Source organism: Urocitellus parryii, chromosome 8 (assembly GCF_045843805.1).
Source record: "Urocitellus parryii isolate mUroPar1 chromosome 8, mUroPar1.hap1, whole genome shotgun sequence".
Taxonomy (NCBI): Eukaryota; Metazoa; Chordata; class Mammalia; order Rodentia; family Sciuridae; genus Urocitellus; species Urocitellus parryii.
In genome coordinates this window covers 25,223,846-25,295,934 of record NC_135538.1, presented here as the reverse complement: position 1 = coordinate 25,295,934, position 72,089 = coordinate 25,223,846, and positions in this window count along the sequence as shown.

Below are 72,089 nucleotides of genomic sequence, written 5' to 3'. Positions count from 1 at the left end.
TCATGGTGGAAGAGCATGGTGGAAAAAAGCAGGCTCAGAACATGGCACCAGGAAGAAAGGCAGGGGATAGCGCTTCACTCATCAAGAATGAAATACATATCTCGAAGGCATGCCCCCCAGGACCCACCTCCTCCAGCTACACCCTACCCACCTCTAGTTACCACCCATTAATCTCTATCAGGGGATAAATGCACTGATCATGTTAAAACTCTCATAACCCAATCATTTCACCTCTAAACTGTCTTGCATTGTCTCACACATGAGCTTTTGGGGGCACCTCAGATCTAAATCATAACTACTCTTAGCATGAAATCCAGGCAAAGACTCTTGGGGGTTTATCCAGGCAAAGACCTCTTGGACATTTATCAAGTTGTGACTATATAATGACCCTGATCCATGGTAAGATCTCTTAAGTGTGGACCAGGTTGAGTTTCATGAGGCATGCTTACCATGTGTTTCAGTACAGATGATCTTCACATCAAGAGCTGTGACAACTGATCCTCACATCAACTGATATCTATACAATGAGCCCATGATCTGGTAAAGTTTGGGGGATAGATCTGAGAATCTGCCCAAAGGGAAGGACTACTCTATCAATTAAGTTGGACTGGTTTGTACTGAACACCAGAAAAGTCTCAGTGGCTTTAAACTAGAATGTTTATTTCTTGTTCCTGCAACATATTCATCATACATTGGGCAGGGGGTGGGTAGGGAAGTTCTGCTCATTGTAGTCAACTAGGAATCTGAGTGGAGGCTCTAGGCTTTCATGATTAGAGACTGGGGAAGGAACATGGCAAACCATGCACTGGCTTTCAAAACTTTTGTCCAGCACACTCATCATATTTGCTGACCTTTCACTGGCTGAAGCAAGTCAGTCATCAGACCAGAATGGTCTTCTGTAGAAGGCGGCTGGTGCAGTCTTCCCTGGGAAGTGCACTCGATATCATAAACAACAATATAGGTTGTGACACCATGCATCCTTAACAAAAAAACCCTAAAGAATGATTTTCTCAGCTGACATTTCCCAAGATATTGGGTGACAAATATCTCTAAATTGCATTATTTCCTACCAACTCCCTGAAGTGCAGTGTTCTCTGCTGGTGATTGAAAACGAGAACTGTCTGCTTTCATGGACAGACAGACTAGCTGGGGGTAAGATGGATATTCTTCCATGAAAATATATCAGGCTATGAAGGCCCTGTGCCAGACTAGTTCCTGTAAATTGAAACATTTTACTGCCTTTGACAACTTACACTTCACTATTTTTCTTCTCTAGTTAGAACATACTGGTAACTAGACATATACACAACCATATATTGGCATAACGATGAATCTTTCATGATTCATCATGACTGTGTTTTTTTTTTTTTTGGACTCCTCCTTTCAAAAATAATCAGTGACTCCCAGTGGCATTCCTAGCATTTTTGAGAAGGTGGACACTGGGGATTGAACTCAGAGGCACTTGACCATGGAGACACATCCCTAGTCCTATTTTATATTTCATTTAGAGACAGGGTCTCACTGAGTTGTTTAGCCCTTTGCTTTTACTGAGGCTGGCTTTGAACTCACAATCCTCCTGCCTCAGCCTTCCTAGCCACTGGGATTACAGGCATGCAGCATTGTGCCCTGAAATTCCTAGCATTTTTGACACCTTGACTAGGTAATTTTTTTTATAATTGCCTCCCTTCCTCTCTCCGTGTGATAAAATTATTTACATGTAGTAATTGGTAATCAACATAAGTGTTTAATCTTTTGCTCTAAAAAGGCACCTAAAAGAGAATGATTATGATTTTAAATATTGCTCAAATTCAGACTCTTTTACGTATGAACTAAAATTCCCACTTCTCAAATAAAAAAAAAAAATTACACTTGAACTTTGCATTTAAAGAAAAATAAAAAACTCTAAGTGACCCAAGTTCCATAACTCCAGTTCTGTTTCATTGTGCTTAAGATAAACACAAGGACTCCCAGTTCACTGTGGAAAGGTTGCAGCTGATTGTGGGCATGTTGGGGAACAACTCTGTGACTGAGGTTCCATGAATTAATTTCCATGTAGAGCACAGTGTTTGGTAAGGACAAATAATAAACATGTGCCAATTCAACCTTATAATATATTATTAAAACTCCACATAATGGCAATTGTTCAAAACTAAGATCTACAAAAGATTTTTTTTTCTCCTGAGGAGGAATATTTTATCACTTTATTGTTTAGAATTGTAGGCAGGAGGTGATGATTAGAATCAGAACAACTAGGTCTTATTATAGCTTTAAAATCCTCTATAGACAGAGCCCCCCCCCCCCATTGCCTGTACCCTGAACACCTAACACCCCCCATACTTGGTCAGCCACTGGTGATTCCCCAATGTTTACACAATTGAGTACAAGGTGAGACCCCTTAACAGAATTCTTCATAATATGGTCTCAACCTTCTGTTAGCTAATTTGCCACAATTCAACTAGTTGTGAAAATATCCACCATCTAGAATATTGAGAATACTCTCCTCCCTTCACCCTTCTTCCTTTTTAAAAATACTTCCATGTGTGTGTTCATATTTCTCCTCCAACAATGTAAGCATAAAGAGCATAGGCTTTAGGGCCAGGATGTTCTGGATTTGAATTTTCTGTCTGCAGCTTGTAAACTGTGTGAGCTTGGGAAGTTACGGAACCTATCTGCTCCCTCTCCTCCTCCTATAAAACTCACAACACAGCTTAGTATGCAAACACTATCGGATTAGGTGAAAACAGAAGGGATGTGTGTAATTGTCACACTACACATCTTTTATTATCCTCCCTTGTTAACTTTGGCATATCTAATATTTAGAGGGCTAGACTCTAAATAGGCCCTTGACCAACTAAGTTGAATTGATTGAACGTGGTGGTATCCAACCTAAAAGGTTACATGGTAAGGGCCCAGGCTCCAGCCCTTACTGTAACTGCCTCAGCTGTGAGTCTTGAGCATTATCAAGCATTATTATAAGAAGGAAATCTAGGATATTTCTTATTTTGCTTCAGTTTCTCTTCTTCAACTGTGCAGACGTCTCTCTTCCAGAACAAACATGGTGATAAACAAGGAGGCAGCAGAAGCGCGAGTGGGGATGGGAACTGACCGCAGAGGAATCTGGATGAGGTGTCCATTTCACCTTCAGTCCTGTCCTAGCATTTGAGCAGCTCAGAGGTCAGGAATGCTGTTGTCATCAGGGCTAGAGCTGTGTCCTGAATAAATACCAAGTTAGGAGGAAGATGACTCAGAGCTGCCTAAACCTCATACTCCTCCGATATTTTAAGCAACAGAAAGTGGTAAGCAGCTGTTAGATATCTTTGCTTCTTTGTTCAGGCAAAGCTTAGCCTGTTCCCTTTGGAAGGAAAATGGTCATAATTTCCAGTCCATTTTAAATTCTCCCTTCTTAGAATTGTTACTGCATGCATCACCTGGGCTATGCAACTTGGTTTTATACAGGCTCATCTCGTTTTCTAATTATTTCCTGGTCTCTTAAGGATATTAAGTTTGTTGTGGGAAGAAATCATATCTGTGTTCCTCTTATATTCTCTCCAAATTCAACAATTGTCTTAGGCCCAAAGTAGGTGGTGCACACAAATACTAATTTCATTTGCATAGGACTTTAAAATGAACTAATTACTTTTTTATCCATTTTTTTCCCTTTGAACTTCACTACAACTCCATAAAGTAATTGTTTTTATCTTTATTTTATAGGCCAAGAAACTAAAGTTCAAAGAGATTAAGTACACTGCCAAGAATCAGCATCATACAAGTAATAATTAGCAGAGCCTGAAATTATTTATATACATACTTATTCTGAGAACTTTGTTGAAAAACTTTTAAAAATGTATATTTAATTCCTTTCTAGTTATTGAATTTCTGTCCCCACTTTTTTACCTCTGGCTCTGAAGGTAGTTAGAACACCATTTTGTAGCTTGCAAAGGTGTACATCTAGAGCCTAATTATTTTGCTTGTACAATTAAATTTTTTTTGACATATTTAAGAAGAAATGGCATGGAAATTTTCAAGTAATAAGAAGTCACAGATTTATTTATATTTTACTTAAATGAATTATGTTTGTAGCAGATTATGATTGTAGCAGATTCTCAAGTAATTCACAGTACTTTCAGGAATTATTAGCTTTAAAAATAAGGAAGGGTATGCAGGAGTCTGTGTGGTTAAGGAGAGCAAAATGGTATAAATAATTTAAATTGGTAGAGTCAGCTGATTCTGTCGACATAATTTATGAAGGACCTGCATTTCCTATCATAACTAGAGAGTGGTTTTGAACATGAATTGACATTCAGGAAGGTTGGATACTCTAGGAATTAAATTAAAAGAACCCAGTTTATACACTAAAGTGCCTATGAGAGCTACCTTGCTTCTTCATTTTGGTCTTATGCTGTAAATTTACAAGCAACTCTGAGATTGATGGAAGACACTTGCCTCAATTATTATGCTATGATTCATAGACTCTTACTATAGAATGTAATTGTTTTGGCTTCCTCTTCTAGCTATTTCTAGGCTAGAGTAAGTAAACAATCTATTTATATCAACAAAGTAATAATTTGATCAAATTAAATGTTAAAACCAATTAAAATAGAAAAAGAATTTTCTGTACAGACAGTACAAGCACAGCTATGGAGTCTTTATTTTAGAGATTATTGAATATGATGTGCAAACATTTTATGCCACAATTAATGTCTTCAGTCATTTACAACACTTCTTTTTTACTTCATTCACAAAAAAATTGTGAAGAATAAACAGTAAATTGAAATATTTGAGGAAGTTAGCTTCATGGAGGAGTGGGGAGATTCCTTGTTGTAGCTGTAGAGAAATCTCTATTTCCCAGTTTCATCTCCCATCCCACTTAACCGAGCATTAGCCTGAAATAGTTCACTGTTCTTCTCTGTTAAAAATAATGCATGGTCATCTAGATTGATGATTACTGCTTCATTCGAGGTTCTGTAAATAATGATAACATTACTGTCTAGCACATTATATAAGATCACCTAAATTATAAGTAGAAGATGTATCATGTCATGGTCAAGTCTAATATCTATAATCTACAGGCTTAATTCTCACCGTCATACGTGTCTGTTGAAGAGGGCAAGAATGATGATCCCTATCAGAAAAATATGTGAAACCTCTTTTTTATTTGTTTTGTATTTTTTTTTTAACCTGGTGCTTAAGAAATTGTGAAATCTAAAGGAAAAATCTCCCTAAGACGATCACCCCCTCCAACTAGATTCCCTGAAGCATATTTTGTGGACCTAATGTGTGTCTGGCACCAGTCTGAGGATAGTGGCAGAGGTGTAGGAGGCGTGAACCCTGTTGGCACATCTGCTTTGCTTTCACTGTTGATGCTGCTTCATTGAGGAAAGTGTTGCAGTCTGTCTCTCTCTTCTGTTTAGGAAGTATTATAAATTATTATTAAATTTTTTTAAACTTTCATTTTGTCCTTAGAATCTTATGTTTTTATTTTTTGTTGTTCTCTGAAACCATATTTAGCTGTTTACCCTTTCTTGTAGCTATAACTATCCATTATGTATTTCGTTGTCTTCCAAGATAGCTTTATCTTAATTTCTTATTTTGACCGTCTTCCTTCTTTTAGATTTTTGCCAATTTTCTTAACATAACAACTTTGGGCTCTCTGGTGGTAATTTTCCCATCTGTTATGATTTTGTAATCTTGTCTACAAACCTTTCATTATCAACACCAATTGGTGCAGAGAAGTGAGTTATTCTTATTTCCAGTTTAGAGCTCGTTGTATATCCAGAAAAAGATTTCTTTTTTTAAAAAAATTATATTTTTCAATTTGTGCCTCTGCATCTATTCTCTTCTCCTTACATAGTTGATATTAATATTTTAGTGTATCAGGTTGAACTTTGTGAAACTGACATTGATGTAGGTCAGAAGGTTGAATATTAGCAATTTCATGGGATTCAAACGAGCATGCCTTTCCAACTCTCATTTGTTATTAATTATATGTATATAACAGAAAAAATACAACGTTTTATGAATATGTATGAATCCTCCCCTAACTAAATTAGTGGTTTCCACTATATTAAATACCAGGTCTGCATAAACACAAGACTATTCTTGGGTTCTATATTCTCTTCCATTGGCCTTTACTTCTGCATAGCTGTCATGAGATACCACGGTTTTGTTTCTCCCCCCAAGATTGTTTGAGATAGTCATTGGTTTTCAGAGTTTTAAAATAAATTTTAGTTAATATTTAGCCATCCATCTTCCAATTTTAATTTCTCTCCTATGTTCCATCCCTCACTCTGTTTGCTGTATGGTGGTACAGATTTTCTCCATAGTGCATTATTGATCTGCTGTATTTTTTATGTTGACTATTATAATTGTAATATCCAAGGTCTTTATCATATTTCCTGATGGTTCCTTTGTAATAGCTTCTTGTTCTTGATTCATGGATGCAACGTGTTCTCTTATTTCTCCAAAAATATTAAAATAGTTTTGTTTCTGTATTTCGTTTTTGTTAATGGAGTCTTTCTTTCTTCTGATTTGCTTCTTAGCTCCCCCATAATCAAGACCTGGATATATTTAGGGTGGAGATTTGAAAACCAGAGTGGGCTTGACTGTAGCCTGAACTGGCTAGGATGCTCAGGAGCCTGTCACACCACCATCTTCTGACCTCTCCTGTTCCCAGAGAATAATCTTCTAATCTCCAGTTTACATACCACTAAGGCCAGCTATTAGCACCTAGTAATGAATAAGAAAGCAGAATGGAGATCTCAAAATTCCTTCCGTGAAATTTCATTTAGTTCCCCTACCTTCAGGATGTCATCGGTTTTTCTCCTAGGCATGGTGTCCTCCAAGTTCAGGAGTCATTGTTTCCCTGACTCTGGAGAATAAACTTCTAGTTCTTCTGCTGGGTGGAGTATAGGTGCTGGCACAGAACAGAGGAGGGTGCATGGAGATGTTTCCTAAACAGGCTTTTAACCAGTTTTTGTAAGTAGTCGTGAAGTTCCCTTTAAATCCCCACTTTCAGAGGTGCCTGGTGCTGAAAGTATCTCAACTTTAGGAAAGTTTTGCCGAACAGAAAAGTTTCTCAGATTTCAGTGCTACCAATTTAGCAGTTTAGTTTCTCTTTCTTAGTTTGCTAAGTGATTTAATACTCATTCTTTTGCTTTTCATCTTCTGCAGTTTTATTGCAATTCTCCCATCCTCTGTTCTCATATACCTTATAGCTGTATGCTTTAATAGATGTTTTCACTGTTGTTTTATGGGTTTTCTGGAGGGGGTGGATTAAAAGGCACACATCCCATTCCTTACCTTCTACTGGAAATCCCTGCTGTTGTCTTTTATTATTTCCTTTTAATTTCTTTGGTTTACCTAGTCAGCATTTTACAAGTGATTTGAGTAATCACTTGTTTCTTTAAATCCTTCTTAGTTTTTGATAACTGTATTTAAAATTTCTTCTTAGTACTATTTCTAGAACTTGAGGTGTAAGTTTTCATTGTGATTTAACTGCAAATGTTTAACAATTTCAATTTTTGTAATACATTTTACAGTTTGCAGGAACATGGAACGTAGACTTTAAAAAAATTTAATGTATTATTCATTACTGACTGTGTGATCAAATAAAAATGTTGGTATGATACCTATTCTTTGGGATTTATCGAAGCTCATGTATGGCTTAGTGCATGATAGATTTTTTCCTTTTTTTTTTTTTTTAGATATTCCATTTATGCTTGAAAAAAGTGTTCTCTGTGTTTATTAGGTGACACTAATTCTGGATGGGTGTAAGTCAAGCTCCTTCCTTCTCAAATCTTTTGTTTATTTTTGGTCCTTCTTCATAGTTCCTCCATCTTCTCTGAAATCTAAAGACTTTCTTGCTTGTCCTTGGCATTTGGGGATTTGCAAAATCTCCTACAGATTATGACAGTGGTCTGTTCTGTGTACCTGTAAGCCTTCTTCCTTTTACTGATACAAGGAGGCAAATTTGGCAGCTTATATTTTTCCTTGTGCTAAAGATGCAAAGGTACTTAAAAGAGACTCACATCAAATATTTTTATTTTAGGCCTGGAGAAGTTAATTAACTTTACTAAATTCTACCATTAGTTCATCTAGTTAGCTAATATGACTAGTTAATCTTATCTACCAACACATCTCTCGATTTGCAGTTGAGGGTAAAAATGTCTCCACAGACCAAATGATAAGATATGATAATATTTGTGAAAGTGCCTTTTTAACAATGAAGTATTTTATAAATGCAAGGGATTCTTATTAGAGTTCAGTACAATTTTCATAATTGCAGAATTACTCTGAATGCCTGATGGATCTATTAACTATTATTGTTATTAACACGTATCCGACATTATTAGGGTTTTCTGCTTCAAAAATGATTAAATACCCTAGCTTTCTCTGAACTTCCAATTTAGTACAGAAGGCATAAATAGAAATGAGAAATCCTAAAGAGTGAAACCAGGGCTGTAAGAGAAGAAGATTACAGGTTAGAGATTTTCTGATGGAAGGAATGTCCACTTTACCAGGTCAGGGGAAGTTCCACAGAGAGTCAACATGCATCCTTCTTAAAATGACCACCTTTCCTTTGTTTTCTGGTAAATAACCAATGAAATGATAGGTCTTTTGGTTTTAGTGCAAAAATACTGTGTGAATGGAGATGTTACAAAAGATGTTGAGTTTAGCATGCTTGGTTTTTGGAAAACCTCATGAATCATGAATCATACAGAGAAATATTTATGTGTATGTGGCATGGATGCCTTAAACATATTTAAGCATCATTAGCATATTCTCATGTAGACTTGATATATTTGTTTGTTGGACATTCATGGGAAAACTTTTCATTACTGCTAAGCTTAGGGTTCTCATTTCTTTTTATTCATGGCTATGTCTCAGCTATGTACTATCATTTTCCTAATGAAACTGTAAGAGTGAGATGTCAAGAATGCATGTAGGGAAGAAAAGTGAAGGGTTTGTGGAGATCCTTAGAGAAATTAGGGTAAATTAGTTATATTTTTCAGACTTAGCCTCTCATCTTCCAGGAATTTTATTTTTTGTTTCTTCTCTTCTTCCTCTTTCCTCCCTTCTTTTTTCTCTCTCTTCTTTTCTTTCTTCTCTTCCTTCCTTTCCCTTCCCCCTTAATGAATAACATGATTCTATATTTTCATTTCCTTCTGTTTGGTCTTTTTGAATGGAGAGGGTAATACCCACTTGATATCCATTGAGAAGAGTCTACTGGAAAATCATGAACTATCTGGGATCATTCCAACCTGAAACAGTCAGGTTCTAAGTCTCTTGACTCGGTTTGTTATATTTCAGTAGCTTATACCTACTTATTCAAAATGAGGGAAGCTCATTTTCAAACAAATCATTTTTAATCTCAAATTTGGTTTTCTCAACCAGTAAACTGAAGAAATTCCGAAAGCATTAAAATCTTGAAAAGCCAATGATTTTTTTCCCATGTGTTTCTTCAAAATTGCTTGCTTTGTATTACTATAATTATGTATCTGCCCAGAATGTTAGTCCTTAGTTTATTTTGTTATGACTCCAAGTGTTTCTATAGCACAGGCAAGTGGTGGTGGTGACTTGGTTATTGTTCTGAGTTTATGTGATGTTTTATGTTGTATTTTTTGTTTTGTTTTCCCATTGTTCCAAGTTTGTATTGCAGTTCTTTTTTCCTAATTTTATTTTATCTCTTTCCTTTGAATTAGTCACACTGCACTATAATAGCAAGTTAGCAGAAAATTTTATTCTCCACCAAAATAATATGAAATTACAGTATCATACAATTTAAAATTATGAATAAATGTGTTTGGTTATTTTCAATTTGCTTATTTTTAATAATTTAAAGCTATTCTTCAATTTTCTTTTTAATATATATAAAGTTCAACAGTGTGGCTGTGGGGATGTGTGCCAGATTGTGCATGTGTGTTTGTATATGAGAGCAAGTGCTTTGATTTCATTCTTTCATCCAACTTGAAAATAGGTGAAGCCTGAACTCAGATCTCATGAGTCCTATTTCCTGTCTATTATTCTACACTTTCCTCTCTATTATTCTGCCCTTCCTATAATTAACATGCCAATCAATTGTCCTGTTCTCTGAAGGTTAAGTAAAATAAGTTCTGGTTGTCAAATATAGTCCATTATGAATATTACAAAGGCATAGATTAGGCAATGAAGTTTTATAGTTAGAAGGTAGGTATTTGTGCTTGCCTGGGCATCAACATACAAATCACAGAATTTAAACTAACATAACTTTTTAACACAAATTTTAAACAAAATTACAAAATGTCTTTTTAATTTTTTTTTTAGTTGTAGAAGGACACAATATCTTTATTTGTTTATTTTTATGTGGTATTGAGGATTGAACCCAGGGCCTCACACATGTGAGGCAAGCACTCTACCACTGAGCTACAACCTCAGCCCTACAAAATGTTTTTTTTTTTGGGTTATAATATTTTTTGTATAGCAATGGCATTAGTTTGCCCACCCGACTTCTCTTATAGATTAACTCATTAATTGTATTGGTTAGCTTTCTGTTAGTATAACAAAACACCTGAGGCAATTAACTATACAGAAAAAAGACTTATTGAAGCTCATAGTTTCTGTGTAAGGCTTGATAGTCCCATTTGCCTGGGGTCTCTTGTAAGAATATTACACCATGGCAGACAGCATGTGGTGGACTAAATTGTTCATATCATGAAACAAAGATTGAAATACTGAGGCTCCACAATTGTCTTTGAGGGTGTACTTCCCAATAGACCATACCTCCTATTAACAGCACTTGAGAGATTAAATCTTTATTACTTGGACGGACTTTTGGGGGATACTACCCATATTCAAACCATAGCAATAATGAAGCTCATTTTCTTTATATCATTAATGACGGTCATAGAGGTTCCTGAAGGTGTTTATTTCTTTACTATCTTGAAATATGGTGGTAAAAACTTTTCCAAGTAAAGGATGTTTAACCTGTGTTTAAGAATACTCTTACAAAAAAATGACATTTTAATTCAATTCCAGGAGACAGATACAGATATTTAACTGAGCTCTTATAGAGATCAATAGAATATGATCTCTGAGTTTGTCTTCCAGAGTTTAAAATCTGGATAAATGAGAAAATTAATACTGATGATTATTACAGGTAGAGTGTGATACTGGTCATATAGTACACATAAAAACATGCTCTGAGAAAGCAAAGTGTTATGGACGTCTGTAGCTAAGGCATATTAGAAAGCCTTACTGGTTTGGGCTGGGGCTGTAACTCAGTGATAGAGTACCTGCCTTGCAAGTATGAAGCACTGGGTTCAATCCTTAGCACCACATGAAAATAAATTAATAAACAAAGGAATTGTGTCCATCTACACCTAGAAAAAATATATACAAATATAAATACATATATAAAGAAAGCCTTACTGGTGGAGATGTTAAGACAAATGTTGAAGGATCTATAGTATTGAGTTTTGGAAGGATTGGGATGGCAGTGGGGGTAAAGCAGGGAACTGAAAGTGACCCACATTTAGGAAACAAAAGCATAGTGTTGATGGGAGTGTGTGACCCCTTTAGGGAGAGAGTACAAATCACTGGTTAGAAAGACCTAAGTGGAAAGTCAGCACCAATAGCATAGACAGAATGGAGACCACTTAATGTCAAATTGAGGAATATGGTGTGTCTGTGTGTATAGCACTAGGGATTGAATCCAGGGGTGCTCTACCACTGAACCACATCCCCTGCTCTTTTTTTCTCTTTATTCTCAAACTTGAAATCCTCCTGCCTCAGCCTCGTGGGTTCCTGGGATGACAAGTGTGTGCCATCATGCAAAAGCCTGAAGAAAAAAAACATGAAGAACTATAGATTATTCTGTAAGGCAATTCTGGGGGGCCCATGTCTCTGGATTGTGTGACAGGGATTTTAAGAGGAGGGTAACTAAAAGCAGGGAGAACAGGGAAAGATGTAAAGAAAGTTGTAAAGGAAAAGGAGACTCAAAGGAGGTGGTTCATGGCAAGGGATCTTGGGCACATGGCAATAGGTTTGATAAAGGGGCAAAGGAGACATGGTTATAAAAGAAAAGCCCCTTCCCCTGTGGTTCTGTCTGGTTGACTCTTAGCTTCGTGGCTCCAAGAGGAGAACAAAGAAACCTGAGAAAGAGAGTTTGGGGTGGAGGTGAGGGCTGTAGATGATTTACAAAAAAAAAAAAAAGCTAAGTCGGGTAGTTGCTTTACATCTAAATTAAATGCTTCATGTCAGCTTAAACCACTGGACAAATAAAGGACTTAACACCTGACCTTTTGTTTTTCATGGGGCCTATGTGATTTTTCATGCTGCCTTTTGCTTTCAGTGTGTATTAAAATAATTAGGCCTATCTTGCAGTTGAAGCAATACTATAATTTTCTGAGTTGGAAAATAACAACAATGCTAGCAATAACATCAGCAACTATCCCAACAACCACGATAACAAATCGCAGCAAGAACAGGGACTTTGCAGCCTCCTGTTCGCCATTGCATGAGAGGACACTCATTATATTGCTTCCATTCTTTGACTCCATGCCAAACTTCAGCCTGCTTAGGGTCAGGGCTGGCTGGGAGTGCGCTGCCGGCTCCTTGTGTGTGCTGCACGGGATCAAAGCATTCTTTCTCCTTCCTCATCTACCTCTTCTCCCTACTGCTTGTCTGCCTTCTCCTGCAGGGGGTCAGACTGGCCACATTTGCACTTCTCAGTGCGTGCGTAGCCCTTTTATACAAAGTTTTCTTTGTTAATCAGGAGAAGTAAATGCAAATCCTCCCTATGTACAATGAACTGCTTTGAGAAGAAGGTGTGACAGTGATATAATGACCTGGTGAATTTTCAGACAAGGGGGGGATCAAAATATCTTGGTTTTATTTTCCAGAGATTAGTATTTAAGAGGTGTGTGTGTGTGTGTACTTATGCTTAGGCGTGTGTGTGTGTGTGTGTGTGTGTGTGTGTGTTTGTCCAAATTCTTCTGGAAGACAACGTCACTAGCAATGGAGGTCTTGAATTCTGTTACCACACTCATATCTGAATCATCCTTTATATTTTGGTGTCAGCGCACGAAGGTTTTGTTGTTGCTCTAACTGCAGGATATGTAATCCGTGTGCCTTCGGCTGGTAAGGCTGGTAAATGAGCTTTAACACCTAACCTTAGTGGGTCACTCTCACAGTCCCTCTAAGGTCTAGGGGGTACATGGGGCCACATTCCTTGCATTAGTCACGAAGCCAGACTGAACTGAAATGTAAATCATGCCCTCCATCATGTTTCACTGCAAGATATTAATAAAAACACAGTGGCTGTTCAGTCTGCCTTCTACTTCTCCCTGTCGTTAATTCTTGCACCAATCAAGCAAACAGTTGGTAATCTTTTAATCGAAGTACAGGCAAATTCTGAGGTGGTGTTTTGAACAACCCAGCAATCTTTGGATATGAATCACACTTGAGGACGTTCTTGAATGATAGGCTATGTAGTTATTAATTTTTTTTCCCTAAAAAGGCACAAAATGAAGAGGTCTGTGTTGTATTTTATTTAATTTCTCCTTCTTTTGTTGGCATAGGAGAATCAGGAAGACGGTCGCTTTATTTGACCTCCTCTCCATGGGAATAGTAACTATAATGGGTTTAATTAACTATGTGGTATTGACGTAATTAGTTATCCTGGTGATTATACTTCTTTAATAAAAGCACTTCATTTAAGATGCATTGATGTTCTTCAGTGGCCGAGCCCTACACCTATATTTCATAACTGTCTAGACATTGGAACCATGTGCATATTTTACCAACAGCCCTTGAGAGAGGTTATCTTGCATGGCTTAAGGTAATTGGGAACTAATGTTTTTGCCCCCTGGTTTCAGACTCGCTTTGGCAGAGAGCAGAGAAGCAGTGGGGGAGGGGTGGCCACTCATTTTGTGTGAACTGAAAGGGAGGGGGGAAGGGCTGTGTTTTGGAAACCATATGCTCTTAGGAACTGTTTCTCTTTAAGCTAGCAATCAGAGAGACAGTAACACCAGAGGGAATTGGGGGTGTTTAATCTATGGGTGGACTGCATAAATACATTTAAATAAATGTACACAGTGTATGGAGACATATGCTCATATTAAAGGGAATCCTGGCTGCACGCGGTTATTAACAAGCACACAGTCCACTTTGGTATGAAAAGTAGATCACTGCTTAAAATTTGGTCAGCAGGTGACTGGCAGTGTCCCTTTCACACGGCTCAGTGGACAATGAAGTCAGAGTGTATGAAAAAAATCGGGCAAATATAAAAGAAGTTGCACATATAATAAAAAATTACCATATGAAAATGTCAATAATAATATCATGAGAACCCCCAAAGAAGAAGAGAACAAAAGGAAAAAGATAATGGAACTGTGCCCAGAGAGCTCCCCACAGCTAGTTGGGTGCCTGAACCCCCTTAGTTACTTTCTTCACTGCTCAACTTGGGTGATGGACGGAGGAGGAGGAAGGGCTGGGGAAGGGACCAGAATGGTGTGCAGGAAAGGGGGTTTAGACACCTCACTGAAATAGATGCTGCCAAGAAATAATAGGTTCTGCAGACAATCTCTTTTGCAGGTAGAAGTGCTATTTCTTTTCCAGTCTGCTCTCTTTGATTCCCTTTCTTTATTCAAACTGTGCTTTCCCCTGTCACCTCTTCCTGCAGCTCTTCATCCTGCAGTACTTTGCAGCCTTCCCTCTGTGGCTCTCTCTCTCTCTCTCTTTTTTCCCCCCCGTCTTGAGACACACTCTGAAATCACTGCAGGCATTTGACTGCTTCATGCAGCACAGGAAGGAACACGGTGGGTCATCTTAACAGCCAAACCCATAAACAAGCCCCACTGCAAAACCAAACAAATGGAAAAGAAGGGCCTCCACGGAGGTACCTGCCAACAAGACTTGTTCCTTTGCCACGAGGGATGCTTCGGCAAAAGCCTCCATCCCTCATTAAATCAATAAAATCAAGTGTCTTTTATTTTAATCCTCTGCACTGTAATCCAGTGGCAAGGAGAGGGGCCCAGGCTTTTCATCTCATTGTTTCAAAACAGATCGTTTGGTTGGAATTGACAAAAGGTTCATTCCTTTACCTTTGTGGAAATGTCAGTAAAAAGGCAGGTGCTGGGCATTTGGACTCTTTTGCTCAGTAGAAGAAAAAAAGGAGTGTGTGGGGTGGGGGTGGGGGAGGGCTCTGTGACAGGCTAACTACATGTACTGAAGCTTTCTAAGACATTTTGTTTAGCTTGATATTGTGCAGCACTGAGGAGAGAGGTGGAATCTATTGTGTGCCAGCTGCATGAATCACAGGATTGAAGTCTAACAGCCTCAGATCCTCTTTTATACAGTAGAGGGGAGATTAAAGCAGGGAGCTCATATGTCACAAAATAGAGGTACAATGCAGTTCTGGCTTGCTTAGTGCACTCAGCCAGCATTTGATCCAAATTTAGCCAAAGGGAACGAACGTGTGCTGCTATCAGCCAGGGAGGTGACAAATGTTAGGCTGTAATATCCAAAATTCCCTTTCTGCTTCCAAAATGTCATCTCTCCTTTGTCAGCTTCATTATGATTGAATCTATGTATAGTCACAGACCAACTGGAAACAAACAAAAACACCCAGCATCTAGCTAAATTATTCTACACCTGCTTCTTCCTAAGCTGTGTAATTGATAGGAAGCATAGGGAAATTTTGCATCTAGGTCTCACAACCTCATTTGTTTAACAAGTATATGCTGAGTGCTATTGAAAGTACATTCTAGAAACTGAAAGGGATACATAAGGAATCTAACACACACTTTCCTGCTCTCCAAAAGCTTGTGGTCTCATTAAGGAGACAAGGCAGACATCCCCATACGCACAGGCTTTCTGGAACAGAAGCGATGGAGTACTCTGTTAAATGACTAAATATGAAAGCATAAATAAGGCGTGCTGTAGGAATCAGAAAAAGCAAACTTCAAGCTTTTTTTTTTTTTCAAAATACAATAAAGAGTGTTTGGAATACTAAGCACTTTTAGGAATCTTACACGTACAGCATCATGTTATGTAAGGGTGTGTATTTAGTTGTATTATCATCCCCATTTTATAAACAAGGAAACTGAAACCCAGACAGATAAGTGATTTGCCCAGATCAGGCAGTTAGAAAGAGGCAGAGCGGGAATTGATCTCCCCAACTACTTTTTTTTTTTTTTAACCCTATCTGTCACCTGCTGGCTAATGAATAGAAGGGGTCTCTGAAGAAACAACCAAGTGGCATCTCTTCTCTTCCTTCTTTATGAGTTCCCTATCTTTCCCACTGAAAATTTTAGGCCCTTTTCTGTTTCTGTTCCAATTGAATCATCAGCTCCTTTCTGTGTAGTTAGATTTCCTTCCCCAGATGATCTTTACGGTCATATCAGTAATAAAAACTGCTTCTAGAAGAGACCTTCCTGGAGACTTGTCTAAGGTCAGACAGGTTATTAACTTAGACTGAGACCACACTCTGTCTTTCCAGGCCCAGCTCCGTGTTCTGACAGCTCCATAGCTTTTCTCCATGGCTGGTCTGCAACATTGGTTCTTGAGACCTACCAAGCTCCTGCTGTGTCCCCCACATCACTCACAGCCTACTACCAGGTTTTCTTTTTTTCTTTATAGAGGAAACACAAAGGAAGATGGAGAACCATGGAGCCCTGGCCAACTGCAACGTCAAGTGCTCAGATTACAACTGAGTCGTCACATCTGCCTGCTGACTGTACTCTCAGCCCTCTCGGAGCCTCCCAGGAGCCACTCCGGGCATTCTCTCTTTTCAGGTTCTGGATGTAATTGGTAAATGATCTCATCCTATATCTTACTGAGAACGTTGACATCATCTGACATGCTGCACCTCATTTTCACTGCGATAATAACTTCCAACTTCTGTCTGCACCCCTGCCCTAGTACCCTGCCCAGCGCTAGAAGTGCTGCTCCTTGCTGGCTTCCCTTTGGGGATATGGAAGTGTCCCTAGAGGCTTGACTTCAGGGCTTGGGTCCTTTTTAACCCTCAAGATTTCCCCCATCATCTCAGAAGCCTGAAGAATCCATACATCGCCATCACATTCCTCCATCAAAATCCGAATTCAGAGAAGAAATTGATAAACATGGAACTGTAAAAATCTAAGGCTCAATGACATTTTTCTCAGTTGAGAATCTGTATTTATTTTTTCCATAGGAGGAAGAAAACCCATGAGAGAGAAACACATTCATAATTGAGGTCTGAAACACAGACAGATAAGTGATAAATCAAGATACCAGACACTATTTTGAAAAAGATGAAAGCATTTTAGGGGCAGCCATTCTCAAATCGAGTGACCTTGTGCAGTGGGTAAGGTTCTCTGTCTATGCACATACAGCCCACACTCATAGTCACCTCAGAGATGAATCTTCCACCTGGTTTAATTCTGGACATGTTTTGTTCTCCTGGTCTTCTGGTGCTTTCTCCAGCTTTCTCCGTCTCTACTTCCTCACTCACCAGGAATGCCTTGCCTTTGACTTTCAAGGATGCACAAGCTCACGCAACTTGTTCTTCATCTGATTCTGGTGCGGGTTCTAGCAGTTGTGTTTCACTTCTTTCTGTTACTGCCCACACTTTCAAGTGCACATTCTACATACTCCCTGTCTCTGTTTCTCAATGCCTGTGCATTCCTATGTATGAGTAATTTTAAATCAACAAAACTTGCTGAGGGAACATTTTACATACTTATTCTTGTTAATGTCACCTTAAAATTGGACTCATCTAAACAATCTTTTCTTCTAGAATAATCATTCTTAATCCTATCAGACCTCCAATCTTTAAAAAAAAATAATGCATAAAATGTTTCTTTATCATGCTAAAATGAAACATATTGGTAATATAGTTTTCCTCTTTATATTAACTTAACCATTCAGCATAGTGCCTTAATTGTGAGTAAATAAGAATTAAAGTTATTTATAATAAAATAATATGCATTGATACATAGAATCACCTTAACAAAATGGATATAAATGCAGACTGATTCAAATGTGATTCAAATATCATGAGCAGCACTACTGTCAATAACATGAATTTTGGAATGTATGAACAAGTTTTGGTAGAAATTTAAATAAAAAAAATAAAGAAAAGAACTACATAGTAGTTGAATTTCTGGAAGTTCCAATTTATTTTTGAACATACAAAAATATTTGTGATTTTATAAAATAGGTGAGGTCCTCGACTGAAATAATTTTTAACATGTTTTCTTTTACACAAATGAATGTCCTTGAGCCATTCAAAGTCTGCTTGAGGCTAGACAATCCTCCATTATGTGGGACTGTCTCATGTGTTGCACTATGTCTAACATCTCCTTCTAACTCCCTCTCCCAAGAGGCAGTGTGAAAACATCCTTCAGTCTTGGTGTCAACCAAAAATTTCAGAAATGCCTGTGCACCTCTTAAGAACTGCTATTTCACATGAACTTCTCTGTAGCTCCCATAGCTATCCTCTTTCATTCTCCATTGCTGACCCATCCTTTTCCTTTGGTGGGCTGTTGTCTCCTCCATCTCAGGCACTTTGAACTGTGTACATTCTTCAAGGCATGGTCCTTAGACCTTTATAGCTGTTTCGATCTCTGTTTTATTGATACAGTATTTATATACAAAACACTTTACCAATTTTAAGAGTCCAATATATAGTTTAAGTACATAGTCATGCAACTCTCATCCCAGCCATGATGTAGAGTATGTGAGAAAGGTATTGCTGGAATATATATAGCTAATATCATGAGAACTGGCTAAAATAGTTTTCAAAGTGGATGTACTATTTTGCACTCACATCAGCAATGTAGAAGTTTCAGTTATTCTGTATCTTCACCAGCTCTTGTTATTGTTAGGTTTTTTTTCCTTTACTTTAATCATTCCAGTGGGTTTGTAATAGGATTTCATAGTGGTTTTAATTTGCATTTTTCTAATGACTCCTGATGGTCAGCATGAGTTTATGTATTCATTTTCAATTTATTTTCTGCGTGTTTGTTTGAACTATTTTTTCATTCAATAACTGGATTGTTTATCTACTTATTGAGCTGCATGAGTTATTTACATATACTTGGTATAAGTCATAGATGAGGTAGATATGTACAACATGTTGAAAATATTTTCAGTCAAATGTGCCTTTCTTTTTCTTCCTAGCAGTATTTAAAAGGACCTATTTTTTTTATATTGACAAGGCCCTGTTCCTCATTTGTTTTCTTTTTATGTTTGATGCTTTTTTATCTTATATGAAAATTTAGCCCACTCTAAGATGACAAAGATTTTATCCCATATTTTTCTAGGACTTTTGTAGTTTCAGCTTTTACATTTAGGTCTACCATCCGTTTTGAGTTGATTTTTATATATGATGAGAGATAAAGATTGAGGTATGTGTGTGTGTGTAGCCAACTGTTATAGCACCATCTGTTATAGAGATTCTCTTTCCAACATTGATTTACCTTGGCTTTTTTTTGTAAAAAAAAAAATCAACTGCCCCATATAAATGTGGGTCTATTTCCTGACTCTATTCAGTTTTACTGATCTATATGTCTATCATTAGTCTTAATACTACCTCCTCTTGCTTTTTGTAACTTTATAGTAAAGCTTGAAATCAGTTGGTGTATGTCTTCCAACTTTGTTCTTCCACATAAAATTTCACATAAAATCTTCTACAAAAAATGAATTGTAATCTCTATAAAATAGCCTACCTTGATTCTGTAGAATGATTTGGGGAACCCAGCATTTTAACAATTCTGAGGGTTTTTTTTTAAAGGCATGAACATGTTATAGCTTTGCATAACTTATGCCTTTATGATTTTTCTATCAGTGATTAGAAGTTTCAACACACAGGATTTGCATCTATTTTGTTAAATTTATTCCTAAGTATTGGTAGCTATTATAAATAGTTTTCAAAATTTTTATTTTTAATTGCTGCTTGTTAGTACATAGAAATACAATTGACTTTTAAGTGTTGATCTTGTATTATATAAACTTAATGAATTTATTTATTATTTCTAGATGTTTTGTAAAAAACAGAATCCCATGTAAACAACCATGTCATTTGTGAATAAAGACAGCCTTGCATATTTCTTTTTCTAATCTACAAGTCTTTTATTTCATTTTCGTGGCTGAATTGGTTAAGACCTTTAATTCTGAATGTCTTTTTACATTTTCAGATATTTTATTTTCAACCTTTGGAAGTTTAGGCTTTACTTTTAAAAATCCTTTCCATTTTGCTTCTCATTACTTTCATATTTCTCCACTTTCTTTAATATATGGTGTCTGTTTATGTGTATTTAATATATAGTACATATATATTTCCTTTAACTTCATGCTTTTTAATTTTATTATCTGGCTCATATCTACATATGCTTTATTGATTTTTTCCTTCCTGGTTTTGAGTCTTATTTTCCTGTCTTTTTATTCCAGGTCTAATAATTTTTGATTGTTTAGCAAACATTGCAAATGTTTTGATAGGTGCAATGCATTTTTAGAAAACATATTTACAATTTTTCCCAGTGAATGTTTGCTTGGAATCCACTAGATGGGTTTTAAGCTTCCTTTTAAGTTTCCCGAGGAGTGTGATCTAGAGCTGCCAATTGTGTTTGTCTAACATAGTTTCTCTACTGGGATGATAGACTTTTTAGAACTGTACCAGTGCTCTGTGTCTTTCTGGCTGCTGGGAATATGAACTAGTTCTAGTTTGGTGTGAGTTTTAGATGTTTGGCCTACTGTTTTCTGGTAGTATTTTCTTCAACCTTGGTTAGTTTCTGTTCATGTATGTGCAGATCAATGCTCATGTGTGAAGGATCTTGAGGATCTTGTAGTTTTTTGGAGCACTGTCTCTTGTCCTGCTTGTTATCTTCTGCCAAATTAATTCCAGTCACTTTGGCTGATTAGAATAACTGATCTGCAGATAGTAGTGTAGAAGCAATAACAGGGCTCTCAGTCATTGTTTTCTCTCTCTTAAGGATCATACTCACTGGTGAATAATTCAAAACTTTTGTTTCATACTTTTTAGTTGTTTAAGATAGGAAGATAAATCTTGACTCTGTTAATTCATCATGGTCAGCAACAGAATTCTTGACTCTCCTTGAAGGACTTGCTAATTCATACAAATACACTACTTACATTTATAAAGGTTCAAAGATGAACCTCAATCTGTGATGTCTCTCTTAGGCATATTGTCAGATTTCTAACTTGGAATTGATCGGTTCCATATGAAGTTCTTTCTTTCTTTTCAAAGTTGGCATTTGTGATACTTGATTTGCCTCCCAACCCAATGCTCTTTCCTGCTCCTTATGGTCCACCCAAGGCACTATTATGTTTTATCACATTTTAAGCTTCTTAGCTTTGAAGTTATTGTTGAATTCTTACATTTCTTCACTGCCCAAGTCTGATCTGTTAAGAAACCTTGCAAATTATTCTAAAATTTCACACCTGAATTGTCTCTTAATATCCTAACATCCATTGATACCACTATATTCAAGATCTTTCTTATCTCATGTTTTTAATATATAAGTGTTTTGTAACTGGATCTCCATTTTGATTCTCCTAATACCTATTCAACTTGTATCAAATATTGCCTACACATAGTTACAAGGGAAATTGCAAAATATTGGAATTTTTTTCTTTCAGTTCTGGAAGTAGATGGTTTCTCTTTACTGCCTTATAAACATTCCAGGCTAATTTAGGGCTCCAAGCCTTTCTTTACAGTACCTTTTTTACTTTTATTTTTTATTTTTTTGCTTTGAGTTACCATCCCCATATTTGTCTGCCTTTCTTAATATTCATCACAGTTGTAAATTTCAGTTTAATTTCTAGTTATGACAAAAAGATTTAATATTGATCTTTACCTAAGATTGATACTGCTTTTTTGTTCACTATTCAAATCAATGTTTAAATAAATGATGACTCAGAATATTAATCATTGGTTGGTATTCCAGATCTTCCCAGTCACTACACCCAAACTGTTATATCTATGCTATTACTTTACAGCATGTTCAAGAGGCAGGAGGTCAAACTCTGACCTTTAGCTTCCAGTCTTGAATTAACCTCACTTTTCTCCTTACCTTGTATTGCTTTTCCCTCTTACCCTTTCCATTAGACTATTTATTATGGATGTAACTAGATAAAGTGGAGAAAAAGAAGAAAGAAATAGAAAATGGAACTTTAACTTACTTCTAACAAGAAAGTATAAATACATATGTGTGTATGTACATGTGTATGTATATGTATGTGCATGTATATATGTATACACACATATATGTATGTATGTACATAGATACATACATATATGGTAAAATACTCTGAATAAAATTTCCAAAAGAGTTCCAAACCTGTTTTAGGTTAGAGTAGAACAAAACTATGTATATCTGCTTCTGAAAATCCTGTTGTTCAGCACTCTCTTCATGGAAGATGTGTAGATGTAGTGACTAAAGGCAAAGGTGTGCTTATGGGCTTGTCTGGGTTCAAATCTCAGCTCTGAAGATTATGAAATGTGTGACTTAGGCACTTTGTTCTTTGGCTTTTGATGTACAAGATGGGATAATATTAATCTGTATGCTACAGAATTGTCATGAGTTGTAAATAAGATAATTTCTGTATCAACTGTTAGAAGAAAAATGTTACATTTTGATGACATTTTGTCTGTTCTTATGTAGCAAAATGAAATACTTTTTTGATGGAGATGAAAAGACCTTGATTTTGTTGACTCAGAATGTCATTCAATTCTGGCCACCATTCAAAAGTTTTGACTCTTGAAAATAAAAGCTGGATGAGACATAAAAATTCATTATAAATAAGAGGTAGTAGTTTACATGCCTTACTCAAGTCTTTGACACAGCTTTGACCCTTTGTTCTTTTTTATTTCCCACTCTGTCCTCCAGCTTGTCTCAGGTTGACCCAAAAGTTGACCAGTCCCTTAAGCTCTAGCATGTGAGTGTCATGCAGTTGTGGGGGATGTGGGAGAGAGATTGTGAATTTCAATTTCAATTATATATATACATATATATATAATTTATATATAATTATATATATGTAATTAACTTGAAAAAATGAATACATAAAGCATCATTCAGTCAAATGAGTTACTGAGACCTATAGAAAAATTCTAGCACTTTTCTTGATTTTCCTCTTTTTATTTTCAACTGTTCAAACAAACATGTTTTGTAGTTGTAGCAATCATCTATCTACAATGATCTATGACATCTTCAGACTGGCCTCTGACCTCATGTGTATCATAATTTCCTACCAGGAAAATTAGTATCTGGTTAAGCATCTGTCCACTGATCCATTAGCAGCACCTTGACCACATAATCATAATTCTAAATTGGAGAAGTTTAGGTGGAGGCTGTTTCAATCAAGAATTCAAAATTTTAGAGAAGCATAATACTTACTAGAAAAGACATCTAGGTCATATTTCATCACCTCTAATTTTCATGTTCCTATTTTTGTTCTCACCTTGCCTTGTTCCATCAAACCATCATCAAGCAATACTGATTAAGTATTCCCCCTGCCTACAGCTGTGTTAGGATTTTGATGACATAAATTAATTGGTTATGGTTCCAGTCATTTGGAAATTTCCTGAAAGATATTGCTTCTCAGCCTTTTCATGTTTTAATGTTAAATCATGTTAAATGTTAAAACATGGTGAAATCCCATTTAATCCTAGTTTTATTTAGTCTACAGATAAAACTTAGGGAACTTGTCAATAATTCCTTGGCTTTTTTATCAGTCAGTGGCATAAAACTTGGGGACCACCAGGTGCTCACAGGCAAATGCTCTGATGTGTAAAAGTCGATTGAACAATATTTGGATGGTTTTTAGAGAATAAAGTACCAGATTTGGGACCAACCCAATTGCAGAATTAAACAAGATAGATTTATTGGCATCTCACTTTTTCCTGTCTTTAAAAAAATATGAAGAGAAAAGAATTGGTGGTGATATAAGTATGGTGCTTAGAACTAATCTAGTAGTAAAATTCCCACTGGTTATTATGTACCAATCATTATCTTTTAAATGCATTTTTTCACTTATTCATCATAGAAACTTATGGATTAAATATTATTATTTTCTTCATGCTTTAGATAGTAAATAAAACAGAGATTTTGAATGAATGCCACAACAAGAATTCTAATGCAATTCTTCTTCATCCTGAAACATGAACAGCAGACTCCACGGTGTATTTGAACACACCCCATTCCAATGGTTGGAGGTAGATAATAGCAATTCACATCCACAAGGTGCTCCACAGTTTACATGGCATGTTCTCCTTTTCTCTCTCCTTCATACCTCTCACTATTACTATAAGAGTGTATTATTATTATCACACTCATTTTACAAATGAAGTTGAGAATCAGTGTACTGAATAAATTGCCTAAGTTTGTAGAGGTGGTAACAGTGAGCCAAGATAAAAGTCAGACCTCTGACTCAGTGTTCTCTTGACTATTTCTGCTGTGTTTCATTTCTTCTAAATGTAAATATAATGCTATCAAAATCAAACACGTGTGTGCCTGTGTATACTTACTGTAAATTGAAGTTGCCATGATTTATTTCTATATTGTAAAAATGTATACCAAAAGACAATCCTGGTAGACTTTGAGCTTTATGGTCCCTGTTTGGTTTGTATCTTAAGTGTTCCCCAAAGGCTCACTTTTGGGAAGTGCTAGAAACTTTAGGAGGTGGGGCCTAGTGTAAGGAAATTAGGTCTTTGGCAGTACATCCTTGAAGCAGCTTCTGGGTCCCCAGTTCCTTCCTCTCTTTCTCTTTTATTTCTTGGCCACCATTAAGTGATTATCCTCTTTTACCACATGTTCCCCACCATGATGTACTGATTTGTCTCAGACCCAAATGTGACACATCTAAGCTATTCTATGTTAATCATTATTAGTGACCATGGACTGAAACCTGTGAAGTTGTGAACCAAGATAAATCTTTCCACCTTTTAAATTAATTTTCTCAGGTATTTTGTCATCATGACAAAAAACTAACTAACAGCACATAAAATGTCACACAACAAGATAAAATTATCTGTAAATATAAAAATAAATTATTTATATTCACCGGGTCTGCCATAGAGAATATCAGAATGTGTCTCTTCGCCTTTGACCTGTGTCCCACAAAAGAATTAAGAGAAAAATAGAATCAAAAGGAATTTGTGGGCTGGGGATGTGGCTCAAGTGGTAGCGCGCTCGCCTGGCATGCGTGTGGCCCAGGTTCGATCCTCAGCACCACATACAAACAAAGATGTTGTGTCTGCTGAAAACTAAAAAATAAATATTAAAAATTCTCTCTCTCTCTCTCTCTCTCTCTCTCTCTCTTTTTTTAAAAGGAATTTGTTAGATTTACCTAGGCCTAAGATTAAGCTGTGATAATTTTATCCAGAGGTGGTATGGGTATATTTTCTCTATTATGATTAATGAGGTACAAGATATAACTTCTCTTCACAGAATTATCTTTGCCATTTGCAATTAATTCTATCCTCACTGTTAGATTTTGTTTTTATGTGTTGTAGGTATTATTTCCATAAAACTCTATAAAAATATCCTCTTTTCTCCACAGAAATCTATATTCAATGTTAATCTTATTGGTTTGTTTTTAGTAACAATAAGAGAGAATAGTATTTAGAAGTAATGTAGAGGAAGGTAGAAAGAAAAATCCAGAAATTCATGCCATTTTATTTGAAAGTCTGACCTGATTTTGGTGCTGGGCAACCCTGATTCACTCACTTAGTCATTTAACAAATGTCCAATGAGCTCTTTATCATGTGAAAAAATGTTGTCCTAGGTGCTGAGATGCAGGAACCACTAGCTATGAGCCTGTAACCTCATAGCAGTCATAATAGCAGGCAGATGCCCATGCTTATCTGTCTTCACTCATCATAGCTTTCTGAACAGATGTCAAGGTGTGAAGTATTTTAGATCAAAGGTGTTTTACCTGGAAAGATGAGCAATGAGAAAATGAGCCTCAAAGAGGAAATACCTTTGGAGATGTTTTATTTTTTCTTGTCTGTATTTGGCTGGGTAGAGACTCCAGGATGGAGGTCAACAAACAGTGGTATAATAGAGTCAAAATATTAGAGGCAAGGATGCATTTGAGAAAACAAGAAAAGTGTAGACATTAAAGATGACTTGAAATTGATGCTATGTAGGAAGAAAAAGATTAGTCAAAAGCAAGGCTGGATTTGAAGGCAGAGAATGTTTGGAGTGGAAGACCAGACAGAGGGCATCAAGCAATGCTCTAGGTAGAAAGGACTAAGAGAAAGATGGAGAATTTTCCTTTATTTCCAGCAGTAGTGGTTATATCCATGTGCACTAGAAAGATAACAGAGGAGTATGAGATACTTAACAATTGTGTATAGCTTGCAGTTCAAACGACAGTTGATGTTATCTTCCCTTACAGTTCTTTTGTTTGTTTGTTTCCAAATATTTTGTGAAGCCTGTGAAACGTAGGCATATTAGATAGTCTTGGTTGGATATTATTTCAGGTGCTGGTGAGGACCTAAGGCAGGGAATGTGTAAGGATGCCACTTCCTCTTGGGAAATTCTTCCAGGTAACTTAGAATCCTGTTGTTTCTAACATCCAGGTTGCATGGGTGACAAAATGTCTTCTGCTAAGAAGATTAATTACACAATGGGACTTTCTCTCTTGGGCGCTATTTCCCTGCTTGTAAGTGTTGCCCAAGGAGAGAGGGAAAACATGCTACATGGAATCAGAAGGGAGAGGCATAGATTCTTTGAATTTCGAGAATGAGAATTTATAGGCTTGGGAAAAAGTATATTGTGTAATAAATATAACTTAGAGCAATAGTTTTCAGAGAGTCGCCTGGAGGTCTTCGCTACGGTTTGAATGTTCTCTCCCAAATTTATGGTGGAATTTGATTGTCCTTGTGACAGTAATAGAAGGGAATCTCTGAGAGTTGGTTGGGCTGTGAGAATTCCATCCTCATTAATTTACTAATGCCATTGTCATGGGAGTGGGTTCTTCATGGCAGGAGTGAGTTTGTTATAAAAAGGTGAATTCAGCCCCATTTTGAGTCAGTGTCTCTCTCTCTCTCTCTCTCTCTCTCTCTCTCTCTCTCTCTCTCTCTCTTCTTTCTCCTCTTGCCTTCCTCCATGGGATGATGTAGCAAGGAGGTCACAGCCAGATGTCGGTATCATGATATTGAACTTTCCAGCCTCCAGAACTATGAGCCAATAGATTCCTGCTCATCATAAATTGCTCAGTCTGTGGTATTTCTCTTTAAGAAGGACAAAATGGACTAGGACAATTTTCAAGATCAATTAAATGCTTCTACAATGTCAAAACTATTTTTGTAATAATGCTAGCATGCTATTGTACCTTTTCATTCATTTTCTTACCAAATGGAATTTTCCAATTATTTGACAAGTTGTTTAATATTACAACAGAAAGAAAACAGAACATTTAAGGTATTTGCGGAAGTATAAAACTATCCCATTTGCTCAGTATTTTTGTTTTTAATTAATAAAACAGTGATTTCATTAAAATATACTAACAGATTATGTGTTTATTGCTATTTTAAAATAAATTAATAAATTAAGTGTTTTTTACACTCTCAGTTTTAATTTCTATTATGTTAAACATAGCATGTAACACACATACAAAATGTTCTCTGGAGTCCTCAGCAAATTTTAAGAGCACAAAGGGGTTGTGAGACAAAAACAAAAACAAAAACAAAACAAAACAAAACAAAAAAAACAGCTGTCTGAAACTATTAAAGTTCAGATATTTGTTAGAAGTCAAGAGATGAAAATCATAAATTATTTTCCACTTTTCTTCAAAAATCAATTGAAAACTCATAGTCGGAAGCAAAAATGGAATCTTTAGACTCACCAAATTATGGCATGAACTACATCTTATGATGGACGACAGCTAAGTAAATAAAATGTGGATGAAAATAAGAGAGAGGGCATTACAGAAGGCTGTTGCTGGAGACCCAGGCCCAAAACACAGAACCAGGATTCTTCTAAGAGACAGTCCACCCTTACATATTTTTCCCCTTGAAGTAGAATTCATATGGTATAGAATTCCCCTTTTAGTATGTTCATAATTCAATGGTTTTTAGTATATTCATAAAGTTGTGCTACCATCACTGCTACCTAATTCTAGAATATTTTTGGCACGAAAAAGAAACCCATACCCCTCAACTGTCACTCCTACCTCCCTACTGTCATTCTTCCACTTTCTGCCTAGGGATTTGCCTGTTCTTGACATTTTATAAAAATTAAATCATATAATATGTGGTCCTTTATGTCAGGACTATTTCTCTTAGCAGGTTTTCAGAATCCATCCATGTTGTAGTGTTGTATCAGCTTTTGATTTTTATGATATGATAAATTCAAATGATATTCTGTCATAGAGATATACTGCATTTGTTAATTCTTTCTTCAGGGAGTGGACATTTGAGTTGTTTTTACTGTTTTTCTATTATGAATAATGATGCTAGGTATACAAGTTTTTGCATGGATGTGTTTTTGATTCTTTCTCATATACATCTAGCAGCAGAATTTCCGGATCGTATGGTAACTCTATATTTAATTTTTTTTTTTTTTTTTTTGTGGGGGAGAACTGCCAACCTGTTTTCCAAAGTACATATGTCATTTTACATCCCCCCAAGCCAGCATCTCATTATGGTCTTGATTTTCCTTTTTCTCTTTTCATGTGGTATTGGTCATGGGTATTTGTCTTTTCTGGAGAAGTGCCTATTCAAATCCTTTGCTCATTTTAAAATTTGTGGGTTTTTTTTTTTTATTGTTGGCTGTATGAGTTGTTTATACATTTTCAGATAATAGACAATATTTAAGTATCAGGTATATTATTTGCAAATAGTTTCTCCCATTCTGTGGGTTGTCTTTTCATTTTTTTGATAGTGACCTTCGAATTACAAAGGTTTTAATTTTCACAAAGTTCAATGTATCAGCTTTCTTCTGTTGCTTATAATTTTGGTGCTTTATCTAACAAATAATTGTCTCATCCAAGATCATGATTTATGATTCTATCTTCTTCTGAGATTTGTATAATTTCAGTTGTACACTTTTAGATCTTTGTTTCATTTTGAGTCACATCTGTATACGGCATGATGTAGGGTCCCAGTTGCACTATTTTTGCATGTGAATGTTCATTATTCACAGCAACACTTGTTAAAAAGACTGTACATTTGTCTATGAATTATCTCAGCACCTTTGTCAGGAGTCAATTTCACAGCCATGTAAAGGCTGTTGGTTTGTTTGTTCCTGGACTCCCAATTCTACTCCACTGTTGTCTCGTAATAGGTCTTGAAATCAGGAACTGTTAATCTTCTAATTTTATTCAAATTTTTCAAGATTGTTTTGGTTATTCTGAGTCCCTTGCATTTTAATATACATTTTAGGATCTGCTTATCCATTTTCACAATAAGTATGGTTGAAATTTTAATAGGGATTGCATTAAATTGCTATCTTTTAAATCTTGTGATTTTATGATATATTATTTTGATTCATTTTCTACACTGAAGCAATCTAGCATTTTGGGACAAATTTTATATGGTCATGGTTTACAGTTCTGTGTTTGTGGGTTCAATTTGTTGGGATTTTGTCATAGAATTGTAAACCCACAGTGTTAGCATGGGTGTAAGAAAATTTGTATATTACTAATGAGGCTACAAGAACAGTTTTTGCTGATATCAACTTGGCAATATTCATAAAAATTACAAGTCAAAATACATTTTAGGTCTATGAATGCACTTTTAAGAATTTAGTCAATAAATATATATGCACATGTGTGAATAATATACCTACAAAGTTATTCAGTACAACACTGTTTATAATAACAGAAGAATAAAAACAAGTTTCGTGTCTGTCTATAGGAGACTGAATAAATTACAATACAAAAGAATGCCACATACAACTATGAATGGAAAAGTAAGAACAAAGAAAGAGAGAGAAAAAGAGAAGCTATTTATAGGTCAATATGGGATGATCTCCAAGATATATTAAAATACAGCACAAAATGAAAATTCACAGTAGGTTATATAGGGTATAATACCATTTGTATAAATAGGAAAAATAAGAAATATTTTTATTGTTTGTTATGTCTGGGAAGACACAGAGGTCATTTATTATCTATTGAGAATGGTCTAAAATTGGGGCTCAGAAGTATACACCCTTTAAGCTTAAAATTTGAAGATTATTTGTATATTACATACTCAAAAAGTAAACATAAAAAATTATAACCAATTACAATGGCCACCAAAATAAAAATGAAAGAGAAAAGTAAAATCACTAAAGAAACAAAGTACATTTTGGAATCAAATAAAAGAAAAGACATAACATAAACACAAAATGAAGACAGCAGACATTTGATAAAATGAAAAAAAAATTAAGCAGAAAACAAGTTTCAAATAATTAGTTTGAAAATGTGAAGAACTATAAAGCATCAGCAGGTATAAACCTAATGTAAAAAGACAAAATTTCCACCAATACCTTTAAAGAATTTTTTTTTGTAATAAAGGAAGATAGTCTAACAGTTGAGAGTAGATCATGTCCCCAGAAAAACTGGCACAGAATGATCAACCGCAAGCCTTTTGGGAGAAAACTCGTTGGCTATAACCATATCAGAACACTGTTGTGAGTCTCTAGGCAGAGAGGAAAAAAGAGAATCTGATGTTCAAGAAGAAAAACAGTGAGTTTGGATTTATATTTCTCTAGAACCACATCCAATGCTAGCAACTGTAGAACAAAATCTACAAAGTTTTAAAAGAAAAGAACATCATCATATTTTATGTCCAGCTATACCACTGTGCAATAATAAAAACCAAGGAAAATATTTTCAAACATATTAGAAATCAAGAAATATTGTTTCCATAAACATTCTTGTAAAAACTACCAGAGGCAGACTTTAGCCAACCAAAATATGAATTTAAAAGTCAAGATAAATGGAGTCATAGTCAGGAGTGAGTCTCTTTAAACATTAAAATAATCATGAAAAACCATGGGAATTATACTTAGGGAATCAAATATGAAAATTTTACACCATGAAATTCTAGAAAGGTTATAACTAATAAAAGCAGAGGGATGAGAAAATGTAGGAAGTAGCATATGGAGAAAAAACTTTTAAAAGAGGTCATTTTATAATTTTTTAAAGGTGGACTCTGTAAATAAAATATGGCAAATTTGGTGAAGGAAAAAAAAAAAAAAAGCCTGGGACAGAACTTGTTCTAATATTAGCACATCGGGTAAGGTTCTCTCTCTCTTTTATGCAGAATTCAAAAGATTTTACCTGTGGATCTGTAATAGTTTCCATAGGATCTGCCTATAAGAAATCCAGTGACCAGGGCTACTGCCTACATCAGAGACCTAATGAGAGGCTTCAACCAAACAGAATTTTATCTTTTGCAAAGAGTTCAGGGTTTGCATGCTACATTTGTCAAGATTCCTAGATAGAAAAAGTAGAATCCACTGTATCTGGTTATACAAGAAATTTGGCACATAAAATCATCTGCAAAAATGGAATTAAGTTCCCAAGAGCAACTCCTAAAACAACATCCCAAGGTTGACTGGGAGCAGGGTGGCTGCCATTGTTCCAAGACTGCTGTGTGTCCTATTCAGCTACCATTTGTAACCTTGGTGAGGATGCACTTCTGGCTCAGTTCTTGGGTATTAATTGGTTCAGGATGTTGGTGTGCCCCTGTACTTCTGGCAATCCTAGATGAGATGCCCAGGTATAACTCAGAAAACCCCATGATTCTAACCCTCAGGGGTTGCTTCTTACTTTTCATAACCAACAAGATGGATCACATTTCCTTGGGAAATCTTACTAATTTCTATATTCTGACCATTGCAGACTCTCCCTCATAATTGATGATCCCTCTCCATATAGGCCTCCTTCTCATACCATCTTCCTTTTCCATTATTTTTATCAACCACTACTCCAAGATGTAGGGTATAGAACCATCTTTTCTGAAAGCTTGAAGATAGTAGATGGTAATTATAACACAGAGCAGTTGATAATTTACCACTGTTACAAATCTTTTGGTGTAGAAAAAATATTAATAAAGGCTTGTGGTTACTGAGGCTATTGAATCAATATAGCGGAAGCTATTTTCAAAATCACTGTCAGACACTAGTGTAATGGAATGCATTGAACATCTCACATCACAGGGACTTTCTCACTGGTCACATCCCCCCACTGGATGCCAGCTTCATTTGTTGCTGGTACTCTTCTCTTTCTGGAGCCCCTTCTTACATTTGTGAGGATTATATGCTCCTTATTTTCTCAGTGTTCTGCAAACATGGATTTAGTTTTCTCAACTTGATTATCTTATTGTCTTAAAAATCTCCTTCCCAGATTGTGTCTTGGGGAGGGCATTTATTTTTATCACTAAAATAGTTTTAATAGTTTCACTGAATTATTTTTAACACAAACCAAACAACAACAACAACATCAAAAATAAAAAAAAAAAAAAACTTTCTTCCTCAAACAAATTACACCTCGTTACCCCCCTGAGTGAAAAGCCTATTTACAGGATCTTTAATAATATGCCCACTTTTCTCTGTCTGATGCAGTCATAATAGAAAATTTAATGGTGAAGATCGAAATGAGAAACCTATAAAAAGGGATAAACATGTAAAATTAGGATTTGATATCAGCATAAAGGAATAGAAGTAATTTTTGACCTGTATACCCACTATTGGTTTGAAAGTCACTGAACATCATTAATGGGCTTAAGTTTATATTAGATTCCTTGATTTCTGAAAGTCAAAATGAAATTCATTCCTTTTCATCTTATTTTTACATAGGTCACCTTTCTTCTTTGATCTGATATTATAACATCTTCCAGTAAAGTCTTTGCTACCTGGTTACACTGGCAGATCACTGAAGTCTCTAGAATGAAAAAGACAGAGAGAAAGAGAGAGAAGTCTTGCTGTGAGCATCACATTTGGTCACTTCTCCAAGAAAAGCACTAAGTACTGCACTCTTGTTGTCCTGGAAGTGAAATGGGACGTTTTTCACAAACAGCAACTGGATAGTTCATGAGGGTATAAAGGGAAGCTGATCTTCATTCTGGGGCCAGGAAACAGGTTGTGGTTGACATTACTTACCTCTTTCTCTATTTCCCTCAAGCAGACCTTGTAGTCAACAGAAAACTATTGCCCAAGCATCAGTAGATTATGAGGATCACGTTCATTCTTTGATTTAGTATTTGTATATAACCTCTGGAAAACGTTGTTGAGATAGCTCTGGTAATTCATATGTTGCATGCTTTTGGAGTCTGACCAAGAGTTGGCTCAGGAAGTTTCTGAGCAACATCTCTGCTTGTATTTCCCACCCCACAATAGATCCTACATCTTTACCATGTAACAGTGTTTGAAGATGTGACCTTTTCCGATGACATTTATTCTATGTCATGGTTAATCTTGGTTGTCAACTTGACCAAATTGAGAGATGCCTAGAAAATTGGTAAAGCATACTTTGAGGTGTGTCATTGAGCTTTTTTTTTTTTTTTTCAGACAATGGGGTGTATGTCAGCAAAACAAGTAGGAAAGACCCACCCTAAATGGGGATGTACCATCCAAGAAGTTGAGAGCCTCCATGCACCCTTGACTCTTGAGTATGTGTTTTTTTTTTTTTTTTTTTCCTGCTGCCGTCACCCATGGACATCAGAGGAATGTGGACTTGCACCAGCATCTCTCCAGGGAGTTTCCAGTCTTCTACCCTCAGACTAGGGCTGCATTATTTGTACCTGTTGTTTGGTGGGGGACTGGCTTACAGTTTTTTGCAGTGACAGCTACTGGTTTCCTTGGCTCTCCAGCCTGCCGACAGCCATTGTGCATCCAGACTCTGGGTATAGAAACCAATCTAACAGATCCTTTCTAATATTGTATATTTGCAGTCTATGGGTTCTGTTCCTCTGGAGGACCCTGAATAATACCTTCTACAAATATTTATTGAGTGCTTACTGTGCTTCAGGCTCTATTTCAGCTTTCCAAGATGCCTTGGTGATCCAAGTGTGTCTTTCTGGAGGTTGAGTTCTAGTGGTGGTGGTAGGGAAGAGATAAAGCCATAAATACAATAGATAAATTACAAGACGTGTTAAAAGGTACAGAGTACTACACAGAACAAAAGTATAGAGTAAAGCAACAAAAATCTTTTTTTTTTTTTTTTTTTTTTTTGGTACTAGGGATTGAACCCAGGGGAACTTAATCATTGAGCCACATCCCCAGCACTTTTTATTTTTTATTTTGAGACAGGGTCTCACTAAGTTGCCTAGGGCCTCAGTAAGTTGCTGAGATTTGCTTTGAACTTGGGATCCTCCTGCCTCAGCCTCCCAAGCTGGTTTTAATGTCATTTGGGAAATGGTGATTGACATATGGCTCTGCTATGCAGTGTTGTATTTTATATATATACATATAGGGAAAAAATCTCTGAAATCCAAAATACTTATGTGTGTATATATATGTATATACATATATATACACACGTATACATACATTTACAAATACAAAAATGTCTTTAAGGTGGTGTATGTTTTATTCATCCATGTATTCCTATAGCACTTATCACAGTGCTCAATGACTACAAACTGTTGAATTAGCTTGTCTGATGCAATTTAGAGCACAAGATGCTACTATTCAGGCTTTACACAGAAGGAACAGAAAGAACCTCAGCAGTTTTCGAACTCCAAGGCACTCCTCTGCTTTTATTAAAAAAATACCTGGCTCATTTTCATTTAAAGAAACTTCATTATAAAATAATGTTCTCTGCTATCAGCTGCAATTTAGTTAATGTCTCCAGTGAAGACAGGGACATGGTGCTGTTTTTAGTATCTGGCAAAGTGCAATACATAGCTTAAGACTAGAAGGCTACTCCACACCCAGGAATGGAGGGTACATAAAACCATGAGGTCTATGTTTCAAAGTGGACTTAGATCTAGTAAACAAAAAGGATAGAAACACAAATTTACAAAGAATCAAGTTGACTCTTACTATTCAGGTTAAGCATTCTTCACCCTAAAATTAAAAATCCAGAGTGCTTCAAAATCCAAAACAATTTGAGCACCAACATGATGCCCCACGTGGAAAATTTCACACCTGATCTCATGTGATGGGTCATGGTTAAAACTCAGGTACACTAAAAATACTGTATATAATTTTCTTCAGACTCTCTGTATGTGAAGTTTATATGAGACATAAACGAATTTCCTATCTAGACCTGGATCCTATCCCCAGAAATTATCATTATGTATACATAAGTATGTGAAAATTGGAAAAAACTCTGAAATCTAAAATACTTATGGTACAAGCATTTTGAACAAGAGATACTCAACCTGATAACACTTTGAAGACTGATTTCTGATACTTAAGCTGGGGATATTATTGTTGCTCTAAGTCTTTGCTTTTATATAACCAGGTCATTTTCTTTTATGAAGATGTTAATAGGTAGCTGATGAGCTTTTAATCAGCTTCTGTTTCTATTTGGATAAAGGTTACACTGCTCTAACAGAATGGCTTCAAATTCAGTGGTCAAAAGAAAATAAAATTCATTTTGCTTTCATGTGACCAGTTTAGGCTGGAGGGGCAGATCTGCTATCATCTGGGCATTTTCCATGTCTGCATGGTTAAATCCAGTGTGCTGTCACATTCTGAGTTCCAGGCAGCAAACAGTGGGGAGAAAAGATAGAGAAGCAGCCAGGTACAGTGGTGCACGCCTGTAATCCCAGCGGCTAGGGAGGCTAAGACAGGAGAATCTCCTGTTCAAAGCCAGCCTCAGCAACTGCAAGACACTAAGCAACTCAGTGAGACTCTATCTCTAGATAAAATACAAAATAGAGTTGGGGATGTGGCTCAGTGGTTGAGTACCCCTGTGTTTAATTCCTGGGAGAGAGAGAGAGAGAGAGAGAGAGAGAGAGAGAGAGAAGTCACATCCAATTTTTAGAAATTTAGACCTGACCATGGCAGACTTCACTTCCTTTAACAGTCTGTTTGTGAGAAATATATCTTATAGCTGTATCTAACTGCATAGGAGGCCAAGGAATACAGTATAACAAAGCAACCTGGAATAATTTTACGGAAGAAGGGAATAATATATTTCAGTGGGCAATTCACAGTTTCCTCCATAATCTCTGAATCAATATGATATGAGAAGGAATGTTTATGTGTATGCTTGTAATACACCCGTGCATGTGGAAAGACCAATATAGGATTATGCCAAAATAAAGCTACATCTATCATGTCCAGCCCTAATATCCCCTGGCAAATTAATACTTCCAAGGCTCCTGTTCTAAAATGTAAGCTGATTTGGTAAACTCTACTGACACTTGGATGATTCCATAGGAATGGCATAAGAAAGCACTCTACATGATGGTAAAAACTCAGAAAAATCACAACACAACAAAAGAATATCCTAATTTGACAACATAGACTCATTTTGAAGGGAAATTGAACTCTCTCCAAGTTCTTTCCGGCATTTCTCTTCGTCAATATGTAGGCTAATGATTCCGTTTTCTTTTTCCTTTGCAAAGAAACAGCTGGACATTACTATTAACTTTTTCCTATGTATGCTATTAATTTTGATATTTTCAAGATGTTTTCAGGATACAAGAATATCTTAAAAATATTTCTGGCAATCATATGGCTCAATTCAGTAAATCACACAGTCTGGCAGTAAATTATTTCTTGGTTATAAAAGCGGTCCAACTGTATTTTTATTCTGTATAGCTGATCTTGACAAGGAAAGTGTATCTTTCATTGATCCCTGGTGAGGCATACTTCTGATGATATGGTTCAATAGCAAAAATCAAAACCAGTAATGATTGGTTTGTCAGCCTAGAGATTGGTCAACTTAGAATTAGTGGGTCAAGAGCCTGACTACAAGATCATCCTCCACCCCTTTTCAAATTCTTTTCATTATAGAGTCCTTAAGATTTTAGTCTGAAATCACCAAATGAAATTATTTATCCAGAATAACCATACACAGAGTAAAAGGAACATCAACTAAGAAAAAGTGGGGTATAAAAATAGAGACGACATCTAGGTCCGTTAATAAACATCTTTGGGTTTAGAAATTTTATAAAAAGTCAAAACTTTTCTTTTTATATGCATTTTTATATCAGGCAGACAAAATGCTCTGCAAAGAAGCAGATATCATATGTGTGGAATGAAAGAAGTATATTGGAAAAATAATGTCACTGGACTGTTTCTGATTTATGAACGTTGGTGAGTCACTCATGTCTCTGGAGTCCAGTTCCCTCTTTGGTAAAACCAGGACGATTTTGCCTGTTTTCCACAAATATCATCTCAATTCAACGAGGTAATGCAAGTGAACATGTCCTATCAAGCATAAATGCTGCATACATGTGAAGTTTGATATTATTTATTATTTTTTGCAATGATTCTAGGGCACACGGTTTCTTTACCATATCACCACTAGTCTCTGGATTGCCATTAGCCTAAATGTGACCTTCAAACATTTCCCTTGCTTGGTCCATCTTACCCTCATTTTCCTTTCCCCTCTTTTAAGAATATCATTCCTGGTTCATATAATCCCCAAACTGCTCTTTCTCTTGTTTCCCAAATGCCAACGCTGGCACCATCTCTCTGCCTAGGAGATAAGGAACAGTGACTCTCTCTTGTTAATCTATTGACCTTTAAGCCTAGTGTTTCATGAAGAAAACACATACTTGGAGGCAAATATTTTCCACTGGTTAATTTTAGCTGTAGGAGGGAGAAGAGAGATATATCATACAAAAGAGGTTATGCACACAAAAGGGGAGAGAAAGACACTCAAGAGCACATTCCTCTGGTATCATCTGGTATTTAATTTTCTGCAAAGGGTTATGCTGTACTGATTTTAAAAGTACAAAGAGAATGGGAAAGACACAGCACTTCAACCTCCTTCCAGGAGGGCACACCACGGGGGGTTAGAAGAGCAAAATAAAAATCAGCTTGAATAGATGGGTTTCACAGGAGATTTGGTAGAATCCCAGTTCTCCCAGTTTTTAACCCAGATTCTTTGAGCACATCAAAAGTCTTCTGAACCTTATCTTCCTTCTCTGTTAGGAAGTGCAAAGAGTGACCTTCCCATGGGTTTATTAGGAAGATTAAATTTAGTACTATATGTGAAAGTCTTTGTTACAAAGTAGATGTTTAATAAACATTATTTGGTTATAAATTTATAAACAATAAATATTATTTATTTATAAAGCTCTAAGAGGATATTGGCCATGCGCCTTTACCAAATCACAAAGAGCTCAAGGAAGAGGTATACTATAAAATCTTGACAGTATTAGAATCCAGACTCCCAGGAAAGAGATTCCCTTCTTTATCATCTAAGACTGGCAGAGATCCAACCTCTAATAGAATCCAACACAGGACAGGATGCTCATAAGTTGTCAAAGTTGTTCATTCCTTTTAACAACAGCTCTTACTATGAGAAAAGCTTGCTTACAATCCATTGAAATCTGCCTTTCAATAAATTTGACCGTGAATCATAGATATTCCTACTAAAATGTTAAAGATGAAGTTGAATCATCATTATTTCATGAAACACTTATTGCAAGGATGAAGACAATATCATGCCAGACTCAAGTCTTTTCCTAAATTGATTCTCTTATGATATAATTTGCAGCTATTAACTAGCCTCTGTTACTCTAGTTAGTCTTTTTTAAAAATGCATAAGAACTAGGGATGGGATTGTGGCTCAGTGGTAGAGCGCTCAACTAGCACATGCTGGACCCTGGGTTTGATCCTCAGCACCACATAAAAATAAATAAATAGATAGATAGATAAATAGATAAATACATAAAATAAAGGCATTAAAATGCATAGAAACTGAGTATGATAACAGTATGTTTTAAATCAGAAAACTATGTATTTATAAATGCAATTTAAATTTTCAATCTATATTTACCTTCAATAGGAGTACCACATGCTTTGCATTCAAACTAGGGTGCCTTTGAGAGTTGAAGAAGTGCAATTAGCAATTACTCATGGACAACAGATAAAAATGAGATCAAGAAGATAAGACAACTAGACATCCCACATTAAAAGTGCCTACCCATTCTGTTATATTCTATCTTGCTTGCTTTTTCAAAATTTCACCTTAATAGCCTTTACTCTAGTAGCTGATGGAATCATGTGCAATTGTATTAATTTTGTTCTATTGAAGCCAGATTTAAAGATAGGTAGTTAGTGTAGTTAGGTAAATCAGGTCTAATATCCAGAGGCCATTATTGAGAATGGAGTCCAGGAAACCAGAGCAGCACTTAGGGGAATTGAAATGTTAATGTCTTCAAGACCTGGAGCCCATCCCAAGGAAATGTTAATGAAGCAGCTCCCAGGAAAGTGGAGATGCTAATCCAAAAGCCCTACCTACCCAGGTTACTCCTTCAACCCACCTGTCCCTCAGCCTTTGTGCCTTCCCACCTACCTTTCAACACTGCAAGATAACAGAACAAAGGACAGGAATTCGGGAAAGCTGCAAGTAGACCTTAGCTATAAAAGAAGGAAGATCTCCCCCTTCCATGGATTCCACCTCTTGGGTCCCTTCTTCCTCCAGGGAGAAGTCTTTTCTACTATCCTTTAATAAAGCTTCTACTTCCACTCTAAACTTGCCTCGACATGCTTCTCTGGTGTTATACTTCAGCATTGGGGAAGCAAGGACTCGGCACCCTTTAACAGTGGTAACACTATTATACTATATTCTTACCACTTCCAAGAGATGTGCTTTTGATAACCACAGTTTTCATTGCTAATATTTAAAATCTCATTACCACACAAAGGTCAGGTATTCTCTTTTATAAAGAGTTTAAGCTGTATTTATTGAAGCATTTTCTGTCTACTATTATATAGTAAATTGAGACTGCTAATACCACCCTGGTGCTATTCCCAGTTATTGTTTCTCTTGAATTGATGCTTTCCATATATATTATCTGCTGTTTTTGATTATTCTCAGCTTTATCAATTAATCTGAGTATTTTTCTCATTTTCAAATTCATTTAATAATCTTTTATTTGGTCATCAAGTCTATAATTTTATAAATAACATCACCTGCCCTTTCTCTACTTTTATGTACTGGGTTTTACGATTTTGAAAAAAAGAGGTGAGCATTTAATATCATCTGAATACTCTCTGGTTAGGATATGAGAATACAATTGAAGAAAATTTTCAAATAGTACATGTGTTTCCATGGTCTTCATGCTTGTCCCCATGGAATCAAAATCACTAGATGCAGATCTGTCTGTTTCTCTCTCTCTCTCTCTCTCTCTCTCTCTCTCTCTCTCTCTCTCTCTGCCCCCAACCTCTGTCTTTATATGTGTGTGTGTGTGTGTGTATTTATTCCTTTTATAACTTTGTTCAAGTGCATACATAAACTGGTAGAGGGTGGTGGTTTCAGGAAGAATAGTAGATCCCTCTTATCTTCAAGGAATTTGTTCCAAGACCCACAGTGAGTGAATGCCTGAAACTACGGATAGTTCTGAATCCTACAGATTCTATGATCTTTCCTATATATGCATACTGATGGTAAATTGCAATTATTAATTCAGCATGTGAAAAAGATGATAATAATAACTAACAATAAAACAAAGGAATTATAACAATATATTGCAATAAAAGTTACGTGAATATAGTTTGAGTATGTTCTTTCTCTAAGTATTTTTTTACTGTTCTTACTCTTCTTCTTGAGATGTTATGAGATAATACAATGCCTATGTGATAAGATGAGGTGAGGTGAATGACATGGCATGTGACACGGCACTAGGTTATTGCTTAAGGGCTAAGTGACCACAAACACTGGATACCACAGTTAGCCTGATAATCGAGAAGACCTCTAGGTGACTGAGGGCTGGTGGCATATGCTGGACCAAGTAGGGTGCATATGCTGGACCAAGGGATAATTCACATCCAGGTGGGGCAGAGCAGGACAGCATGAGATTTCATCTTACTTCACAGAACGGTATTTAATCCTTACAATTTTTTTTTTTAATTTCTGGAATTTTCCATTTAATATTTTCAGTTGACCAAGAATAGCTGAAACTGAAGAAAGTGAAGCCATGAATAAATGGCGACTACTGAATAAGAAGTCTCCTCAAATGTTATATATTATTAGACTCTTATTGTGATGTGAAGAGAACACACGGGAACTCTGGGCTTTCTTTCTGAGTGTTGGACAATGGGCACACCTCATCTCCCTTCAAGGAAATCCTGAGCTTATGGAACCTTCTTTATATTCAGTGAAGCCAGCAATTCATTTCTTTAGAAGATCCCCATTCACCTTATTTTTTGAAAGTTCTTCATCCCCAGTATATGGATCTATGAGGTTTGCCCGACTCTTTGTGATACTGTTTATTCTCTAAAGTCTTGATCTTAATCACTTCCTTCAGTTTCCTTTTTTATATTTGTCTTTATTTTTTCCTTCTTAGTAGCTATACTTCACATTTTCTAATTCATCAAAAAGGGAAAATGCTTCCTCACATTTTTTAATCTCCTCTTTGGTAGATAATTTATCTGTAATGCAAATTACAATGCAACTCCTCCTATTCCTTCCTGTGGGCCTTGAAGACTAGATGTTCATAATGAGGATGTGTATTGGCAATAACCCATACCTCCTCAAAAGGGACCTTTAATCTGAATGTTACAAATCTTTCTTACTCTTACTTTCCCATCCCTTTGTTGCCACTACGGTCATCTGTCAAGGTTGTAACCACAGAGAAAGAAAAAATAGCATCTTTTCCCAGGCATGGTGTATCCATGATTATGCTACACTGCACCAACACCAATGCTGTTCCACAAAAAGTGAGTAGTGTGTCCCTGCGCCTAGAGTTCCAGTTCTCTTTCTCAAACTAATTACCCCATGACCTTGAATTTGGCACTTGATCATCAGGTTTGTCACCCACTTAAGTGAAGAGGTTGAACTAGATGTTCCCTCAGAAATTTTCCTATTTTGACATTAACTTATTCTAAGCATGAGTAAGATACTTCCTGTGTGGTTTTTGTCCACCCACTAGTCTTGCCCTTGGTTGGGAGCATCGTACTTGATAACCAAGAAATGGCAATTGGTTTTCAGTGGTGTTGGTTATATGAGAATGATTTATTCCTTCTCACCTACTGACAATTGCTCATGAATATCCTTCATTTTGTCTTAAATCCATTTCACATTTTCCTTTCTAGAGTATTAAATGCACAGAAAAATCACTTAGCTTGAATAGATTTTTTTTTTAAGCATTCACATTTATAACTCACGATGGCAATTCTGGAACTTTAAGAGATTTGTGGACTTTAATATTCTATGCTGTTTGGAGTTTGTGTGTATGTGAACACATTTGTCCATGATGGAGTGTGGGTGCCGGCTGGACAAGAAATATGCAGCTCTCAAAGGTAAAAGTCTCTATCTAATTTTAGGTGGTCTCCCTCTCCTATTTATCACAAGACTTTTTTTCCTCCCAAAGGCCCAGTATTTCCTAGGGTCCAATATTTCACAAGCTCTGCAGCATTGCTGTGAGATGGGTAACAAACCAATTTATATTTTATAGATACTAAAACTGAGGCACAGAGAAAGTGTGTGATCTGCTCTCTCCCTCCAGCAGCTCAGCAAGGAATGGCAGAATAAAGATCAAGAAAAGAAATAACCTAATTTCTCTGTGATTCTCCTTTGCTGAGGATCAGAGCACCATGGAGCTAAAATATTTTGTGAGAAACTGGCAGCCTACTATCCTCCTTTTAGGGAAGTCTGCATGTGAGCTTATCCAGTAGAGATGTCATGCTCCTGACTAATGCATACCAATGTCTAATGTTCCTCATCACTAGAATACCCTTCTTATTCTCTTTCCTTTTTTTTTTTTTTAAGTACTAGGGATTCAACCAGGGCCTTGTGCATGCTAGGCAAGTATTCTCCCACCAAGCTACATCCCTATCCCTTTTTGAAATTTTATTTTGAGACAGGGTCTCCCTATGTTTCCTAGGCTAGCCTGGAACTTATGATCCTCCTGCCTCAGCCTTCAGGGAAGCTGGGATGCTGGGGTTGCAGGCATCCTGGGCTGTCACCATTGTCCACACATAAATTCTTACCATGTCATGCTCATTTCCACTTTCTGACTATGCTTCTTTCATTAATTAACCTCCTCCAGCCCACCCTCCAATGTATTCTGCAGTCTACACCCAGTAACCTTAGTGAGGCACTATTTCATTGTGCCAATTAATTGTGTAAAGACTTCCTGTTTCCCAGCACATCAGGTCTATGTTCTTCTGCCTAGATTTTAAGATCACCCCCACCCCACCCCCAGCAGGAGAGTATAGCCTAAGCATAGTCCTACATGGACATTTAAAAGGAAAAACAATTTTTTTTTTTTTAAATAAAAATGTAACTTAAGATGTATACTTATGTCAGCCCTACCAAAAGTAAGTAAAGCTGGAAGAAGAGGAAGAGTTCTTGTGTGGGACTGCCTAGTAATAATGGTCACAAGGACTCTGGAGTCACAAGGTCGTCCTGAGTTAACTTGAGCCTGATCTCATAGACCTACAATCTGACTAACCTCCTACGTTGCAAACCTCGATCTACTTTCCCCTGATATAATTATGAGTTACTGTCGTCATGGTTTTCAGACTGGCTGAATTACTAATTGCTTTTGTGCTAATTGTTTACAAAATGTAATGCTTTGCTGTCTTGATTATTGTTGTCTTAACATGATCCTTGCCCTATGTGTGCCTTGTCTGGTCACCTGCTGTCACTGTGGACATCTGGACTGCTCTGATGCTGAATGCCCTTAACTGTCCATGCCTCACCTGATAGAGAAAAAGGACTTTAAGTACTTTCCCCACTTTGCCCTCTTTCAACAGGAAGCAGTCTGGAGATGTTGTAGCCCATTTTTCTATAGAAATGGAATGTAGAAATTGACAGTGGTGAAATGAAACAGGGGTCCACTTTATGTTTTGAATATAGCCCTTGCTGCTTAGCCACAGCAACTTATTTACTTATTTATTTATTTGGTACCAGGGATTGAACTCAGGGGCACTTAACCACTGAGCCACATCCTCAGTCCTTGTTTGTATTTTATTTAGAGACAGGGTTTAACTGAGTTGCTTAATGCCTCACTATATCACTGAGGTTGTCTTTGAACTCACGATCCTCCTGCCTCAGCCTCCCAAACTGCTGGGATTACAAGTGTGCGCCACTACACCCGGCTACAGCAATTTATTTTTAAAATGGACATGTTTCTTTCTCTGCCTCCCTCCTTGCTCCTCCCTAATCTCTCACCCTCCCCAATCTCAGGGGAAACAGGATTATCTTTCTTCCCGATCCTGGGCAGATTTATCTGCCCTTGAGTACACATCCACCATAGGAACAAAGTAATCCAGACTTTGGGGATGGCACCAGAAGATCTCAGAAATGACTGTCTCCTGCCGCAGTCTGGCTGGGCACAATTCAGGAGCCACTTGTCAAAAGAAACTAACTTTATTTTTAGAACTACAAACGCCAAGCAAAACAGCTCCTCAGGAAAAACCCTCAGAGCCCAACTGCCACCACCAGCTTCCACAAGCCTCTCACCACACAAACCACACCACCTCCCACAATCCTCCTGCTCTTGAGGCCCATTGGCTGGGTCGCGTGGGCGGAGCCAAAGAAGTCCCCCAATGAGCAGTTCCGTAGTCTGAAGGGCAGGGAAACAGCCCAATGAACATCACCGCAGAGGAGCCAATCAGCTAGTTTGCTGGCAGCTGGAAGTTTGCTGGGGCCCCTTTGGCTGTGGCTCTCAACAGTCTCCCAAATTAACAAGTGGATCACAACTCCAACAGAGAATGGAATGGAGCCTTTCAGTCACCTGTTCCTGCTGATGGGCAGAATCCCAGCCTCTGGGACAGGAATCCCTTGTGTTTCTCCTTTGCTATCAAAGCAATATAAAACTTCTTTTTCCTTTTTCAAAAAGAAGAAGAAGAAGATGACAACGATGACAACAATGACGAGGATGCCACCCCTCATCATTGGACCCTGCTCCATTATTCATCCATAATTTCCCCGTCATACTTCCAGCCTACACTTTTTTGCTCACATTAGGATATCACTTTGCTTGTGTAATTTTTGTTTTTCATCCAGTTTGTTTTTCACTTCTGCATCCCTTCATTTCAACCTTTCTCTTCTTGTTTCTTCTGTGAAGTCTCTGTTGACTGGTGCAGCAACGTCTTTATAATAAACACCCAGTGTGCTCATAATTAGCACTACCTGCATCTTCTTCACATTGTGTTCTTATTCCACTGTAGTCACCTAAACCATTAAGCTTTCTTGAGGGCAGAGACTGCTTTAAAAAGAAAATATGGGCGCATTTGTAATTACATATAATGGTGGGATTCGTTGTTAGGTATTTGTACAGGCACAAAGTGAGCAATATAATTTAGTCAGTTTTGCTCTCTAGTACTTTGCCTTTCCTTTCCTTCCCCTTCTCCCTCCCCAGGGACCTTGTTTTCTTTCTGTCTGACCAAAAAGAAAGGTGCAAAGCACAATACAGGTCATAAATAAAGCAAAATAAGACTTTTAATAAATACTAGGTGATTCTGTGAAATTCAATGAATTATTTTTGTAAATTGCTCATGCATGTGTAAACTTGTGACTGGATTTTGTACTTTGGGAACCAAGGGTTGCTATAGTTTGTATCTAAAATGTCCCCAATATTCATGGGTTAATGGCTTACTCTCCAGCTTGGCTCTATTTAGAGGTGGTAGAAATTTAAAGAAATGGGGGCTAGTGGAGGTTTTAGGTCATTGGGAGTGTGTTCAAGAGGGAATAGTGGGACACTAGGTGCTTCCTCTCTCTCCTTTTGTATCCTGGTCATGAGGTGAACTGTTTGTTACAGGTTCCCTGCCTTTGAGATCTGGCACCACTACTAGAAGCAATGAGTCTGTCTGGCCACGAACTAAAGCCTCTAAAACTGAGAGTTAAAATAAACCTATTTTTTTAGTCAGTTGATTTATCTCAAATATTTGTTACAGTAATGGAAGGCTGACTAACACAGCAGTTATAGATAAAGAGAGGTGTATGTAGCTTTTTTGGTTCTTGTTCTTTTGAGCATAATTTATCCTCGGCTATCATCTGAATTTCAAATGTCAAACACACTACATCCTTTAACTGTCAGTTGTTTCACTACATATAAGAGCAATATCCTCCCTGTCAAGGTGGTGTAGCATTTAATTTTCTCTCTCATTACCCTCTCATGCTCTGAGCCTCCTAAGCTCTTATTTTTCATTCTCTATAATACAGGACTAAATCTTGAATTTAGATATTGTAGGAACAGAAATGGCACATGACCAAAGTTCATATTTTATAAGTGGCTAGAATTCACTTGAGAATATTGACATAATATAAACTTTTTTTCTCAAGGCAGATAAGGTGTGAACAGATCTTACCACAGAGGAAAATTTTAAATAAGCAGTCTTCATTTTGTAAATATTGTTTTGATCTGAAAGTTATGCAATATATGAAATGTCTCAATTGTAAAATATGAACGTTTCTTCCAATTTCATGGGGTTGTGTTTGGAAATTATAAAAAGTTTATTACATAAAAAAAAACCCATAAAAAATCACACACAGGCCCTTTTGAGTCTGGGTCAGAGAATTTTGTTCATTCAGAGCAGCAGCCTGCCCAGAAAGAATTCTTTCTTGGAATCTGCTTAAAATTTATTTGAGAGGATAACTGTTGCAAAGCCCTATTTTTTAAAATGATTTTTTCTTATGTGAAATGAAAATTAATTCCACTATAACTTCTAATATTGCTTCTGTGCTCCAGAGAATAGAATAGTTTTCCACCGTGAAAATGTCCTGTATCTACACTTCAATATGGTAGTCCCAAGTCACATTTGGCTTTGAGTACTAGTGACTCAATGAACTGAATTTTAAATTTTATTTAATTTAAATTAAACTTATGTAATTACAAGTGGCTGAAGCCTACAATATTGCTCAATGCAATTCTAGTATTTTGCAGAATAAGCCAGCAATTTTATTTCCTTTATGTGAACATTTTGGCCATTTTGTGTGTCTTCATTAATAGGTTTGATTTTACTTTGTTGGCATTGTGGTTGCTATTCTTGTTATGTCTCTTTTTTTTCCTTTCCAACTCATAGATTTTATTGTTTCTAGATGTTCTTTGGAGTTGATATTTACCTCCATGTACACAAAAATATATACAGTGTATATATATATATATATATATATATATATATATATATATATATTTTGTGTGTATATACATATAAAGTACTCTGAACTCACACTGATGTATAAATTGCAGAATTTTGAGGTATGTGGAGACATAAATTTAAGCAAATACTTCTCAATTGGGGTGATTTTTTTTGACTCACAGGGGACATTTGTCGATGTCTAGAGATGACTTGATTATCATGACAGGAGTGGGGGTGCATCTAGTGGAGAGAGGGCAAGGATTCTGCTAAACATCCTATAATACACAGGACAGAGACCACATCATAAATTATTATCCAGCCCAAGATATCCATGGTGCCAAAGTTGAGGACCCCTGGTTATGTAAACATTTAATAAAGAGGTATCATTTATGTAAGCACATAAAGGTCTCATGCCTTCGAATACAAGGGAAAAAGAATGACACAAAGTTGCTCAGCTCACCATCCTCAGTTTGTATAGTGCTCTAAGCAGCATGTTCGTGTTCGGAATCCCTCAGAGGCCCCACTGAGCCAGCAAATACACTGGTAAATTTATGAATCCAAGAACATCTTCTCGACTTCTTTATTCTTCCTTCTTTTCTCTTTGAAGCTGTTATTGTGGGTCTTGTTATTTTCATTATGCATAGTCACAATACAGTTTTAATCCCTATTTGTGCTTCCTCCTCAGCACAGATCACTATCTCTGGAAGGGCAAAGCCACTAGTCAAATAATGAGTTCAGATGAAGGAGACATTATGCAGTGAGGCTGATTTCTTCAGATGTGTGTTTGGTGAGGCTCCTTTTTCCTTGGAAATATTTTATTTGGTATTGTGTGAGGCCAGTTAATCTTCTCCCTCATCTGGAGACAGGAAATAATTAATACAACCTGGGGGGGAGAGCATGGCAAACTGGCCAGAAAGAAATCTGACACCCAGTGAAGTGTACCTCCTTTCCGGTCCAGGCCTAGCGTGAAATTTCCCCAGGTTCACAGGAAGGTTCCTCAAATCTTGGTGAATGTCTTAGGACAGAGGGTAGTTTCAGATTCCAAAAGAAACGTGAAAATTTTACCTGGCTTCAAATTTCAAGTGTAAAATGTTTTCCCCACAGTCCAATCAAGAAAGTTCCTTGTTAAATGGAGACAAATTCAAGTTTCTTACTTTGGATAACTTATTGGAAGAGACAACTGACTGAGAATGAAACCTCCAGGGAGACACATTTCATTGCAATGCATCCAGCCTCTTTCAGTGAACCTGGCTGCTATCACTGCTCCAACAATTTCACATTGTTCATTATCGCATTGTATCATAAGGTTCCCACATTCAAAGCCAAGCTGAGGGAAAGTACTCTCCTGAGGGATTTTCAAAGTTCACATAAGAGAGAAGAATGCACAGGACATTTTCTATCCAGTTCCAAAGAGTGGGAAAGAAAGTATAATGATAAGAATCAAGGGAAAAATTCCCTAAGACTGTCCATGAAATGAGTTCTAGCAGGCTGTGAAGGCAATGAGAAGTTGCATTTCCAAGTGTTAACAGCAGTGTTGGACTTTGAAATAAAAACGGTGGAAAAAGCTTCTTCTGAGTTGAGCAGATTCAAGGTCTGGGCTACTACACACAATTTTTAAATCTCCTTGCAAAACCTCCATCCATCCACTTAGTACCACAGGACTGCTTTGCCCAGCTCCAGGGGCCCTAGCAGGCAGTTGATTGCAATCCTGCTAACTCAGCAAAAGGAGCTGTGTTCCAGAGTGTTGCTCCTTTTAAAGGCGCCACATCTTGCCAGGGCCTTGGAATCATTACAGCCTCATGATAAAATTTCTGGCAATTTAATTAACACAAAGACATTTGAATAGTTTCTAGTGTTTCGTAATCTCCTTCTGTCTGAGTACCATGTAATCAAGGACATTCAACTGGAACAGAATTAGCCTACTTTAAGGACACTGCAAACAAATTCATACATGCTGAAGTTATTTAATCATTGTTGCTGAGAAATGGATATAGTTAAGATGATGAACAGAATTTCTCCATAGTGTCTTTGATTGAAGGGGATGCTCCTATAGAGATATTGATCTCTGGGATAAATAAAAACTCTGGGACTTAAAATTACATCGATTATTACTAACTACTCCTTTTTTCATTGAAAGCAATCCAAGGACCATCAACTAAGATCTATAGCCACAAATCAAAGGCCATTTTTCAGTGTTCAAAACATGGGAAAAAAATGTTGTTACCAAATCTATCTTTTCAACCACCTCATAACATAGGTAGCAATCGCTGTCGGCGTTGACACGTGCTAACATGAAGAGTGATGATAAGTTATTCTTTCTTGGTCTTTTTGGTAATCAAGCATGCTGAAATTGTGATTGATTGCTGGCTCCAAGTGAATTTTTTTGAGGGCGATTTTCCAAAGGATTTCCTAAGGCCAAATCCAAAATAGCAAAGTGAAAAAATTTATAAATTTACTCTAATAATTGATGCTAAAAACTGACTTTCAAAATATTCCCAGAGAAGTCATATCTTTGGACTCAAATTACTAGGAAATTGTTCTAGCTGTTTCAATAAGAGATAAAAATAGTCTGGAGTATTCTGTTTTGGTTAATAGTGACTGGAGTTTAATACTTCGGAAAATCCAACCTCCATTGTATAATACAGTGGACTCAATATCTTTCTCGGAACTGAAATAAAACTGTGAGTCAGGGATTGATTTGTAACAAAAATACCAAATTAGCTCCCGACTACCAATGATGATTCCCCTGTGATATACGTAGATAACTGACAGTCCCATTGGGTGAAATGATTCTTTGATTTGGAAGAAAAGCATAGTCCATGATCCCATGAAGGTATGAGTACTGTGAGCACCCGAATGAGTGATAACATCAAGTCCCTATCACAATGTGCTATTTTCCTAATTCCAGGTCATGAGAAGGATGCACTTTTCTCCAGAAAGTTAGAGAATGGCAAAACTGTGTTTTCCTAGAGGTGACAGTTTAGTATCTTACTAAGCTAAGAGTAAAATGAACCTGCCAATTTCTCCTTTTTAAACCTTTTAAAACCATCCACTGTCATGGGACTAAAGCATTGCTCAAGGAAATTAATGACAGACACTTTAAAAAACCAAGTGGAGAAAAAAATTCTGCACTGAAGGGAATCAGTCTGAAATTTATAGCAGTAGAAAGTACTTTAATCAAGTACTGTAGCTGTATTTTTAAAAGACTGGATAATTTTATGATCAATAACAATATTTGTAAGCTTGCATGCTAAAATGGAGAAATCAAATCTCATGCTTCAAAGCCTAAGCTAGTTGCTCCAGGTGTCCCAGAGGAATGTTTCCATTACATATATCATTATAAACCAGCCCAGGCAAATTACCATCTCTTTCTGCCTTCACATGAAGCATGGGAAATGGGTCATTGCAAATGGCCTAAGACTAAGTTAAATGTCTGACACTGAGGTTGTCTGGGCTCTCTTCCCATTAACTGAAGAATAGAGGTGCTTGGGTTGTGCAGAGCTGGGTGGGGCTTGGATGGGAAGGCAGAATGTTATAAGGAGTCAGATTCCTCATAGTTGGATAATTTGAAGCTGACAACTGAGTTTCCATTACCCACTGGTAAAAGAGTGAGAGAAGAAAGACAAATGCCAAAGAATGATGTCAGCTAAATGCCCCAGGTTTAATCAAGTGACAGAGAGCCTAGGGTCTCATTCTATTTGTAATACATATTTGTGTGAGCAGACAACTCAGTAAAATCCCCATCATCTCAGTGAGCAATGCCAGTTTTTCTGCTGTGGAATTATGGAGTTTACTTTTAAAATCACTTATAAAAATGCTGGAGGAAATTTAAGGGGGAAAAGGTTCAGCATTGCAAATACCTAAAGTAATAGGAGTTATGTGCTTGAAGCCTTCAGTATAACTAGGTCCATTTGGAGCTCATTTCAAAGGGACCTTATTAAAAGTCCACCTGAGGAGAAGCTAAGATGGCAGGAAAGAACTAGACGGTGATTTCTCATCTCACAACACAGAAAGAAGACAGTGAAAGAACAGCAGATCCGAGAGGGTGAGTGACAAAATAAATGCTGTATTGCAAAGTATTGCAAAGTCTGAGACCTGAGAGACTAAAAGATAGGTTACCATGAAGAAAAGAATTGCAGAGTTCCCCAACCTGAAACTTGGTGGAGGGAGGGCCTAGGGCCATGGAGAGAGAAATAGGGAGCCCAAAAGCATATAAGCTCACCCCCTTAGCAACATTTGGAAAGAAAAGCAGACCATAATAATATGTGATAGGAACAATATGTGATAGGAGCAACTGCTTGAGCCAAACTGTTGAAAACCAAACTGTGAATAGAAAGCTGCTGGGCTCCGCAGACATTTTGAGGAGAATGCAACTAACAGTCCCACTTTGGATCACCATGGCATCTTCCCACTTCCAGACTTCAGCAAATCAAACCACAGGGAACACCTCTCTGGTGGAATTGCTTAAGAATCCCTCTAGAAAGAACTTAGTGTGGGACCCTGGACAGAAGAGGAGTGTTCTACACACTCCTTGCGGCCATCTTCAAGAGCCTAGGCAGAGACAGAGCAGTCTCCCACATGTCATGAAGGCAGGGAACAAGAGCTCAAATCCAAGTGGGAAGGCAGATTTGGTCCCAGGGAGAGGAAAGGGAAACTCTCAGGACTGCTGTTCCTGCTGACCACTGACACTGGGGAGAGACACGCGGGAAATTGTCTGAGTTCTATGAGTCCTAAAGGAATGGTCTACCTGATTGCAGCCAAAGTTTGCATGGGTGCCCATCCTGGGGGGCAGCTGTCTGGATATCCAGTGGCATAGAAGGACTGTCAGCAGAAGGCTGGGACTAGAAACCGCCTGAGTCTCAGGAAGCTTAAAGGGAAGGTGCCTGGATCATGATCACAACCATTGGGAGGTCGGTCAAAGCAGAAATAGGCCTAGGTCCAAGGCAGCAGATAGTGACAGCTCACAGCCTGACCTGTGATCACAACTGTGAGTGTCCAGGCACTGTTTGGACACTTGCTGGACACTGCCTCAATCATACTCAGCAGAGGGAATTCAGAACCTGGGGCAGAAGAAGATAGAGCCAGGTAAGTCAGCTGAGTCACCTCACTTATTAGTATAGACAGTAGCCCAGTGAGCTGCATTGGCCAGGGAAAACACTTCTACACCACAGATTAACAACAGGGCACCCACAAACACAGGATCTTGCTTATAGTCAGCCACCAGGCTCTATGCTATCTTGGAAAGGATCTTGTAGAGGGGAGGGGGAACATAGTGACCTGCAGCAATAATAACCCAGAGGCCTGCATCCTGATCTCTGGCACACAATAGAGACAACCAACAGACAACACTGTATACTGAGCAATCAGCCATTGGCCCCAGAGCTGACAAACCAGTACCGTGGGGGCAGGAGAGGGGGGAGCATAGCAACTAGGGGAGTGGTTCCTGTGCTCCAACACCTCTGGAGGGAGCCAAAGCTGAAGAATGATGGATATCTTCTAAATGTCCCAAATCCCAATGAAAAACAAACCAAGATTCAACAAGAAATATCTTCACCTTGGTATGGTTTACTATAAAGAACTGTAATGTCAACTTTGGTCATACATATTGCTCTTTGTCTTGATTAGTCATTACCCTAAAAGCCAACACTGTATTTTCCACCCATTTGAATGTATGTCTTCTAAGGTATAAAGCATTAGTTGAAATTATTCTTTCTATTTTTGTTTTCTTAGCTCTGGTTTATACTTGCTCCTCTTATTTCCTATTGTCCTTCTTATACTATATGCTACTGCTTCAAATTCCCCCATCCCTCCCTTTTCTCCTTTATATCTTTTTTTCTGTTCCTTTTGCCTAATCTTTCTCTTATCCCTCTCAATCCCGTTAAAGTGATATAGCAATTTTACTATATACACTATTTTTTTTAACCTATTGCAGAACTTTACTATAAGTTTATAACTGCATTATAGGAACTGGTGAGAACAATATCAACAAGGTTTTTGATTTTCATAAGATTGAATATTACATGTCTTGGATCTGACATTATTGTAGTAAATAGAGTTCAGTGGCTTCTCTCAAACTGGTGCTGATATTAGGACTAGTAGTGGGTACACATTGAGTTAGAATATCAATATTTGGATATTGCTCAATCCAGGGCTGCTAAAAATAAGAAGGTATTCCATACTTAAAAGAAGAAGTGCTAATAATTTAAATAGATGGGTAGATATATAAGCAATATGAAAAAGCAAGGGAATAAACCACCTCAAACATCCCACAAGACTTAAACAATTGACTCCAATGATGCCGCAGTAGAGGAAATGTCAGAGAAGAAATTTAGAAGGTTCATAATTAAAATGTTCAATGAATTCAAAGAAGATGTAAGGAGTAAAATTAGAGAGAAAGTAAGGAAGTGAAAGATCACTTCAATACTGAAAACAAAGGAAGAAACAAACAACAACAAAACCCCACAGAAATCCTAGAAATGAAAGACCTAGTAAACCAAATTAAAAATTCAATGGAAAGCATCACCAATAGATTATACCACTTTGAAGACAGATTTTCAGTCCTTGAAGACCAAGTATATAATCTTGAAAATAAAATTGACCATAAAGAAAAGATGTTAAGAGACCATGGCCAGAATATTCAAGAAATCTGGGATAACATCAAGAGACCAAATTTAAGAATCACTGGGGTAGATGAAATACAAACTAAAGGAATACATATTCTTTTCAGTAAATTAATATTAGACAGTTTTTCATATCTTAGGAATGAGATGAATATTCAAACACAAGAGGCATACATACCTCCAAATAGAATCAAAACAGATCTTCAAGACACATAATAATGTAAATGCCTAATATACAGACAAAAGATAGAATTTTAAAAGATGCAAGAGCAAAATGGCAAGTCACATTTAGAGCTAATTCAATTCAGATTTCAACTGATTTTTCAACCCAGATCCTAAAAGTCAAGAGGGCTTGGAATAATATATACCAAACTCTGAAAGAAAGTGGGTGCCAAACAAGATTACTATACTGAGCAAAATTATCCTTCAGTATTGAAGAGGAAGTAAAAACCTTCCAGGACAAACAGAAACTGAAAGAATTCATAATCACAAAGCCTGCCCTACAAAAATACTCAGTGAAATATTTTGTGAAGAAGAAGTAAGGAATAAAAATGAAAAACCAGCATAGGAATGAATTTCACTAAAAGAACAGTCAAGTAAAGGAGAATCAAGTATGAATTAAACATTAGAAATGAATAAAAATGGCAGGAAATAAAAATTACCTCTCTATAATCACATTTTAAACAGTATAAATTCTTCAATCCAAACAGATAGATTGGATGATTGGACAAAAAACAGGACCTAACAATATGCTGTTACAAGAGACTCATCTTCCAGACAAAGATATTCACAGACTGAGGTGAAAGAATGGGAGAAGATATACCATGCAAATGGTAGATGAAAACAAGCAGGGGCAGCTATTCTCATATCAAACAAAGTGGACTTTGTGTCAAAATTAATCAGAAAAAACAAAGAAGGTCATAGTCACTCATGTTGGTTAAAATAATCATCCAACAGGAATAAATAATTATTGTAAATATTTATACCCCAAACAATGGTGCATATGTATATACAGAAAAACCCTCTTGGTACTAAGAATCAAACAGACCATCATACAATAATACTAGTTGATTTCAACAGAATTCAATCACCACTAGATAGATCATTCAGACACAAACCGAGCAAAGATTCTCCTGAACTAAAAAATACTATTAATCAAATGCACCTAATGGATATCTAAGGAATATTTCATCCATCAATGACTGCACTGATTTTGTTCTCAGCAGTATATGGAACATTTTCTAAAACAGACCATATTTATCTCACAAAGCAAGTCTTAGTAAATTAAAAAAAGAAAGAAAGAAATAATTTCTTGTATTCTATCAGACCACAATGGAATGAAATTAAAAGTAAGTGACAAGATAAACAGAAACCAGTATAACACCTGGAAATTAAATTATATGCTTTTGAATGACGAATAGATAACAGAAGAAATCATGGGAGAAATAAAAAAAAAATTCTTAAAAACAAATAAGAACAATGGCATGACATATCAAAACCTCTGGGACAGTATGGAGGCAGTTTAAAGAGGAAAGTTTATAACACTGATTTCATTCATTAACAAAATGGATATATACCAAATAAAAATCTAAAATTACAACGTAAGGCCCTAGAAAAAGAAGAACAAACTAACACCCAAATCAGCAGAAGGCAGGTCATTATAAAAATCAGAGCTGAAATCAATGAAACTGAAATTTTAAAAAATACAAAGAATCAATGAAGCTAAGAGTTGTGTGTGTGTGTGTGTTTTAAGAATAAATAAGATTGTTAAAACTTTAGCCAAACTAACCAAAATAGAGAAGACTCAAATGAATAAAATTAAAGATAAAAAAGGAAACATCATCAGACTCTACAAAAATCATTATAAACTACTTTAAAAATCTACACTCCAGTATCTTAGAGATACTGACAAATTTTTAGAGACATATAACCTACCCAAATTAAACCATGAGGATACAGAAAACTTAAACAGATTAATATTATATAATGCAATCAAAGCAGCTATCATAACCTTTCCAACAAAGAAAAGACCAGGACTGGATGGATTCTCAGCCAAATCTACCAGACCTTTAAGGAAAAACTAACACCTATCCTTTTCAAATTAATCCATGAAATAGAAAAAAAGGTTATACTGCTGAATTCATTCTATGAAGCCAGTATTACCCTGATAGAAAAACACATCAAAGAAAGAAAACTCCAGACAAATGCCCTTGATGAACATAAATGAAAGAAATCTTAATAAAATACTGGCAAACCACATACAAAATAACATTAAAAAGAGAATGCACCATGATCAAGTGGGTTTCATCTCAGGGATGCAAGGTTGTTTTGGCATATGGAAATCAATGAATATAATTCACCACAAAAATAGAGTTAAGGGCAAATATCACATGATTATATTGATAGATGCAGAAAAAAACATTTGACAAAGTATCTCACCCATTCAAGTTTAAAATACTAGAGAAACTAGGGATAGAAGGAAACTCACTCAACATTATAAAGACTGTATGTGACAAACTCAAGGCCAACACCATACTGAATGGAGAAAAAACCAAAAGCATTTCCTCTAAAAAACAGAAACAAGACAAGACCACCACTCTCACCACTCCTATTCAATATGGTCCCTGAAACTCTGGCCAGAACAATTAGGCAAAATAAGGTAATTAAAGGAATACCAACGGGAAAAGAAGAGGTCAAATTATTTTGTTTGCTTATGACATGATCCTAGAAGACCAAAAAAAAAAAAAAAAAAAAAAAAAAACAAAAAAAAAAAACCTCAACCAGAAGACTTCTAGAGCTTATAAACAAATTAATTAGTAAAATAACAGGATATAAACTCAACATACATAAATCAATCACTTTTCTATAGCCCAATAATAAATCTGCAGCAGATACTAGGAAAACTATCCCATTCAAATAACCTCATAAACAAGCAAACAAATAAAAAATAAAAACCCTTGAGAATTAATTTGTAATGAAGGAGGAAAAGGACCTCTACAATGAAGACTGTGGAACACTGAAGAAAGAATTTAAAAAAGACCTTAGTAGATGGAAAGACCTTCCATGTTCTTGAGTAGCAGAATGAATGTCATCAAGATGGACATACTGCCAAAAGTATTATACAGATTCAATGCAATCTCCATAGAAATACCAAGGACATTCTTCACAGAACAAGATAAATCCGTTCTAAAATTCATCCAGAAAAGTAAGAGACCCAGAATAGCAATACTGAGCAAAGAAGAGTGATGCTGGAGGCATCACAATACCAGACCTAAAATTATACTGCAGAGTTATCATAATAAAAATAGCACGGTACTGTCACCAAAACAAACTTGAAGACCAATGAAACAAAAGACACACATAAATACAGTTATGTGATACTAGATAAAGGTGCCAAAAACCTACACTGGAGAAAAGATAGTCTTTTTAACAAATGGTGCAAAGAAAACTGGATGTTTATATGTAGAAGAATGAAGCTGGACCCCTACCTCTCAAGGAGCACAATAGTCAACTCAAAGTGGATTCAAGATGTAGGAATTAGACCCCAAACTACAACTCTTAGGAGAAAATGTAGGCCCAACACTCCAGCATATCAACACAGGAACCAGATTTTTTTTTTTTTAACAAGACCCCTACAATGAAAGAAATGAAATAGAAAATCAATAAGTGGGATACCATCAAATTAAAAGGCTTCTATACAACAAAGGAAACAAGAGCATTAAGAGAAAGAATGGGAGAAAATCTTTATCATCTGCTCCAAAGAGCATTAATATCCAGAATATATAAAAAACTCATAAAACTTTTTTAAAAAAATATTTCTAGTTATAGATGGATACAATATCTTTATTTTATTTATTATTTTTATGTGTTGCTGAGGATTTAACCCAGTGTCTCACATATGCCAGGCAAGTGCTCTATCACTGAGCCACAACCCTAGCCCCGAGAACTCACAAAACTTAACACCAGAGAGAGAGAGAGAGAGAGAGAGAGAGAGAGAGAGAGAGAGAGAGAGAGAAATAACAATAAATGGACAAAAGAATTCAACAGACACTTCTCAAAAGAAGAAATACAAATAGCCAAGAGATATATAAAAATGTTCAATGTCTCTAGCAATTAGGGAAACGAAAATCAAAACCACATTGAAATTTCATCTCATTCCTGACAAAATGGCAATTATCTAGAATACAAATAATAATAAGTATTGATGAGGAAGTGGAGAAAAAGGTACACTCATACATTGTTGATGGGACTGCAAATTAGTATAACCACTCTGGAAGGCAGTGTGGAGTTTCCTCAAAACACTAGGAATGGAACCACCATATGACCTAGATATTCCACTCCTCAGTTTCTATCTAAAAGATCTCAAATCAGTATACTCTAAGAATGCAAGGGCTGGGGATGTGGCTCAAGCGGTAATTATCCTCAGCACCACATAAAATAAAATAAAGATGTTGTGTCCACCGAAAACTGAAAAATAAATATTTTAAAATTCTCTCTCTCTTTCTTAAAAAAAAAAAAGAATGCAGACACATTTTATAGCATCACATCACAATAGCCAAGCAATGCAACCAACCTAGATGCCCTTTTACAGCTGAATGGATTTAAAAAAATGTGTTATGCATACACAGTGAAATATTACTCAATCATCAAGAAGAATGAAATTATGTCATTTGCTGGTAAATGGATGGAACTGGAGACTATAATGCTAAGTGAAATAAGTCAGGCACAGAAAGTCAAAGGTTGAATGTTTCGTCTGATATGCAAAAGCTAGTCTAAAATAAGGGGGAAAAATAGAGATAAAAAAAAGAAATGAGTGGAAGGTATTCCATCAAAATAAAAAAAGATAATAGAGTAGAAAAGCATTGAGGGGATGGAAGAGGGATGAGATAAGGGAAAAACAGTGGAATTAATTTGATATAACTTTCGTGAATATGTATGTATGTGTGTGAATACATATGTACACACACACACACATATATGTGTGTGTGTATATATATATATATATATATATATATAAAACAGTGAATCTCACCATTATGTATATGCACAAGACATTAATTTTAAAAGGTAAGCAAATAGCAGAAAGATCAATAGAGTAGAGGAAAGGAACAGAGGGAATGAGGCGGGGGAGGGTAAGGATGAGAACTGGGGACTGAATTGGAGTAAATTATATTCCATGTATTTATAATTATATCAAAATGAATCCTAATGTTATGTATAGCTAAAATGAATCAATAAAAATGATAAAAAATTAAAAAGTTAACCTGAAAGTAACAGAGGAATTAATAGGGACAGTGAAGGGTGCTGAGGGTAGAAGGGGAAGAAAAAGGAATGGGGTCAAGCTTAGAAAGACGGATGGATGTGATCAATGCATGATATATGTGTGCATGGAAATCTCACAGTGAATCCCATTAATTTGTACAATTAATATGTGTTAATAATAAAAAAAAGACTTTATTATGAAAGAGCTGAAAGAAAAATTTTATAAGGTGTTAGACTCAATAGGCTATATGATATCAGGTGTCAAGGACAGCATAATACTGAGCTTGAATGTCATGCAATTAATGCTTCCCAACTCAGACTAATTGTAGGAAAAGGTTGCCTGATTTATAGAATTGTTCTTAAAAGTATAGTTGAATTACTTTTAAGCAGGCAGATGCTATGATTATTTTAATCAAGGGCTTCCTCATCCTTCAAACGATGGGGCTATGGGCTAACAACACTGCAGTTCTTAGCCAAAGTTCTTATCGGTTAACAGTCTTAAAATCTGAAATAGTTTGACTTCCAAATGGTGCCTGTCCATTAATCACCAATGTGTCAGCCATTTAAAATTAATCAGTTACCTATATAACTAAAAAAAAATGTCTTCAGTTGAGATCACTTGGAAAAACAAACAACAAAAGAAATGCGATGCTTAATTTAGCTAACTTCTGGAGACAAATCATTGCTGAACAAAAATATATGATCACCCTTAGGCTTCTTCACATATTAATGTGGTTTGATTCTCTCATTACTGTCTTGAGATCCTTGAGTAACGCCATACTGGAGCGCACTCTGCCCAGCGGCATTACCCCATGCTATGCCTCTGTGGAGGCAGGCAGGGAGGGTGTGCATCTGACATGAACAATGATGATGGTAAGTACTCACATTACAGGTGCGCTGTGAGTAAATGCAAAAGTGTGTTTCCGTAATGTCTCCCACCTGCAAACAGGAAATATTCAGTAGTCATTCCCATCCATCTCGTGCTGAGCTGTACATTAATAAGGTAATGCCTTTAAGTTCTCTGAGGTTTCAGGGAGAAAAGCACGCTGGGAGATGAGTTGTTATTATTTCTGAGACTTCCTGTCTCAAGCCAGCTTAAAGGCTGCAGGTCCCGAGGTGGTGCTGTAATAGCGGCACTAATAATGTGCAGTTACAGCGCATCTCACGTGAGGCGCTCTGAAGGCATTACACACATTCATTCATTAAACCTGAACACACCCCAGAGATAGGTTAACTGCTTTAATACTTCTTTATGCCAAAGTAAACGAAAACAAAGGGGGAATCAAGTTAGTCAAGACTATGCGATGAACTCGGGGTGAAATTGGAACCAAGATGATGCTCCCAAATTTCTTAGTGATTCAGGGAACTATCTGGCCTCATTTGGCATGAACACACACCTGTCCGTTTATGTTTGTTTAATTTTACATCATGTTGTTTTGGAAATAGCTAAATAACACTTAAAATATATATATTCAATATAGCTAGATAACGATTTCTAATAAGTGATTGGGGGGAAGAACCCAAAGAAAAAGAAGACATAAAAATATGACAAAGCCTGGGATGAGATACAATGTGTGTTTCATGTGAACAGTCAGGAAAATACTCTCATTATAAATAAGTTGGGTATAAAGGGAAGCACATAGCTTCAGTTTCCCTTTTGCATGTGCCTTCATAAGAAAATTTTTGTGGCTTGAGAATGAGTTATAGAAACATTAAATGGGTTATAGAAATATTATGCAAAACTAAAACTAGACTACAAGACAGATTGCTGAGTATCATTAAGGTTCAATAAAATCTTTGGTGTTAAACAAAAAATCTTTGGTCTTGGTTCTTTTCTAAAGGGCAAGAATAAGAAAATTATATTTCCTCACCATGTGGAGAGGTGAACATCAGAGACAATGAAATATGCTAAGAGGAACATTGGGCAGTGACGGCAGATACTTAATGATATTTTCCCTGTAGAGAGTTTGGAAGTGATGGGTGAATTAGTGACACAAATGCCACAGTGACCTATGGTATGGTCAGAGTCTATAACTCAGAGGTATGTCACAACTTCAGGGCCAACAGCTCACCAGCAAATGTAGTGCCAGTCACAGAGGACTGCCTATGTGCGCAGCACCACTACAAGAATACAGTTTGATCAGAGCCAGGATAGCTGAGTTGCAACCCTATGAGAAACGGCACTCTTCTCTGCTCCCCTGCCTCACCCCTCAGTCCCAACCTCAGTTTGTTGGTCTGCAATCTCCCCTCCCTCCACCCTCTCTCTTTTAACTAAGCCTTTAAAATAACAAAATATATTCTTATTGGACTAGCATGGACTGAATGCAAAGCTTACTCAGGGGTAATCAACTCTTCTACACCATTCCTTTAATACTATACTAATCTTAGTAGAGATTTTCATTGATATGGTACGTGTATGTGCACGCATGTGTGTTTTCCTGTTGTTATTCTTTGAAGTCCTGATCTAGTACCTAGGGGCATAGTATTGCATGTGGAGAGACATCTATAGATGGAATGTGGATATCATATAGCAACTTAATGTCCCTTAGTGTCTAGAAAAGATCAGCTTGAAGCCCCATTCTATGCACCATGGAATTCCAGAACTCTCCTCTTCCTTTCTGCACATGGAGTCGGACTTTATTTTTCATGGTCATCACAGGATGAAGGCTCACTGAGTTAGTTTTGTTAAGGGATCATCCTATTCTTCCACATATGCTATTATTCTGTAGCATCACCTCTCTTTCCTCAGATAATCCCCCAAATTCATAAAGAACTTTGTGAATATAGTAAATTCAATCTTGCTCTTTTGATTGGGAGGAATTTGCATTCCAAGAATAAGCTATTGCAAGTTGAACATTAGAAGTCTCTACTTATTTATTCATTTACTCATACTTTTCTACCAAAAAATAATTATTGGGCTGGGAATGTACCTTGCCTAGCTAGCATTTGGGAAGCCCTAGGTTTGATATCAAGTACTGAACAACAACAACAAAAAAGGTGTGTCTACATTGTACCTTGCATAGTTTGAGGTGCTTGGGGGTTTATCAGTGAACAAAAATGTCAAGATCCCTGCCTTCCTGGAAGTTAAATTATAGTGGGTGTCAGAACCAAGCCTCCATATTTCACCAGAGAGTTTTTCTTGGCTCCTTGCTCTGTGAGAGGGTCTAATCTCTCCCCTCTTCTTCTGTCTTTTCTCTCCTACCACCTTTTGGGACTAAAAGTAAATTCCTCTAGCTTTCTCATGCAGAGTAGTTGAACTATGAATGTGGTACCTTGATTCTTAAGCCTAGTTGCTCAGGTTGAGAAATTGATAGCCCTAAAGGATGTAGTAAAAAGTTTTCTGAGTCAGAGACTGTTAGTTCCAAAAATAATTATTCTAGAAGGGGACAAATAACCTCTGTAATTTTTTTTATTATTAGTTGTTCAAAAGATTACAAAGCTCTTGACATATCATATTTCATACATTTGATTCAAGCAGATTATGAACTCCCATTTTTACCCCGTATACATATTGCAGATTCACATCGGTTCCACATCCACTTTTTTACATACTGCCATACTAGTGTCTGTTGTATTCTGCTGCCTTTCCTATCCTCTACTATCCCCCCTCCCCTCCCCTCCCCTCCCCTTCTATCTTCTCTCTCTACCCCATCTACTGTAATTCATTTCTCTCTCTTGTTTTTTTCCCCTTTCCCCTCACTTCCTCTTATATGTAATTTTGTATAACAATGAGGGTCTCCTTCCTTTACCATGCAATTTCCCCTCTCTCTCCCTTTCCCTCCCCCCTCTCAACCCTGTTTAATGGTGATCTTCTTCTCATGCTTTTCCTCCCTATTCTGTTCTTAGTTGCTCTCTTTATATCAAAGATGACATTTGGCATTCGTTTTTTATAACCTCTGTTATTTTGATGTGAACAGTATAAATTATTCTGTATTACTATTATTCTATTTATATATATTCTTATATTAGACAATAGAAGAACTTAGAGTATTAGTGTGAAGTTTTAAACATTGCTCAGAGAGTAGCTGTCATCTAAAGTTTTCACTTTTGAGTCTCCTTACTTCTCCCTCTCCAACCAGTATGACAGATATACTGACAGATATACTGCATAAGAGCCATTCCATTAAAACATGGGGAGAATTATCACATTTTCCCATGTTGAGATTAAGAATCTGAGAGATGACAATTTTTCTAGAGGGACTTCTTGTGATATTGGTGATCTTCTACTGATGTTCTAGATATGTGTCAAATACTTAATTCTGGCTTTATTGCATATGTTACCAGTTAACTCCACTAGTATTGTGTTCACAAATAATTTTAGTGATTTTAAAATATTTCCACACATAATAAATAGTGGTCCATGGAGCAGTGATGCATCTTCTTTCTAATGACCCTGGTATGGGTCATGAGAAATCTAGGTGTTCATATCCAAGAAAAATTAATGCTGCCATAAATATAAAGAGCTAATTGAGTGTTAAATAACAACCTTGTATCTACACAGAATGAGCTTTGATTAGGAAGTGCTTATATCAAAATAAACATAAGTATTAAGGAATACCTTCCAGAAAGATGTGATCTTATATAATTATATAGGGGTTGGTGAATGCTTTAAAATTTTTCAAAGAAATGTTTTACTGCAACCCAAAAGTCTATGAGGAACTAGGCATTGAGTCCCAGGGAAAAAAAAACAAAATAAGTAGATAAAAACAAAATCCCAAAACCAACAAAACATTTTGCTTTTGGAGAAAAATTTCAGGCATATCTGTCAATTTTACCAGTTAAAACCACTGCCTTAATTAGAGAAGGTTCATCTAGACCTGACAATTCATGGATACAAGATAGAAACTTCTGGAAATGAGGACTACACATGTTCAAGAGCTGGCCATCTGTGTTGAGGGAGGAGTGTTTGGCAATGATTGAGGATTTTTTAACTTTCCCCAATTATCTGCCTTTAAGAAGATGGAGAGACACTTAAAGAAACCTATCTCAGGCACTTACCTGTGACCAAGAGAAAGAATATGGGAAAACCACAAGTTTCTGGTTCAAATAAAATAAACTCTGGAAAACTATGAAGTTTTCCCAGAGAGACCAGATGACCCTACTGAAAAATAAAACAAATAACAGCAACAACAACCTATCTCTTTTGAATAACTTATCCTGATTATTTATTTATTTGTTTATTTTTAATACTCACTGTAAGGAAATACGGCTATGTCCATTGAAACTCAAGAGGATTCTTCTAGGACATCAATAAATGTGAAGAATTCACTTAGCTCTGCACACATTTTCATTTAATTAGCATATAGCAGTCACTACATCTCAAGCATAGTTCTAAGGGTTTTACAAACATCAACTCTTGTAATTCTCCTAAAAATCTATGAGGTAGTCCCACCTATTTCCAAGGGAACCCAGCGTTCAAACAGAGATAGAAACCCAACTGTCAATTATCCACTGGGTCTCTTTACCCATGTAGTGATAGGAAAGTTCAAATGCTTACCAACTGTTTGTAAAGTGCTCAGTCTATTGCCTGGTGGCAAACCTTCAGAAAAGTTCTCTTACCAGTTATTTCCTTTTGTCTCCTGATACCTACAAACTGCCAAAGCCAATATAATGCAAGTTCTCAGGAAGTGAAAACATCTCAATAAATGAGTTGATCTTTTTGTGCAGAAAAAAAAATAATCCTGGGGATAATTATTAAAAACCAATATTAGGGTTTAGAAGGAGAAAACTATCCTTGAAAAGATCTTAGGCCTTCATCTGGGGGAAAAAGAAGCAGCACAAAGAGCCATGTATAGAAAGAAATGCTTCAATCTTTCTTTTCTGCTCTTATTATTATAAACTGAGCATCTCTAATCCAAAAATCTGAGGTCCAAAAATGTTTTGAAATTTGAAACTGTTTGAGCACCAGAGTGACAACAATAAGTGGAAAATTCCACAACTGATAGAATGGAGTGGGTTGCAGTCAAAATGCAGGTGAACTGAAAATATTGTATCAAATTGTGTTCAGGTTGTGTGTATAAGCTGTATATGAGACATAAATAAATTTTGTGTTTAAAATTGGATTCCATTTCTAAGATATCTCATTACATATGTGCAAATATTCTAAAATCCAAACAAATCCAAAATACTTCTGATGCCAATAATTTTGGAAAGCAATACTCGACCCGTATTATCATTTCTTCGTCATCCTCACCACCACCATAGCTTTGACACTCATGTCATCCGCCACTATAAAAGTGTATTTTTAGAAAGAATTAAAGAAAGAAAGAAGAAGAAAGTCAAGGCAGTACTGGTTTAGAGAAAAGAAATTAAAAACAGAAGTTGAGAATAAAAGAAAAGAGAGAAAAGTAAAGCTGGATGTAAGAGAACTAAAGTTCCAGTAGAATAAAATGTTTGAAAATAAGATTAAACAAATGAGTTTTAAAATAAAAGATAAAAGTGTGGATCATTAAAATTGTAAAACTATAGATGATTAAAGAATAAGATAAAATGCTTAAGCCCATAAGATAAAAAGTTTAAATGTAAAAATAGATAAAACTAAGGATTAGTAGGAATTAATCACTAAGTAGGAAAAAATTAAGGCATTGAAACTAAAAATAAAGAGGATTAGAGGGAAATATGTTCAGAAGAAATTGGAGCTCCAGAAGAAAATGAGAAAGGAAAAAAAATGCCTCTGAGCAGTTAAGAGATGAGTCTTATTTAAAACACTCATGCATGAGGACAACATCCTTTCCAGGCAAAGAGCTGAGGGAGAGAGATTATAGGGATGGGTTCCACCTTGGCCAGGACCTCAAACTCTAGAAAGACCTCTCTAACTGTGTCTCTGTATTAGTCAGTTGTCTCTAGAGGAACAGAATCAACAGGAAATATAATTATAAAAAGGGGACTTATTAGGTTGGCTTTTGCAACCAGAAGCTGGATGGTCCACAATAGCCATTGTGCAGCCTGGCAGCAGGTTGGAGATCTGGAAGAACCAGTATCTGGATCTACAGTGCTACCCTAGTCCAAGACTGAAGGCTTCTGGAAACTCCCTGGAGAATCACTGGCAGAGTCTGTTTTGGAAGACTGAAAAAGCAAGAGTCTTGACATCCTCAGATGATCATAGCATCAGTCAAGAACCTGTTCCAGAAGAATCTAGCTTGCATTTGCTGCTGCTTCCTTGTTCTTCCAACTTTTATTCCATCCAAGCCATCATCCTATTGGATGGTGCTACCCATGCTGAGGGAGGGTCTTCATTTCAGTTGGCTATCCCACATGTCAATCGGTCCTAGACACATCTTCATTCACACACCCAGAAGCCTCTTAATTATTGGCATCTCTTAATCCAATCAGTGACAATTTCAAATTAACCATTACATTCTCACATGCCCCAAAGCAACTCTTCTTCATCTAAATGGAGAACTGAGGTACTCCTGAGCCTCCCCTGTCTAATCTTAAGACATTTCATTTGGAGCTTTTTGTTGCCCATTAAAACCACCTGCTTTTTATATAAGGGTGGGTACTTAATTCTCATGAACAGAACTTAGAGACTACATCTGTAAGTTGGTGAACATCAGGGAATCGGAGTCATGAACAGCAACCAAACTGATAGCATGTTATTTTTCTATTAAGTCTCCTTTCTTTAATTTATAAATTTATCTTAATAAAAGTATACATGCATTGAAAAAAAATGTATTTAATGGTTGAATTCTTAGTCTTATTTCCATACCTGAAACAAGATTAAGGTGGCAGAGACTTTCAGTATACCAAGTAGGTATTCACACTTGCCATTTTTACCATGTTGTCAGCTGTGAAGTCCCATCATTGTAAATTTTTAAAATATCCCATTGTTATGAACGTGGACATTGATGTTAGACTTGGGGCAGCACAGGAACTGGGGAGGCTGTCTGATTCAGGGCTCCCCCATGGCTATGTCTGTGCTTCCTTCCCTTAGCTGCTCCCCACTTTGGCAAGTATGAGGTCTAGATGGGAATTCTACCACCCAGCCTGCCTGGTAAGCAACAGTGACTAGTATAAGAGTCAACATGTGACCTATGTGGAGTCAACCATAGAACCTTACCTCCTCACCTGCAGATTAGTCTAGGAAGTGAGAATGCAATTTAAACCAGCCAATCAGAGGCTTCCTCTGAGATTCTCCTAATCTTATCCAGAGGGTAGAAGTACCTGGAAACCCAGAAGTCACAGTAAAGCTTGAGGAGGAAAAGTTGAGAGAAATAAATCTAAACTGAAAGAGTCAGACTTTGAGGAGTCCAGTCTAGCCTCTGAAGGGTCTATCCTGAAGCCCTGTCTGTTCTCCTGTCTTTAACAATCAATGAGGCTGTTACACTCTCAAAATGGTTCTCAGTAGCCAGGAGGCTGGAGTCCTCATTTAATGAGAAAATATCTAGTTTACTTTTTTATTCTCATGGAAAAGCTAGGTGAAGTAGCCTAGGTTGATATGGGTTAAGCTGATATGCTAATCCTGTATTTGTACTTTTCCCTAAACTCCAGGGCCCATTGCAGAAATGAGTGTCTTATGCCAGGTTTCTTTCATACATTTCCCCTGAGGGGAAATGTGAGCAGTTAAGAAATGAGTCTATTTCCGGGAGTTTATGAAGACGTATTATTCAACCACCTATATGGAATACTCCACTTAAAGAGGTACCAGTGAAGACAGGTAATTGACTACCTTCGCCCCACAGGAGTCCAGTTTATAGTCTGACTACAAATTCAGGCTCTTGTGGGCTATGTATTTCTTTCCTAGTTTTAAACTCCTCTTTTTTTTTTCTAGCAAGTATTGTTCATCTTATACCATTCTAATAATATAAGAATAGATTAGATATATCTTTTTGACATATTATGAATTCATTAAAATGGACCCAAATGGGTTAGAAATTAACTTTGGAGGGATCAAGCTGGGACGAGAACAAATATAAATTGATCCCCAAATATGAAAAAGGTACTATGCTAAGCAATTTTTTGTGCACTATCTATATGCCTCATTTTGTCTCTCAGCAACTCTCTGAATAATTCCATTTACAGAGGAAGGAAATGAGACTCAGAAGGTTAATTTGTTAATCACTTAGCTCATCAGGATAAGGCTGGGATTCAAGCCTTTATCTCTTTGACTCAAAGACCATTTTTTCTTTTCTTAATATGTGGAATACAGACACAAACATAAACACACTACATGTGTGTGTATGTACATTGTGTATATGTATGCAAATATGTATGTATGTGTATATATATATTTACAAACACACACAAATATATTTGAATAGAAACTATAAAGAACTAAAACAAATGAAGTCATCTATTATTCTTTGATGATGCCTAGAAAGATACATTTTACAATATTACTACTGAACTAACTTAGGTTAAAAAGGGTTGTGGATTGGATTTAATCAGGCTCAGTTATTTTCTTTTTTTCTCCATGCAAGCAAAGCATTTAGTACTACCCCTAGAGTACAAGTTAATTTTAAGCAAAATATACTGATCCTGAGAATCAACCACATTTCACTATTAGTGTCCATCATCTATGAAGTACACCATTGTCATATTGACTATAGTGATGACTACTTTTATGTAATCATAAAAGTTGACTAGATAATAGGGTTCTCAGATACATCATTTCTGAATATGTCTATGAGGGTGATTCTGGATGAGTTGGTCATTTGAATTGAATTGGTGATTCAGTAGAGTAGATGGCTTTCTGAGTTGTGGGTGGGCTTCATCCACTTAAGGAACTAAATAGAGCAAAGAGGTAGAGGAAGGTTTAATTCACTCTGTTGACTGTTAGAACCGAAACACTGATCTTTTGTCCTCAGAATGAGATGTACATTAGCGGTTCCCCTGGTTCACAGGCATTTGGACCTGGGATGCACTACACCATTCACTTTCCTGGGTCTCCAGTTGGCAGATGGCAGATCATAGGACTTATGTTCCATAATTGCATAAAACAGTTCCTCCTAATTGTGTATGTGTTGTAATTATTTCTGTTTCTCTAGAGAAGTGTAATTAAACCATCACGAAAGAAAGAATGTTGTCAAAGTATGATAAACATCAGCAAACTTTTTCTGTAAATGGCCAGATATTTTAGGTCTTAAGTTCAATAATGTCTCCACCACAGTGACTAAATTCTGCAGCAAATCAGTCACAGGCAATAGGTTAAAAAATGGGCACAAATGTGTTTTAATTAACTTTTCTTATGGGCACTGAAATTTGAATTTCATATAACTTTCTTATGTTATGAAACATTATATTTCTTAAAATTTTTTAACCTTTTTAAAATGTGAAAATCAAATTTAGGTCTGGAGACATCCAAAAGTAGGTGGTGAGCTAGATTTGATCTGTAGGACATGATTTCTTACCACATTAATTACAAGATGTATCCAGGGTTTCAGAAATGTTAGAACGTAGAAATATATACATGCAAATTTGAAATGTGCAGTTAGTTCAGTATTATAGAATACTAGGTCTTTTGGATTTTTCTGAGTTTTAACATCAATAATGTATCTCTAGGATGCTTTTCCATCTAGCCTTTGGCAATCCCACTGTTGAGCATCGAGTTTGTTCTTCTGGGAAATGGTGAGAACCAGACGTCAGTTAGAGAAGGCTGAGCAGAAAAGCTGAGAGTCAAGGAGCTTGCAGAAATCTAAATGTTGAGAAGAAGAATGCTATGTGCCATTTATATATCCATCATATTCTAAAAAGTATTAATACCTACATTGTGTTATTGAATTTTCACCATGTATCCATCTGATACTCATAGAGGAAACTAGTTGCAAATCAGAAAAACACACACACTTAAGGGATTTAGAGTTACATACTGGTAGGTATTATATACAATTGTTCTTCCTTTTATAAGAAGCTAATATTCAGTGAGTGTTTCTGAGGATGAACGTTATGCAGATATATTTCAAAGCACTGGGGAAAAGAGACGAGAAAATGGAGCTAAGATCCATGGCTCCCATTGCTTTAAATAATCTCCACCACTTAAACAAATTGAAGGAGAGAGACTTTTCCCACTAGTGGTCATGGGCACAAGGTCACAGACTTTCTCTTTCATTTTCCTTCAGTAGAACCCACTACCTCTTAACCAATATTTCAACAAAGCTATTTGCAACAAAGCTATATGGTCACATCTAAGCCAAAGTTTCATTAATTAAATTTAAACATTTTGGCAGTTATCTCTGATTTCATTTCCTTGTTCTCTTTTTTTTTAATTTAATCCAAGTAACATTAGATGGTAAAAGTAACATGGGCTTTCGAGTCATGGATTTAAATCCCAGATGTGCAGCTTATTAGTTTGTGACTTTAGCAAATTATTTAACCCTTCTGACTGCTTTCATTATTCTTATTTTTTAAAAAGGAAATAGTATTACCAACATTGTACGAAAGTTATCCATGAATTCATATGTATAATTCACATAGAAACATGCCTAGTCTATAGTAATGTTCTAACTCTGAGTATATATGTGTTAAATGAGAATCATACATAAAATTCCAAAAAAGCATCTGGTAAACAAAAAGTAAGACCTTAACTACATAGAAAGCAAGGTCCTCTTTCCTATATGGATTCTCCAGGTATACAGTTTTATTCAGTTCAAAACCTGTTATTCTCCATCCTGGTCCCTTCCATCATTTTACATTGCTGACTCGTGTTTTCACTAAAGGCTAGGTAGTAGAGAAAGTACCAGCTCATATCTACTTTTTGTAAAATTGATCAATGAATACCTCCATCCCATGAGCCTTTTATTGTTCCTTTATTATGTCCACTTTACTAGTCTCCCTTTTAAAGATGGAATACTGATGATTATTTATCCTCTCACATGCATCTTGATACATGCAAACTCAGTGAAGTTTATTCTACCTGTCCTCTTACTAGCTTTCTCAGTAAGAGTGGACACTGTTGACATCTTCCTACTTTTTGAAATATCCTTTTGCTTGGTGTCATGAGTGAGCTATGCCATTATCATAGACCACTGTATTTTTCCACAGTGGGGCAGATTTTATTGAATTACATAACAGTTACCAGCTACATAATTTCATCTGCATTAATTCACCAAATACTCATGGTTCACATGGTAGCCATAAGCAGAGAAATCACAGTTCCTTTTATTCTATTTCTATTTTAATCACTAATATTTATATCACTCAAGTTGCACATCACAATTAATACAATGATATATAGGTTACAGAAGAGTTAAGCAAGGGGGTCAGTTAATAGTGGCCACAGGATTCAAGAGGCTGCAAAGGCAGAAAGCAGATACTGTAGGGTCACTGTAGGTGGTCAGATAAGATTAGGAACCAATCCAAGAACTTGTTCATGGCTCAGAGCCGTTCAGGGTACCAAACTGTGTTTAAGGTCCAGAGGGCAGAGTTTTGGCAGTTTCAAAATGGGCCACTTTCAGCGGGGAGACCCAGCTGAGTTAAAGCCCCAGGAGCAGAGTAGGGAGGCAGCCTCTTTTCCTTCTCCTGGTGCATTCAGTGACTGGTCTGATAAGATGATGGGGGTGTGTGTGTCACTGTTCCACTCTCTTGGGAGACTCTCTTTTTGTGTTTCAGGTGAGGGGGACATATCATTCAGTGGCCTGGTGTGTCTGACAGACTCACAGGGCTGGTTTCTCGGATATGAGTTTGCTGTGTCATGAATCCACGTGCTTCTGGTTTAATCCAGTAAGTTCCCAGGTAGTCATTTATTATGGTTTACATGTGGTATCCCCCAAAAGCTCATGTGTGAGACAATGCAAGAAAGTTTAAAGGATAAATGATTGGGTTATAGCCTTAACCTAATCAGTGAATTCATCCCTGATGGGATTAACTGAATGGTAACTGGAGGCAGGTGGGGTATGGCTGGAGGAAGTGGTTCATTGGCGTGAATATTGGGTATATATTTTGTATTGGATAGCAGATTGATCTGCTTCCAGATCATCATGTGAGCTGCTTCCTTCCGCTACACTCTTTCAACTTGAAGTCTTGCCTCATCTTGAGCTCTGAGGGATGCAGCCGACTTTCTATGGACTAAGACCTCTAAAACTGTGAGCTCCCAAATAGACTTTTCCTCCCCTAAAATTGTTCTGGACAG